The 71,697-nt window shown below is 49.0% G+C and overlaps 7 non-coding genes across 7 annotated transcripts; 4 read left to right on the top strand and 3 right to left on the bottom strand.

Moving 5' to 3' along the window:
- Window positions 1–20,959: 20,959 nt before the first annotated feature.
- On the bottom strand, window positions 20,960–21,041 carry TRNAS-AGA (transfer RNA serine (anticodon AGA)). Its single transcript has one exon. It is a non-coding gene; the product is annotated as a tRNA-Ser (tRNA).
- A 22,591-nt stretch (window positions 21,042–43,632) lies between these two features.
- TRNAN-GUU (transfer RNA asparagine (anticodon GUU)) lies at window positions 43,633–43,706 on the top strand. Its single transcript has one exon. It is a non-coding gene; the product is annotated as a tRNA-Asn (tRNA).
- Window positions 43,707–43,932: 226 nt separating this feature from the next.
- On the bottom strand, window positions 43,933–44,018 carry TRNAY-AUA (transfer RNA tyrosine (anticodon AUA)). Its single transcript is given in 2 exon segments — window positions 43,933–43,968; window positions 43,982–44,018. It is a non-coding gene; the product is annotated as a tRNA-Tyr (tRNA).
- A 915-nt stretch (window positions 44,019–44,933) lies between these two features.
- On the top strand, window positions 44,934–45,007 carry TRNAN-GUU (transfer RNA asparagine (anticodon GUU)). The gene has a single exon. It is a non-coding gene; the product is annotated as a tRNA-Asn (tRNA).
- Window positions 45,008–46,227: 1,220 nt separating this feature from the next.
- Window positions 46,228–46,312, top strand: TRNAY-GUA (transfer RNA tyrosine (anticodon GUA)). The gene is given in 2 exon segments: window positions 46,228–46,264; window positions 46,277–46,312. It is a non-coding gene; the product is annotated as a tRNA-Tyr (tRNA).
- Window positions 46,313–46,878: 566 nt separating this feature from the next.
- TRNAA-AGC (transfer RNA alanine (anticodon AGC)) lies at window positions 46,879–46,951 on the top strand. Its single transcript has one exon. It is a non-coding gene; the product is annotated as a tRNA-Ala (tRNA).
- A 15,861-nt stretch (window positions 46,952–62,812) lies between these two features.
- TRNAS-AGA (transfer RNA serine (anticodon AGA)) lies at window positions 62,813–62,894 on the bottom strand. Its single transcript has one exon. It is a non-coding gene; the product is annotated as a tRNA-Ser (tRNA).
- Window positions 62,895–71,697: the final 8,803 nt, after the last annotated feature.

Raw genomic sequence — 71,697 nt, 5'->3', positions numbered from 1 at the left:
TGCTGTAGCTTTTTCAGTTGAGGGAGGTGAGGGGGATTAGCGCAGGGCTTTGGAGGAGTTAGGGCTTAGGGTGGAGACCCAAACCATCTGAGATACCTTCTTGGGGTTATTCAGGATTCCCAGTCTAGGGACAGACAAGTTTTCCCTGCTCACCCTGCCCGTATCTGCCATTTCCTCACCAGCATTCCCACTACACCGTGACATATATAGAGCTGTCTTTCTGTTGCACTTTCCTCTGTTTTTTTAATGTATAGTTAATTGGACAGAGATAGGACATCTGCATCAGTTTCAATAATTTACGACGTTGTTATTTCCAATTAAAATACTTTCTGTATTAGGTAAGGCACGTAGCCATCCCCTTTCTTCTGGGGGGGTGTAAAAAAAATACTTATTGCTTGGGATCTGAGGGCAGACCAGAATTGTACACTGGCTGTGTGTTATTTTGTTTTTCTCTGATGCATCGTATCTATTTATTTTTATTTTATTTAATTTGAACCAAAAACGGCAGATTTGGAGATAATTTGTATCTCAATCCAAATTAGCTCTTCTTGTAAAGGGCTACAATGAGACAACCCACAGATAATTTTCAGGATAAAATACATTTTCATCTTCCTCATCAGTTTTCATAATTTTTCTCAGAAAAAAGTTGAATAAAATGTATAAATTATTCCAGTTTAATATATTGATAATTAATCAATAGTGCCCATCGGTGTGTAGCAACGCTGAATAAATATGCATAAGAGAACAAGAGTCAATAGTTACAAAGAGGCACCTAGTACTATATTTGCCTCCTTGTCTGTATGAGCACATTGCACTTTAATAACCCTCTCACATTATTCTTCTCTTAGTTTGTAAGACTTCTTAGTAATATATCTTACAGTGGTCACATGTGCCCGCCAATGTCTGGACTCTTTGCCGTGCACTCGCTCTTCTGTGTCCTCTGTGCTTGCATGGTGTGCATCCAGATACCGGTCGCCCCATGTGAGCGTAACGAGGACTGACAAGCAAGATGGTCGGCATTTGTACTCTCGGATTCTGGCCCGCATGAGCCAATTCAACCGCTGTGATTGGCTGTAATTCGGTCAGCTGACCAGAACAGCCAGATATAAAATTTAGATAAACTACACACTTAGCCATGCCCCCTGAGAAAGTAACAGATGCGAAACGCGCGTTGGGGATTCGAGTCGAGATGCCGCCAGGATCTAAGCAATGGGTACTAGCCTGTTATAATTTAAACATAGGAAATAGAGTGTCTTTCACATTTGACTTGTATGAGACATGTGTATATATCCAATTTTCTTTGTAATAGACAGTCAACTTCCAATGTCTGCTGGTGGTAATCTGTAGATGGCCTATTGCAAAAAAAGGCAGAAACATGCCCTCAACTTCTAATGTCTGCTGGCAACAGCCGACCAGTACATGGAGATGTTCTCCAACACATACTAGAAGATTAATTCATCGCACACTCATGGGATAATTTTGCAGTGGTATTTATTTAACAGGCATAAAAATACTATATCAAAGCATAGGTGTGCAAGAGACAATCTGTGAAGGCGTCAGTAGACGTTTCGGCCACAACTTAGGCCTTATTCATTGAGACGCTACTGGAAAGAGACAACAGTGTCAGAATACAACCATAAAACAGTAAAAATAAATGCATAGCTCCAGTGGGGGCAGCTAGTAAAACATAGATCGGACTAGGGAGGATGGGGGATGAGGGAAAAAGGTAGGGGGAAAGGAGGAGGGATGAGGGTGGGGGAAGGGAGGAAAGGAAGAGGGAGGCGGAAAGAGGGATCAGGTGGGGTGTATTTACATATACATAGTATAATTGGTATATAGGCAAGAGTATCATTGCAAGTACATTTCAATCTTACTTTTGATGCAGTGTGCATAGAAGCCAGATATCTTGAGTAGGAGCCACAGCGTGGCGGGAGGCAAGAGGAAGGGCTGTAATAATAGGAGGCATGTCAGAGTCACAGTCACAGGAGCATGTTGTGGGGTAGAAGGGAAGCAGACATAAAGGTACTTTCTCTATGGCTCCATGGGTTTTTAGCCTGTGGAAATCTAGAGTACATAGGACAGAGGTTAGAAGGGTGACAAAGGTATATAGTCCATAGTCAAACTCAAGTATAAGTTCAGCATGTATAGGGCTCAACCAAGTCAGGTACCTGCGTTCTGAGAGCGTTCTGGCGCTGGTGTGCTGGGGATGTAGACCGGCGGTCCCTGTGGGGATGTAGAGCGGCGGTCCCTGTGGGGATGTAGAGCGGCGGTCCCTGGGGGGATGTAGAGCGGCTGTTCCTGTGGGGATGTAGAACGGCTGTTCCTGTGGGGATGTAGAGCGGCTTTTCCTGTGGGGATGTAGAGCGGCTGTTCCTGTGGGGATTTAGAGCGGCGGTCCCTGTGGGGATTTAGAGCGGCGGTCCCTGTGGGGATGTAGAGCGGCGGTCCCTGTGGGGATGTAGAGCGGCGGTCCCTGTGGGGATGTAGAGCGGCTGTTCCTGTGGGGATGTAGAACGGCTGTTCCTGTGGGGATTTAGAGCGGCGGTCCCTGTGGGGATTTAGAGCGGCTGTTCCTGGGGGGATGTAGAGCGGCTGTCCCTGTGGGGATGTAGAGCGACGGTCCCACACCTTGCTGCTACCAAGTGGTGTGGCTGCATGCTACCTCAAGGGCTATTTGAGCGCAGGCGCCAGAGCGGAAGTGCGTCATCGGTGGGGGGGGGGCGTGTCCAAAGCTGTGACACGCCGAGGCCGGGGGAGCGGTCTGCTGTGGTCAGAGCAGCGTGCTGCGATCTGAAGCCGGAGCATGCGCAGAGGCGTGTGGTGTCTATGAGCGGTACGGTGGTGTCTATGAGCGGTGCGGTGGTTGCAGCGCTATTATAGTTAGGAGAGGCAAAAGCAGACTGGGGATGTGGGCAGAGTAGTACCCACGGATAGTAGGCTGTGCAGGGAAGTTATATAAGAAGTATGTAAATGGCAATCTGCATCTCAGGGGGACCCCCTTAAGGTAAATGTGAGGGGTAGCTAGAGGGGGGGGGTTAAAACTGGATTGTACTAGAGGTATAGTTAATTATGATTTATAAACTGGTGGGCAGGCCACAAATGGGACTAGTAAAGAGAGGTGATGAGGGGTACAACTTACCTAAGGGGCCAGTGGGATACAGTGGGTCTAAGTGGCCAATTAGATTCAATGGGTCTGTGGGGAGAAAAAAGGCATTAGTATATCCAGTCTATTTCTCTATTAAGTCCTTTAGGGGACAAGGTCTGAAGAGTGTATATCCAGTAAGATTCCCTTTGTTTGAGTAGTTTTATGTGGTTGCCTCCTCGTCTGGGTCTAGCTACGTGATCTATGACCTGGAATCGGAGTTGGGCCACAGTGTGTCTCGCCCTGGAGAAGTGATCGGGAAAAGGGAGCCAGTTTTTACCGCAACAAATGGTTGACTTGTGGCTGGCAATTCTGTCGCTAATGTGCTGTGTGGTTTCCCCGACATATAGGAGTCCACAGGGGCACTTGATCACATAGATCACGAAGTTGGATTCACAAGTATAGAATCCTCTGATGGGGAAACTTTTGCCTGTCCTAGGGTGGGTAAGGGTGTCAGATTTTATAATATTGGAACAGGCTGCGCAGCTCAGGCAAGGGAAGGTCCCGTGGCGACGGGTACGGAGTAGGCATTGAGCTGGGGTAGTGTGTGCGTTACCCAGGTCTGCTCTAACGATTCTATCTTTGATGTTGGGAGCCCTCCTAGTACACATCAGGGCAGGGGTTCTGAAGGCCGGGATCTCGGGGTATGCTTTAGCTAAGAGGGGCCAGTGTCTCCTAATGGTGGTGTGTATCTTGGGCATCAGAGGGTGGTGGGTGTGAACAAATGGTACACGTTCAGTCTTAGTGGTAGGGGGATCTGGTGGTTTGGGGTCAAGTGCTTTGGTTATTTCTTGGTCTAGCAAATGGGTGGGGTAGTGGCATTCTTGAAATTTTAGTGACATGTCCTGTAAGCTTTGGGGAAGGGTACCAGGATCTGAGACTATTCTGGTTACCCTATGGAACTGGGAACGGGGGAGACTATTTTTGGTGGCTTAAGTATGACAGCTAGAATAATGTAATCCGTGGGTTTGGTGAAAAGGTCTGTTGTGAAGCTCCCATTGTCATTATGAATCACTAATGTGTCTAGGAAGGCTATCTGTCTTTTATCATGATTAAGTGTGAATTGGAGGTCGGGCCTAATTGAGTTAAGATATGAGAAGAAGGTGGTTAGTGAGTCCAGTGGACCCGACCATATAAGGAAGATGTCATCGATATATCGATGGTAGGTGCTGCAATGTGCCTTCAAAAGGGTATTAGTATATACAAAGTCCTCTTTGAATTTATGCATATAGGCGTTCACATACGCCGAAGCTACCGGCAAGCCCATTGCTGTCCCACGTTCCTGTATATAAAATGTATATAAAAATCGTCCCTGAACAGAAAATAATTCTCATTGAGAACTAGAGAGAGTAGTGTCAAGCAGAATTGGACAGATGAAGGTGACAGGTTAGATTGTAGTAAGAGATGTGAGGTGGTCTCTAATCCTTTCTCGTGTGATATAGACGTGTAAGAGCTATTAACGTCCAGGGTCACTAGCCAGGTCTCTGTCGGAGTGGTCGGGAGGTTCTTGATAATATCAAGAAAGGCACTAGTGTCCAGCAGAAAGGCGCGTGTTTTTTTGACCAGTGGTGTTAATATCTTCTCAAGATAAATAGCCAGAGGAGAGAGGATCAAGTTGGAGGAGGCTACAATCGGTCGGCCCGGGGGGTTGATTACAGGTTTATGGATTTTGGGTAAGATGTAGAAGACTGGAGTTATGGGGTGGGGGTTAGTGATGTAGCTGTCTTGGAGTCGATGACCTTCAGGTCCAGATATGTAGAGAGAACGGATTGGATTTTAGAACGAATGTTGGAAGGGTCAGTATTCACACGTCTAAGTGTCAGAGTCCCGTAACTGACGTAAGATTTCGTTTGTGTAAGCTGTCTGGTCCATAATGACAGTGGCACCTCCTTTGTCAGCTGGTTTAATCACTGTGTTTGTTCTCCTGCAAAACTTCTGATAGCTCTTTTCTCATCTCTCCTCTGCGGTGGTCAGAGCAGCGTGCTGCGATCTGAAGCCGGAGCATGCGCAGAGGCCGGTGGTGTCTATGAGCGGTGCGGTGGTGTCTATGAGCGGTACGGTGGTGTCTATGAGCGGTGCGGTGGTTGCAGCGCTATTATAGTTGGGAGAGGCAAAAGGAGACTGGGGATGTGGGCAGAGTAGTACCCACGGATAGTAGGCTGTGAAGGGAAGTTATATAAGAAGTATGTAAATGGCAATCTGCATCTCAGGGGGACCCCCTTAAGGTAAATGTGAGGGGTAGCTGGGGGGGGTTAAAAACTGGATTGTACTAGAGGTATAGTTAATTATGATTTATAAACTGGTGGGCAGGCCACAAATGGGACTAGTAAGGAGAGGTGATGAGGGGTCCCCCTGAGATGCAGATTGCCATTTACATACTTCTTATATAACTTCCCTTCACAGCCTACTATCCGTGGGTACTACTCTGCTCACATCCCCAGTCTCCTTTTGCCTCTCCCAACTATAATAGCGCTGTTCCACTACTTGCTTAGGCCGTTTACTCTATTGCCTAGCAACCAGCGCACCGCTCATAGACACCAGCGCACCACTCATAGTCACCACCGCACCGCTCATAGACACCACTGCACCGCTCATAGACACCACACGCCTCTGCGCATGCTCCGGCTTCAGATCGCAGCACGCTGCTCTGACCACCGCAGACCGCTCCCCCGGCCTCGGCGTGTCACAGCTTTGGACACGCCCCCCACCGATGATGCACTTCCACTCTGGCGCTCAGCGCCTGCGCTCAAATAGCCCTTCAGGTAGCATGCAGCCACACCACCTGGTAGCAGCAAGGCGTGGGAGCGCCGCTCTACATCCCCACAGGGACCGCAGACCCCAGCACACCAGCGCCAGAACGCGCTCAGAACGCAGGTACCTGACTTGGTTGAGCCCTATACATGCTGAACTTATACTTGAGTTTGACTATGGACTATATACCTTTGTCACCCTTCTAACCTCTGTCCTCTAGATTTCCACAGGCTAAAAACCCATGGAGCCATAGAGAAGGTACCTTTATGTCTGCTTCCCTTCTACCCCACAACATACTCCTGTGACTGTGACTCTGACATGCCTCCTATTATTACAGCCCTTCCTCTTGCCTCCCGCCACGCTGTGGCTCCTACTCAAGATATCTGGCTTCTATGCACACTGCATCAAAAGTAAGATCGAAATGTACTTGCAATGATACTCTTGCCTATATACCAATTATACTATGTATATGTAAATACACCCCACCTGATCCCTCTTTCCGCCTCCCTCTTCCTTTCCTCCCTTCCCCCACCCTCATCCCTCCTCCTTTCCCCCTACCTTTTTCCCTCATCCCCCATCCTCCCTAGTCCGATCTATGTTTTACTAGCTGCCCCCACTGGAGCTATGCATTTATTTTTACTGTTTTATGGTTGTATTCTGACACTGTTGTCTCTTTCCAGTAGCGTCTCAATGAATAAGGCCTAAGTTGTGGCCGAAACGTCTACTGACGCCTTCACAGATTGTCTCTTGCACACCTATGCTTTGATATAGTATTTTTATGCCTGTTAAATAAATACCACTGCAAAATTATCCCATGAGTGTGCGATGAATTAATCTTCTACATGATCCAGGCATCACAGACCTGTTCCATCAGCAGCTCTCTACTATAACTGAGTGCACACTAATCATCTACGTACCTCCAACACAAACTGACATATAAATAGTACCTTGTGCCAATCGGTGGAACATTTGCTATCTCAGAATACCTCATCAATAATTGATTACCATTTTTTTCTAGCATTCACAATTGCTGCTTGACAGTACCATTAACCCCATTTTACGGGATCTTCTCACGGATACTGTTATTTGCCCTCTGAATCCAGTCATTGTGACTAATGTTTTCTTGTTTTTAATATGTACTAAATAACATATTTTATATTTTAATAGTGGCATTGACTCTTGTTCTCCTGTTATACAAAAGTAAAATAAAGAAGAAACTTTCCCTTGTTTCAGAAATAATCATTTTATTAATTCTCGTCCTGAATACTGCAACTCTCCACTCATCTGTCTCCCTCTTAATAAACTCTGCTCTCCAATCTACCCTGAATGCTACAGCCAGGAACATATTCCTCTACAACCACTACACTGATGCCTCCACCTTATGCCAGACATTGCACTGGTTACTCATGTGCTGCAGGATACAATTTAAACTTATCACTTTAACCCACAAAGCTCTCCACAGCACTGGACCCACAAACATCTCCTCTCTAATGATGAGTGAGTATGTTTTGTTAACCCTTTCGCCGAGTACGCTCGGGCCGAGCTCCGAGTATTTATAGCTGCTCGGTGATAAGGTTGAATTGCTCCCGTGTGCATGATTTGCGACTGTTTGACAACTTTAATACGTGTGAGGAATGTGTAAGAAATAGACATTCCTCACATGTATTAAAGCTGTCAAACAGTCGCAAATCATGCACACGGTAGTGATTCAAACATAACACCGAGCAGCTGTAACTACTCGGAGCTCGGCCCGAGCATACTCGGCGAAAGGGTTAACAAAACATACTCGCCCATCACTACGCCTCTCTCATTTCACTCAATCACCCTACCTGTCCTCTTATTTACTTTGAAGCATGGTGGCTCAGTGGTTGGCACTAAAGCCTTGCAACGCTGCTCTCTGGGGTTCAAATCCCACCAAGGACAATGTCTGCAAGGAGTTTGTATGTTCTCCCCATGTTTGTGTGGTTTTCCTCTGGGTACTGTGGTTTCCTCCCGCACTCCAAAGACGTACTGATTAGTAACAGTGAGCGCGCTTGCTTCTTCTCTGTACTCGCCGGAGCATCTCACTGCTCGAGTTGCTTGGTGAGAACTTCCGGGATACTCGGGCAGGAGCTCGAGTCCTTGCTCTGGATTTTTGGTGCTGTTTTAACAGTGAATAAACATGCCACTCACTGTAGTACAGCCTTTATCAGAGTCATCCTTTGAGAATGTATGACACTCTTCTCCCAACATCTGTTTTTCTACTGCTAGATCTTCAGCACACAAGTGTTCAAGGAGTACTGGGGGATTCCAGGACTCCGAGGTTGGTTGTGCGATTCTCTCCCCTGGACAACCCTTGTGCCTTGGTGGGGAGACCAAATTCACAGTAGAAACCTAGTCTAGTCTCACACTGGCTGGATACACAGTTTTAACGGTTTTGATGTGGCCTAACACTGTCTTTTAGCAAAGACTCCTCTGATGTTTTCTTCCCGGTTCCACCCGAACTCCACACCTCACTCCCACCATTCCATTTACAAGGATGATGGTTGGGTATAGGCCTGCCACTGTAACCCAGGATAGGTTCCTGTGCCACGTTCTGATCGCTGGTCACGAGAAAAGGTACCAATAACGCGATGGTGTTGCTGTTCTTCGTGGCACTTAGTTGAAAAGTCACTTCCATCCAGCCTATGAAATGGATTTCGGTCTGGTTGACGGCTTTGCCAGGGAGTTCCACTGGTCCTAAGAGTTCTTTTAGCGACCGAAGGCAGGTGTGTGCAGGTGACACCTTCTCCATCCCTCATTTAGGAGGCTCGCTTGGGCACTTGTGTCCCACAGTGCTTTCTCCAGGAGTCCATCTAACTTGCATTGTATAAAGCACCTTTCACTGACTAGACTGATGAGGCTATCCTTACTGCCTGAAGAATCCCCATGTTCCAAGGAGTGCATTGTCTGACTCCCACACTGGGCATTAAGTAGCTGATGCCCCTGTCTCTCTTACAGCTGTTGTAAACGGTAATACACTTGGGGATAGTACTGACACAGCCGTTTCACCTCATACTCCATTTTTTGGGTTTAAGGTGTTTGTTTTTGCTCCTGGGGCTTCATCTGTGTCGTGGTTACCAGCCGCCCCGCACTGGCAACCTCCTGTCTTTCAACCCAAAGGATTGTGCCCTTTGACATTCATTGGCATAATGTCCTTCCTCACCACAGCTTAATCAATGGACACATACATTACTCTGGTTTGATTAATGGCACACCTCACAAGCTGTGTATCTTCTATTTTGGAACCCGCTCCTGGGTCTGAGAGATATGGACTCTGGCCTGGAATTAATTAACTTCTTCATCTCTGTCAACTCAGCTCGCAGTTCCACTATTACTTCTTCCCAGTCAGCGCTGGATGTTTTCTCTTTTGTTGGCAATTTAAAGTTCACTCCCGGCAGTGGTGCTGGAGAATCTCCATGGTGATTTTCTGACTGACAGCTAGGGGTCTCCAACTTCAGCTGACTCATTTTGGTGGTTTTGGGAGCAGAACCGTTCTTTAACTTCTGTTCGCTCTCTGACTCCAAACTAACCTCCTCATTCATCTTTTCAATTAGGACTTCATCCAGAATGCAAGGATCTTCTAGGTACTGTTTCAACTGAAATTTGTTATCTTTGCTGATTAACCCCTTTCCTAAAGACCTCAAAAACGTCTTCTGCACCAACCCGGCATCAATCTTCTCCTCCGCCTCTACATCACGGGATGCAAACAGTCTATCCTTAAGTTCAGTCGGACTGAATCATTACTCTCTGTCCAATGCTTCTAGTAACAATTATGATAGTCTCTTCACAGATGCACAGTGTTTACATAGGATATCTCTGTACCTTTATCCTGCAGTGCGGTGGAGAGGGGTTGGTGAGGGGAATAACTCTCATGCAGTGATTCTCTAACTCTTATTTTAATGTATAGATTTGACTCCTGTCAGTACTGCGTCTCTGATTCCAGTCACAGCTTCTCTCAACAATCTTGTCTTCATAGTCTCACTTGCCTTAAGGCCCCGTCACACTTAGCGACGCTGCAACGATCCCGACAATGATACGACCTGTCAGGGATCGTTGCTGCGTCGCTATGTGGTCGCTGGTGAGCTGTCAAACAGGCAGGCTCACCAACGATCAGGGGAGCAGCGACATCGTGGAAAGAATCTTTCCACAATGTCCTGCTCCTGGTTACGAGCCTGCTGAAGCAGGAGCAGGCTGGTAACTATGGTAAACATCGGGTTACTAGGGGCACACGCGCTCCTAGTAACCCGTTGTTTATCATGGTTACCACTCTGCTACAGTGAGCGGGAGGTTACCGCTCACTTTAGCAGGCTCGTAACCATGATAAACAACGGGTTACTAGGTGCGCGTGTGCCCCTAGTAACCCGATGTTTACCATAGTTACCAGCCTGATTGCTGCTCCCGCTGGTCACACACAGCGATGTGTGCTGACCAGTGGGAGAGCAACGACCAAAAAAATGGTCCAGGACACTTTGCAGCGACCTCACAGCAGGGGCCTGATCGCTGAAAAGTGTCACACATAGCGACATCGCTGGTGAGGTCGCTGTTGCTTCACAAAAACCGTGACACATCAGCGATCTCGCTAGCGATCTCACTATGTGAGACAGGGGCTTTAGTTTATCCTGAGATCCTGCGAGCACACAGCTTCTTCCTGCAGCTTCCAGACATTAACAACTTCCCCAGAATCCCCTTCGAGCAGTGCTAACCACTGCCTGTCTCCTGTGCTGTGTTAACCCCTCTAGTTGCTGGATGCTTTTAAAAACACCAGCACAATTTCTGCCTGTCATATTTGCGATTCCCAATGTTTTGGGACATTCCTAAATATAAAAAATAAATAAAAACAAATAAAAAAAAATAAAAAATCAAATCCAAACACAGTATTGGATACCTCCTCCCCTGCCTCTTCCACCAACACTGCCACGTCCACCTCCTCCTCTACTTGAACCTCTGCCTTCTGGTTCAAGATTGCTGTTTTTTTTATTTTGTTTTATTCTATGTTATTTTAAGTAATTTTCCTATCCACATTTCTTTGTAGTGCAATTATCTTGCTCTTACCCCCATTTTGCTTCCATTTGCAGCCCCCTATACCTTACAATGACCATTTTACAGCCCTGAAGTTGGGGTCCCGATTACCTTCTACTGCGTTCAGGTTCGGGGTCAAGCTCTGATGCCCGAACTGAACTTTGGACGACAGTTTGTCTGAACTTGACGAACCCAAACATCCATGGGTCTGCTCATCTCTACCTATCACCTCATTAATCTAACTTGCCGGCTCTTCCTTCCTACAATTTCCTTACAATCTGGTCCATTTTCTCCTGTTTTCTTATCCTCCATTCACTTTGGAGCACTTTGTATGTTGTGGCAAGACGACTCCCTCGACTCTCCAGAGGCAGACACAGGACACACGGTTTGAGTAAGCTTCCTGCAGGTTTATGATGCTGCATAAACTCCCGCAGAGTCCCAATAAAATAAACAGTCCCTCTTGGGGTTAACGGGGAAACAAAAGATGAAAATATAACATAGTCCTCTTAGCCAGCAATGCCTTTGCCAGCTGAAGGTAATCCTGTGAAGTGTCCGCAACACCAGTCCTCCTGTGTTGCTCTCTGGTGTCAGCCACACACAGCCTGGAGACCTCAATCTCTAGACCACACACTCCACCCAGGAAACAAACTGACTGAACACTTATATCCTGTTCAGTCACACTCTGAGGGGAGGTATGGGGAATGACTTCCCTCCCATCTCTAGGTCATTCCCATAAAACCACACCCTTTTAAAGAGGTAATCCCCAGCATATAATATGCTGGCAGAAAATCTATTGGTTTCAATTCACACAGGTCAGCAACCTGCGTGACACATACCTCCCCTCACATATAATACCAGTGACTCTGTCACAATGTGCACGTATGCAGATTCTGGCTGGTGACCGGGTAATGCAGCTTTAAGTGAACGCTCCTATTTATTATACTAAGGGATGGACTGTATATGACAAGGACTTTTTACCTGTTGTGTCTATTCTACCACCGATGTACATAGGTGAGATTAGTCTAAAGGATGTGACCACAGATCTCCGTACAAGAAACAGTAGATCGGCTACTTAGCTATCCTCTCCTCTCTTGCCTTACAAGCTGCACATAGATAACGTGTTTCTCGTGGGTAAAAGCCCCTTCATCCGGGTACGTAGGATGGCGACAGAGGTCAGATTCAGTAGTTGGTGATTTCCTGTGAGATCTGCAGCCATAGAATTAGCTTAGATGACGTTTCATTACATGTTAAAGCAAAATGACATTTCTGAGAAAACAGAATGAAAACCCTACAAGACATCTAGACCTCAAAAGCAATTCATGTGTGAATGACGGCAGCTGGATAAGCAGCACAATGAGCTGGAGAGTGAAGGGAGCAGAGACAAAGCACAACGAGCTGGAGAGTGAAGGGAACAGAGACAAAGCACAATGAGCTGGAGAGTGAAGGGAGCAGAGACAAAGCACAATGAGCTGGAGAGTGAAGGGAGCAGAGACAAAGCACAATGAGCTGGAGAGTGAAGGGAGCAGAGACAAAGCACAATGAGCTGGAGAGTGAAGGGAGCAGAGACAAAGCACAATGAGCTGGAGAGTGAAGGGAGCAGAGACAAAGCACAATGAGCTGGAGAATGAAGGGAGCAGAGACTAAGCACAATGAGCTGGAGAGTGAAGGGAGCAGAGACAAAGCACAATGAGCTGGAGAGTGAAGGGAGCAGAGACAAAGCACAATGAGCTGGAGAGTGAAGGGAGCAGAGACAAAGCACAATGAGCTGGAGAGTGAAGGGAGCAGAGACAAAGCACAATGAGCTGGAGAGTGAAGGGAGCAGAGACAAAGCACAATGAACCTTCATCAAGATGGAAAGCAGAGAAACTCTGTTGTTGGATGTAAACGAGAATAGGGCAGAGATACGTTGTGCGCTTGTTCCACTTGTTTCTACTCATTAGTGTATATATAATGGCTGTTTCTGCTCCTCTCTCTCTGCCTTATTCTCATTTTAAAGGTATTGTGCTTCTTATTTGGTCGTCACTGTTCACACATTAAAAACGTCTCATAGAAAAAAGGAGAAAAAAATCCAAAAAACATCACACAAATAGAAACAACCTTACAACACAAGTCAGATTACAAAAGCACTTGCAGACCCCCATGATAAAGGCTGGGGGGGACAGCACTGTTACAAAGTCATAGAGGGGGCTGCCTAGTACTAAAATGCACTCAGATGAGGCTTGTATAGGACGCCAGTCACACAGATACAGTGGTGACCAAAAGTTTTGCATTTTTTTGCAAGTGTGATTCCTTCTGTCTGGTTGTTGCCATTTTCCTGGTGATTTTAGTAAACCAGAAGCAAATGGTTGTCAGCTATAAGGACGGAAATTGTGCTTGTTTTATCCCTTTATTTGATTGTTTTCAGCATTTGCTGGGCCAAATGTTTTGCATATTTTGTCATGGGTAGTCGAAAAGAAGCTTCTGGAACAGCTGACAAACCTAGAAGTGGACGACCACGGAAAACTTCCTCCAGAGCTGATCACATTATTAAGAAAAAGTCAGTATCTGATGTCCATAAAAGTGCTGTACAGGTTTCACATGAAATGAGGGAAGAATCTGGGGTCAAAGTGAGTCGCCAAACTGGTGCAACGGCTGAGAGCAGGAGGGCTGAGCGCACGAGGTCCAGTCAAGAGGCCTTTCATCTCTGCAAAGAACCAGAAGGTCCGACTAGAGTTTGCCAATGGAAAGAGACAGATTGCTCTAAGGTGTTGAGGTCGGATGAATCCAAGTTTAATTTGTTTGGTAGTGATGGCAGCACTATATATACCGCCCAATGTGGAAACGTAATGATGTAAGGAACCAAACACCTATAGTGAAGCATGGTGGAGGCAATGTCATGGTTTGGGGCTGCTTTTCTGCATCTGCCATTGGCCCTCTGCATAGAATTTATGGACATATGAATGCTACCATGGACAAGGATATATCGGAGAATGTAATGCTGCCCAAAGTAGGGAGGGGATGGAAATTCCAGCAAGACAATGATCCTAAGCCCACATCCAATCTAGTCACAAATTGTTTAGCAAAGAAAAATGTTCGCCTGTTGCAATGGCCGAGCCAATCACCCAATTTACACCCTATAGAGCACCTTTGGGATGAGTTAGGGCGATAAGTTGGGGCCTGGACCCAGAGCAATAAAGATGAATTATTTGCAGATTTGTAAATGGAGCAAGGTCTCTCAAGATGTCTTGAATACCCTGAGACTCCAATGCCCCACCGGTGCGGTGCAGGAATTACAGCAAAAGGTTCTGCTACAAAATACTAAGTGATGGCATTGTAAGCCATGGATTACTCTCTATGTTGTGATCAATAAACAGTAGATGCAAAACTTTGGGCCGTCAGTTTTCTGCAATTAAATGACCAGACCGATAGTCAGAAGCATTGTGGGTAACAATAAGGTCTTGTATGATGACAACTTCATGCACTTCATCACCAGGGAAATGGCGTCACAACAACCAGACAGAAGTCATCACACTTTTAAGAAAAATGCTAAACTTTTGGCCGCCACTGTATGTGTGATGCACGGTGTCCGGCTTACAGCCTATTGATGATGCCCATACTATTATATCCGGCGAGCTGCCCTGTACTATATAAGTACACCCCACAAGACAGACGCCCCAATTCACCCAACCAACACTAAAGAGCCTGACTGTATCCTGCAAAAAATGGAGTAATGTGCTGTAGACCTACCAAGATAAAGCCGGGCGCAGCACAGGTGCAAAATACTGAAGAAAATGGCCCCCACCTTCATCATGGGGGTCTCCTGCATTCTGCTAGTGCTTGTGTAATCTGACTTGGTGTTGGTAAGGCTGTTCTGTCCTTTCAAATGCAGTAAAATGGCTGCCGTTTACCTGATAAATAAAGGACCACCAAAGATTAAAAAATAAAAATCCCTTCCAATCATCTTGCCGCTCATCTTTCCGGCCCCTCCACTCCTCATTGTCACCTGTCCAGTCCTCTTTGTATCTTCAGATTGCTGCTGCGAGTGCTGAAGTCCCATCTCACGTCAGGTTACGGGCACGTCACTATGTCATGATGTCGTATATTGTTTTTTAAATTATTTTAAAGTGAAAAAAATCTGAAATTTGAAAATAAAAAAAATAAAATGTTTCTGTCCTCATTTTATAAGATTTGTAACTTTTTTATTCTGAAGTATTACAGCTCCATCTGCTCCTTATGGAGCGGGCTCAGCTCCTGATCCTGCTTCATACTCTCGCACCCCGACCGTGATGTAACAGCAGGAAAACAAAGGGGTTGAAGGGAAACGTCTATCCTGGTATATATATCCCCCATCCTGGTATATATGTCGTCTTATCCCGTCTGTCTGTCTGTCCTTCTGTCCAGGAAATCCCGCGTCGCTGATTGGTCCGGCCGCGGTCAATCAGCGACGCGGGATTTCAGAAAAAGATGGCGGCCGTTAGCGGCTCATCTGCCGCACGGAGGTCAGCGACGATGCAGCCGGGAGATGACCCGTGCTAGCCGGTCATCTCCTGGCTGCTCGCAGCAGAAGGACCCCGACCGGCGGCGCCACTGACCTCCATGCGGCTACCGTCGGCAGATCAGCGACCCGCTGATCTTCCGAAGGCAAGTGTGAAGGGAGGACCGGGGAGCGGCGCCGCCGCTCGGGATACTTCTGCTGCGAGCAGCCGGTCATCTCCCGGCTGCTCGCAGCGGAAGTACCCGCACAGGTAGCTCCGCTCCCCAGTCCTCACTAATACCATTCGCTGATTGGTCCCGGCCGCGACCAATCAGCGATTTTGGCGCCAAATTTAAACACCGCTCTGCTGATTGGTCCCGGTCGCGACCAATCAGCATTATTGGCGCCAAATTTAAACCCCGCTCTGCACAGAGGTCAGCGGCGGTCATCTCCCGGCTGCTCGCAGCAGAAGTACCCCGACCGGCGGCGCCACTGACCTCCATGCGCTATCGTCGGGAGATCAGCGGCTAGGGCCGCTGATCTCTCAACGGCAAGTCAGAAGGGAGGACCGGGGAGCGGCGCCGCCAGTCAGAATACTTCTGCTCTGAGCAGCAGGTTATCTCCCACAGCGCCGCTCCCCGGTCCTCAACAATATGATTCGCTCATTAGTCGAGGCCGCCGGCCATGACCAGTCAGCGATATTGTCGCCAATTTTAAACACTGCTTTGCTGATTGGTCGCGGTCGCCGGTGTATGCCCCCTGTTCTGCCGCTGTTCCATGATGCATAGAAAAAAATAAACCATTATATTCACCTTCCCTCTGCTCCCCCGCCACGAGGCGTCCTCTTTTAAAGCTGACTGCTGACTTCAATGTGCAAGTGACAGGAGCGTATGACGTCACTTCCAAGCGCCCCCAGTCATGTGCACACTGACATCAGCTGCTGGCCTCTGATTGGCTGGCAGCGTGTATTGCCACGCATGGACCCAACGGATCTCTACTCCGCAATGCACTTCACCTGAATGTGCATCCAGTTAAAGTTTACGCTGGCGTCGGCGGCCCCTCACCTGCACAGGCCCTGTCGCGGTCGCAACCTTTCAACTGTGGTCATTACATCCATAGACATTTTATCTTGTGACTGTCTGAAGACACGTTGTGCAGATTGGAGGAGCAGCAGCGGTCCGGGATGTACGTATGCAGCTGTTCTTCATCTGTGCCGCTGTCTGGAGCCTCTGATTGATATCGATGATATATTTTGTTCCATCCTAACACATTTCCATCATCTGTAAGATCAGATTGAGTGTAAGCTCTTCTTCAGGCCGTGTTCAGACAAGCGTCAGTCTCATCCAGAAATCTCAGACGACTCTCACCCGCAGTGCGATCTGATTCATACGTCTACATGCAATAATGTACATGATGGAATACAGTTTCCGGGGTTAATAATAGAAATGTAAAAATCAGACGTCACACGGATGTTCTCTGGGATGTGATTTTTTTTACTTCCCCATAGATTGGGTGAGTCTCATCCAAGACTCAGAAGTGAACACTGCACGCTGGAATTATTTTCCCATGGACGCTCACTCCTTATCAAAAACCTGTCATCTGAGTGTGACACCCCAGGGGTCTGGTTGCCACAGTGATAGAGATATTACGTCTGAGAGCAGGTGGGAGGTCTCTTGGTCAGGAATCCTATGCATGCCACACCTCCTGCCCAGTCCTGGGAGGGGAAGAACTTCCCCTGGATAAACCTGGGGCGGAGGCAGGGTTAGAGAGTTGAGAGGGAGAGTTCAGCCAGGAGGGCTGACAGGGAGCTGTGGCTCCGGCTGGGCCCAGCTCCTGGGCCATGCCAGAAGTAGAGAAGAGAAGCAGCATAGGAAGAAACAACAGGAGCTCTGTGGGAGCAGTGTTACAAAGAGTCAGGGGCTGGCAGCTGCAGAGCTCGCCCTGACTGAGAAGATTTCTTACCGGACCCGGAGTCCGAGGCTGTGGGGACTAACTCCTACCCAGCAGCAGAATCCGTCAGGCAGGGGATTTCAGGTCCTCTGGCCAAGAAACCCGAAGGCACGGTCACACGCATGGGACCAGCACCGCCGTCGTGGAGCGGAAGCTACTAGAAGGCCCCGAGTCACCGGCCATACGGGTGAGCACCACACGGTACACTCAGGGACGTGGGCTACTTATACTTGCTTCTAGCAAGGTAGCCAGAAGAGTATCGTTAGTTTGGGAGGCCTACAACTCCGCCTGGCCAGTGGAGATCCCATCTGCTCAAGGACTGACCAGGCCCCAACCGCTAGCCAGTACTCCGGGAGGGTCTATCTTTGTCACCAGTAAAGACCCTGAACTACACCGCATCGTCTCTGAGTGGTTCCTGCTACCCCCATCATCCACGTCGGCTGCCCTGAGGCCATACCCCTCCCGTTGGGGGTTATACTATCACGCTGCACAATCCTACCACCGGCCTCAGCGGTCTGCCCTGCAGCAGCAGCTCCTTAGCTGTACTCAACGGGTGGCGTAGTCGTCCAACATCTACCGCTAATACATCGCCGCTCAGTTTGACTCCCTGGGCACGGACCGGGTCACCGCCACGAGACTACAACCCTCAACAGATCCGGCTCCGGGTAAGCTCCCGTGCGCGCGATGCCGCGCGACGAAGGCCCAGGGGTGCGTCAACTTTTGGCGTAGCCGGCAGGATCTCGTGCCCGCAACCACCGGGTACTGCGTGCCTGAAAAAGACTGTTCAAACTTACCAGTGGTGAAGATTCCCGCCATCCGTGGAGGTTTCCCGCCATCCGGCGCCATCTTTTACCTTCTTCCCGCCATCCGCGAAGTTTTCCCGCCATCCGGCGCCATCTTCTGCCTTCTTCCCGCCATCCGTGGAGTTTTCCCGCCGTTGGACGCCATCTTGAAGACGCCGCGCGGGAAGAAGAGGGGCGTGGACTCCGAAAGCGCGCGAGAACTGAAGCCCCGCCTCACGTCCGGACGTTGCGTAAGGTCCTGGAAGGAGCCCAGCAGACGCCGACGTCACAGGAGCGCAACGGAAGGTCCTCAACCCTGACGATCCACTGCGGAGCCGCGGCCTACGGAAGAGGATCATCGCAAGGTCCACTAGGGGGGAGAAGGATGCCGGATACGGAGGAGAGCTTCACCGCTTCAACCCCTGCCAGCGCCACCGCTGTAGCGGTCATGCCTTTCACCATGCCCTATATCCCGGGGGCAGCCTGGCTACCCCAGTACTCAGGGGAGTCACATACCCTGCATGACTTTAGAGAAAAGCTGGATAGCCTCTTCCAGGTGTACCCCCTCACAGAGGAGCAAAAAGTGAGCATCCTGGTGGCCCAATTAACCGGGGCAGCCCAAAGGGAGGTAAAGTCCTGGCCACCTGGGAGGAGGACTGTCGCAGAGATACTAACCCAGCTAACCGAGGAGGAGCTGCAGTACTACCAATACAAGGAAAGCCAAGAGGACCCGGACGGGTCTGAGGACTACCCTCAGGAGGGAGCACAAAGAGGACATAGCTACTGAAGGGAAGTAGCGTGAATAAAGAGCTGTACATAGTTACCCGTTAGGGTACAAGGACTGCTGCTAATTAAAATATGGTCCCCGTTGGGATTAGTGAATTGTTCCCCGTGTGTCCCTATCCCTTACCAGGCTGAGGACTGTGAGCAGCCATCCCCTATCCCTTACCAGGCTGAGGACTGTGAGCAGCCAATCCTTATCCCCACTGGCCGAGGACTGAGAGCGGCCATATCCTGTAAATAATTAAGTGTTTCTAGTAATTTATGGGAGTCTTTGGTGGATTTACCGGGAATCCTTTGTACATGGTTGGAGCGTAACCCAGGAATGGACTAAAGACTGTTAAGGACTCGGGGAGGACAGACCCCTACCTGGTTACATCTCCCTGTTTTGGTGAAATGGACACCTTGCTTTTCTTCAAAGACTGCACCCGGTTGCGGATACGCCGTAACCATCTTTATGTGTTTTTCTTATTGTATTATTATTGTTTATACCTTGTTATGTTTTTCTAAAAATATGTTTAGTCCCGGAGTACTAAATTTCACTAGGGGGGAATGTGACACCCCAGGGGTCTGGTTGCCACAGTGATAGAGATATTACGTCTGAGAGCAGGTGGGAGGTCTCTTGGTCAGGAATCCTATGCATGCCACACCTCCTGCCCAGTCCTGGGAGGGGAAGAACTTCCCCTGGATAAACCTGGGGCTGAGGCAGGGTTAGAGAGTTGAGAGGGAGAGTTCAGCCAGGAGGGCTGACAGGGAGCTGTGGCTCCGGCTGGGCCCAGCTCCTGGGCCATGCCAGAAGTAGAGAAGAGAAGCAGCATAGGAAGAAACAACAGGAGCTCGGTGGGAGCAGTATTACAAAGAGTCAGGGGCTGGCAGCTGCAGAGCTCGCCCTGACTGAGAAGATTTCTTACCGGACCCGGAGTCCGAGGCTGTGGGGACTAACTCCTACCCAGCAGCAGAATCCGTCAGGCAGGGGATTTCAGGTCCTCTGGCCAAGAAACCCGAAGGCACGGTCACACGCATGGGACCAGCACCGCCGTCGTGGAGCGGAAGCTACTAGAAGGCCCCGAGTCACCGGCCATACGGGTGAGCACCACACGGTACACTCAGGGACGTGGGCTACTTATACTTGCTTCTAGCAAGGTAGCCAGAAGAGTATTGTTAGTTTGGGAGGCCTACAACTCCGCCTGGCCAGGGGAGATCCCATCTGCTCAAGGACTGACCAGGCCCCAACCGCTAGCCAGTACTACGGGAGGGTCTATCTTTGTCACCAGTAAAGACCCTGAACTACACCGCATCGTCTCTGAGTGGTTCCTGCTACCCCCATCATCCACGTCGGCTGCCCTGAGGCCATACCCCTCCCGTTGGGGGTTATACTATCACGCTGCACAATCCTACCATCGGCCTCAGCGGTCTGCCCTGCAGCAGCAGCTCCTTAGCTGTACTCAACGGGTGGCGTAGTCGTCCAACATCTACCGCTAATACATCGCCGCTCAGTTTGACTCCCTGGGCACGGACCGGGTCACCGCCGCGAGACTACAACCCTCAACAGATCCGGCTCCGGGTAAGCTCCCGTGCGCGCGATGCCGCGCGACGAAGGCCCAGGGGTGCGTCATGAGCAGCTCAACTGAGGAAGTCTCCAGACCCGTCTCCTGATGGCGGACGTAATATAAGAACCTTACAGTAATCACCGATGAGGGAGGTTTCTACAGTCAGAGCTCGTCCGGATCCTTGGAAGCTCTGGATTCTCCTTATGAAGATCCGGTGGGTCACCAGGCTTTATGTAATGTATTCAAGATAGATCCCTCCAGATGGAAGAAAACTATCCCGATAGTGGCCCAGGCCTTTAGATGATTTACAGGATATCCACCAATAGGTGGCACTAGAGAGGTGGATTACTTCTCTTATATTCACATAGAACATGATTTCTACAATTGATCCGTCAGTCATGTAAAAAGGACAGGAGTCGTCCGTCCATCTTCCATAGTCTCCTGTATACAATGGCCTCCTAGTTTTAGATTAAATTATTTTATTTTTTTCCCAAGAGAAAAAAAATTCCCTCGTAGTCGGCAGGATTTGAACCTGCGCGGGGAGACCCCAATGGATTTCTAGTCCATCGCCTTAACCACTCGGCCACGACTACAGATGCATACACCAGGTGTGGAGTCACCGACTCACTATCTACACACACAGCGTTCTCAATTCTGAGGAGAAGACATTAGTGTCACCACCCAACTCCACAATGTGCTCCGAGGAGGAGACATCGATCCTACACGTGAGGTCCTGCCGGCAGCCATGTGATACTTTCCTCTGGTGACATCTGGGACTAGTGTCCTCCTGGGGATTGGCCATTGTTTCTTTGTGTTTGTTGCTTTCTTTTGTGATATTATGGGTGTAATGGACGCACAATGTCGGAGCAGTCACCACTCGGGGCCGTTACTTGGCTGTTGTAGACCTCTGAACACTGAGGCCTTGTAGTTCTCCAGTGATAGTCGCTTCGTGCTGTAATCTCGTACTGGGTTAAACTACGTGATCAGGAGTAAAAATATAATAGTCTCACAATTTTATAAAAAACCACAGGAAATAAAATATTTGGAGGATGCGGGAATCGATCCCGCTCGCATGCTAAGCGAGCACTCTACCATTTGAGCTAATCCCCCTTCCCTGAAGTTTTCTTGGTTAAACAAAGAACCACAATTGATTAGAAAATAATTTCTTGGAGATCTGCTTGAAATTTCTGATTGGAATTTTCCTTTTTTTTAGCCATCTCTGCAGACCAAGGTGAGGCCCGATGTCCCCCTGCAGCCTGTAGACGGTGCTGTGCTGGCCAGTATTTGGTCAGTATTCGGTCAGTATTTATTGTCAGGAGTGGGTAATAAATCCAGAATTGGTGACTTGTTTCTATTATACCTTCTCTCTGATTGTTCCTCATCTGGTTTTGGTTCCCACTCCTGAGAAAAAATACTCGGCGAGCACCGGAGCGTGCTCGCCAAAGGGGTTAACAATTCATACTTGCTCAACACTACTCCTGAGTCTCTGCCATATTCACACACCCTGACCATAATGTACAGTGCTGCTTCCCATTATTGGCACCCCTTCATTCTTTTCATAGAATGTACAATATCTTCAGAAATAAATGGAAATGCACCAAAGTTATATCCTCAGGATTTTTTAATTAGTGATCCAACGTAATAGAACAATAAAACATTGCTTTTCAACTTCCATGTTGCAATTTCAAAGAAGAAGCAGAATAAACAGCACGTGCAGCAATAAAGGCACCCCTAATAAATACTTGGTTGCCCCCCTAATTAATACTTGGTTGCACACTCTTTGGCATTGCTGACTGTCTCCACACGTTTCTTGTAGCCATCTATAAGCGTCTTGCTTTTCTCAGCTGCAGTTTTCTCCCGATCTTCCTTTGCAGTTTGTTCAAGCTCTTGATTGTTTGCAGGGTTCTTTTTCCCAATGGCAGATTTCAGCTCACCCCAAAGATTTTCAGTGGGATTGAGGTCAGGACTCAATGCTGACCATTTTAAAACAGTCCATTTTTTCTTTATCAACCATTCCTGTGTACTTTTGGATGTGTGCTTTGGGTCATTGCCTTGCTGGAGGACCCATGATATTCGACTCAAACAAAGTTTTCTTACACTGGGTAGGACATTTGGCTCTAAAATCTCTTAAAAATTCTCTGATTTCATGATTCCTGTGATACGGTCAAGACCTCCAGTACCGGATGCAGCAAAGCAACCCCACAGCATTATGGATCCTCCACCATGCTTTACTGTTGGTAAGGTGTTCTTTTCCTCATAAGCTTCATTGACCCGTCTGTAAACAAAATGTTGCTTTGCATTGCAAAAAAACTCTACTTTTGTTTCATCTGTCCACAGAACATTTTCCCAAAAGGATTGTGGTTTGTCAAGGTATTCTTTGGCAAAGATCAGTTGTTCCTTTTTATGTCTTTTCTTCAGCAATGGTTTATTCCTTGGCCCATAAAGCTCTGCTTGGTTTAGTGTGCGGCGTAAGGTACTTGTTGAAACTATGATCCCAGACTGTTCCAGGTTGGTCTTCAGGTCTTTGGATGTTTGACGTGTTTTTTTCACCATTCTCTTGTCAATTTTCCTCTTTCCCCCACGTCCAGGGAGTTTCTTGACGGTTCCACACTTGGCAAACTTCTTAATAACATTGCACACTTTTGAAACTGGGCTACTAAGGTCTTTGGAGATGGACTTATACCCTTTGGAAGTCTTGTGTTTTCTAATAATAGCAGTTCTGTTGTCCTCAGACAGCTCATTTGTCTTCACCATTGTGACATAGGAACAAGGCCTATCATGTGGCTTTTTAAAACACTGAAGTCATCATTCATTAATCACAGTTGAATCACTTTTATGATTTACCACAGGTGAGTCAAAATGTGTTTCCATACTAAATTAATGTAAAGGGTGCCAATACCAGTGTCACAGCACGCTTTAGGTTTTTCTATTTTCCCCTCCCATTGACATGCGCAGTACATGTACTGCGCATGTTGTGTCCTCTCCTTTGGGCGGGCTCCGGCCCTGAGCCCGCATTTTTCCGGGCACATGACAGCTGATTTTACTCATGCTTTCAGAAAGCGCGTCTTTGGTTCCGCCCATCGTTGACCCCGTCACATGATTGCGGGTCACCGATGGGTTGGCCTGACAACCCGAGGTCTGGATGAGACCCCTGTGGTTGTCATAGCCAATCTGCTATGAGCGCCACCCAGTGGTCTGCGTTCATAGCAGATGAGCACGTTTGTTACACATAGCAGGGCTTCAGCCCTGCTATGTGTAACACACGCGATCAGGCAATCGCAGCTTCAAGTCTCCTAAGGAGACTATTGAAGCAAGTAAAGAGAAGAAAAAAATGTTTTTAAAAATATTAAAAAAAATTTAAAAAATATAAAAGTTTAAATCACCCCCCTTTCTCCCCATTCAAAATAAAACAATAAAAAAAAATCAAATATACACATATTTGGTATCGCCGCATGCAGAATTGCCCGATCTATCAATATAAAAAAAGAATCAATCAGATCGGTAAATGGCGCAATGATTAAAAAAAATCTAAACTCCAGAATTGCGTTTTCTTGATCGCCGCAATATTGCAATAAAATGCAATAACCGGAGATCAAAATATGGTATCAATAAAAATGGCAGCTCAGCGTTCAAAAGAAAAGCTCTCATCTGGCCCCAGATCCAGAAAAATGGAGATGCTACTGTGGCACCCCAGGAGTCCGGTTGCCACAGTGGCATTGCCTCCTTCACAGGGGGTGATGCCATGCCTGGAAGCAAGGGGTCGTCCCCTAATCAGGTTTACCAGCATACAACACTTTCCTGGCTCCAGACCAGGAGGGGAGCTTCTCCCCTTGACAACTGGACCAAAGAGATTAGCGCAGAGGGAAGGCCTACAACTTCACCTGGCGAGGTGGATCCCCAACTTGCTCTCAGGCCGCCCGGACCTCTACTACCAGCTAGTACCCGTGCCCCGGTCTGCTTAACAACCGCAAGTAAAGATAAGAGGAAACAGCCATTAAACTGTGGACTGGTCATTATCTGCGCCATCACCTGCACTACATCACACCAACAACATCCACCTCATAGCATCACTATATCCTGCCCTGGAGCTTCGCTCTGCCTGTGGAGAGCTGAACCAACTCTGCTGCGCCACCATCAGCTAAAGAGGATCTGCACCGCAGCGGCGGCGCCATATAGCCGCATACCACAGGTGGCGTCACGAACATTATATCTAAAAACTTTATTCCCCTTTTACTTTCCCTTTAATTGACCGCCCTGGGTCACGGACCGGGTCACTGCCACCGTGACATCCCCAGCACCAACTGGCCCGGCTACCGAGTACCCCACGGCCAGGGGGCTCGTCAAACTTGGCACCACAAACAGGATTCGAACAGCGGTACAACTGGGTATTGTGTGCCATAGATTTTGCTGAATTGTCATTTGCCGTCAGCGGAGGGGAAGCAGGAGGCCCCGATCCGGAACCGCCGGGTAAGCGATCCCTCTCGCCTGCAGAGCAGGATACTGGTACGTCAGCAGAAACCCAGGCCCTGGCTGAGGTTCACTAGGGGGAAGGAAGATGCCAAATCTGGGAGAGGATTCAGCCGGGGGCGTGGCCGCCGCCACTGTAATGCCGTTATCAATGCGGTATATATACCAGGGGCGGCGTGGTTGCCCGAGTACTCAGGGGAGTCGCACACCCTGACCGACTTTGAGGAGAGACTGCGCAGTTTGTTCCGAGTGTACCCCCTGTCTGAGGAGCAAAAAGTCAGCATCCTTATAGGACAGCTAATCGGTGCAGCCTAGAGGGAGGTGAAGTCCTGGCCGGGCAGAGACAAAGGCACTGTTAAGGAAATACTGGCCCGGTTGAAGGATAACTTTGACACCCGCACCGCAGCAGAAATTAAGATGAAGTTCTACGGGTGCAAACAAAGGGTGCAGGACAGTGTACGGGACTATGCTCTAAACCTGCAGGAGGTGCTGCGGGCCATTAAACAGGTAGACCCCGACAGTGTGCGAGATGAGGACAGATTGCTAACCGAACAGTTGATTGAGGGGCTCCTGTCTAACGCTCACCGGACACAGCTGCGCATTATGGCTCTGCAAAACCCTGATCTAGACTTTGCGCAATTTAAAGACCGGGCCATCCGGGTGCTGCGAAAATCAACCCCAAGTAGCACTGCACCCTTCCGGCACCCAGCTATCACATACCACCAGGAGGTGGCGTCCTTTCCCCCACCACCTGTGGAGGCTGACACGCAGACCCTAGATAATGACCCGTCTGCAGACCTACGCCTTCAGGTCCAGGAGCTGACCAAAAGTGTGACTACATTAACCAAAACCATTCAGGCCATGCAAGTGTCTCCAAAGGAAAGGATCCAGCTGGCTTCCAGTCCAGATGACGTCCCGTGGCGACGGCAGAGGATTCCACCGACCAGAGGGAGAAACAACCATCGCTACGACCAGAACGGACAACCCATCTGTCGCCGCTGTGAAAAGACGGGGCACCTCTCAAGATTCTGCAATTTAAACGGGCAAGCCCTGGGGCAGAGGGCCAACCCCCAGGAGTAAGATGACCAGGCCCACAAAGCTGGCGAGATAAGTACGTGGGAGGACGACCGGTCCTACCTGTCGTGCTTGATGGCATCCCGATGAACGCACTGCTGGACACTGGTACCGTATATCCTTTATAAACAATACTGGACTGACTCAGACATTACCCGCAGTCCAGATGAACATATTAACATATTTGCCAGCAATGGTCAGCCCTTGCCTCAGGTGGGGTATAAAGAGGTGACCATAAAGGTTGGCCGAGTAGAATTGATATCACAAGGGTTGATTATTGTTGATATTGATCGCCGAGAAAGCCATCCTATGATAACCTTAGGCACCAATGTGATAGAGAATTGTCTTGGGGAAATTATTGTTTTGTTGCAGCAGGTCGCAGAGACTGCTAGTTCCAATCAGCAGCGAGTTCTGCAGAAGGAGATCAGAGCCCTGATGAAAAGACAACAGGTAGAGCTGTCTGGAGGAGAAGTCGGCAGTGTCAGGATGATTGACCCATTCCCCATTACAATGCCCCCTAGGAGTGAAATGTTAATATGGTGTCGAGCAGCAATCGGTCTCAGGGGTCAAGATTATCAGGCCCTGGTACAACCCGTGTATTCTGATAGTAGGCCCACCATTTTGACAGCCAGGGGGGTGATAGATGCCTGCAAGGGGAGAGTACTGATATGCATCCTGAATTGTGGGGAGAAAGAGGTCCATTTACCCCGGTATGCTACCCTTGCTAAGCGGTTCACTGTCTGTAACAACGCAATAAAGGCAGTGGAACCCTTGCCTCCGTCCGAACAGGCTGAAGACAATGGCTCCAAGGGGCAGATGGAGGACTGTTGTCAGAAGCTAAAAGTAGGCACTGACTCTGACTCGCCCCCTGGGCCATGGGGCACTCAGATCCGGGCAATAGGGGAACGATGGGAGTAGTAGTGGCAACCCGGTTCCGTGGCTCAGGGTGGTCAGGCCAGTGGTAGTCCGTTATGTGCTGTTGATTATGTCCGACTACGCCACCCGTGGATTTGCGGTCATTAGGAACCGCCGCTGCAAGGCAGACCGCTGGGGCTGATGATGTATGCAGCTGGGATGGTGTGACTCCCCACGGGAAGAGTGCGGCCCCAGGGCAGTATAATGGATGGTGGGAGTGATGGTGGTGAGAGTCCCAGTACCGGTAGTGCTGGAGGCGTGAAGGAGCACACAGACAATAGGTTGCAGTCCAGGGTCTTTACTGAAACAGGTAAACTGACCCATAAACAGTCCCGGCTAGGAGGCGACCTGGATGTCTGAGAGCAATGGGGAAATTGGCCCTGGTCAGGGTGAGGGTGTAGGCCTACCGTGCTTTCTGCGCTCCTTCTGGCTATCTCCTCGTTATAGGGTAACAGCCCACGTTTCCGAGCTTTCCGTGTATTCTCGCCTGTATGGCCTGCGACGTGGGTTCCTTTCTGCTCCCAGCCTTGTACGGCTTTACTGGTCCCTTCGGTTGTGGCAGGGCCTCCAGGCTTCTTAGGCCAAGGAATATACAGTCCCTTGCGGACTGGTTCTCTGCTGGAGGATGTAGAATCCTCCCAGCCTCAGACACCAAAATCTGGTAAAGTAAGTCTTTTATCTGCCAAGACAGGCTCACTTCGCCTCTTGTCTCTGGCTTGTGGCTCTCCTCCTGCCACGCTTCCTCTTAGGTGCAATACAAAACTGTCTGTCCCTGCTCTGCTCTGGGACAAGTCTCAGTCCTGAGACAGGCCTTCAAGTTCTCTCTAACCCTGCCCCCAGCACCAGTTTTTATAGGGGCAGCCTGCTCCCCCTACTGGCCTGAGACAGGAGGCATTACATGCTAATGTTCCCCTGAGTAGAGAACCTCCCCCTTGCTCTCAGACACAGCTTTAATTACACTTGTGGCATCCAGGCCAGGGTGACACATTCCCCCCTAGTGAAATTTAGTACTCTGGGACTAAACAGCAAACAAAGACAATATGCATAACCATAAAACAATAACAGACAGACGACGCACAGCTTGAGTCCATATCACCAGAACAATGGGAGCCTTAACCAGGTGGGGGTCTGTCCTACCCCAAGTCCTTCACAGTCTTAGTTCATTCCTTGGTTAGGCTCCAACGCAGTCCATACAAGGTCCTGGTTATAAAAAGTCCATAACCTGTGAGTCCTTACGGTTGCTGCAAGAAACTGAAACACAGAATTACCAAACATGCATGTAACTTTGCAAACATTTCAACATTTGGCAACAGGGTTATTTACAATCTTAGCGCGCTCTATATTCTCCAGCGAGCAGGTATCAGCCCCTTTGTGCTCCTGGTTGACCTACGTAGCCCACTGTCTGGTGGTGGACCAACCTGGCTTTCCCCACTAGCGTTAGGGGTACAGCTACCAGCTGGGTGTACAGGTAGGGCAGGCAGCTGTCTGCGGGTTCTTTGGCTTACCGCAGGCATGGCAGGCTCACTGTCAGCAGAGGGTTGACACTCCTGGGCTGCTGGTACAGGCTCTTCTGCCTCTGGAACCGCTTGCTCCTCTTCACCTTCCGGCTCTGGTGTTGGTTGTTGCTGTGCCGGTTGCAGGAAATGCAGGACGGGTACCACTATGGCATCATTTATGCGAGTACAGGACTGAGGGAACTCTCCGAGAACGGTGCTGATCATTTCTTCCTTGTCCTCTGCGGGTTCAAGGTCACTCTGATCCTCTTCTGCACTACGGAGTTGCTCGGGGCACCTTTTGAGGTGGTCTCTGGAGACGACACTAGTGGTTTCTCCTCCGTCCTTGGTGATTACGCACACCTTTGGGTTGTCGTGGTCAGACTGCAGTACGGTGTAGGGTTCCCTTTCCCACTGGTCGTCCAACTTATGTAGCCTTCTTTTTCGCTTTAGGACTTGCTCACCAGGTTCTAGGGGACCAGTAGGGGCGTGTTGATTGAAGAGTTTTTCTTGCCTCTCTCTCACCTGGGCCAGGCTCTTCTCCACACTCTCCTGTACCTTCTTGTACTGCAGTTGCCTTTCCGTATCCCAGTCCGCATCCGGGGAGGTGTCCTCAGGTATTAGGACTCCCATCTCCAGGTCTACGGGCAGCTTACCTGGTCTAGCTCGCATCAGGTAAGCCGGGTGCAGTTTGTAGCATTCACCGGGATATTGTTGTATAGGTCTATCAGGTCCGGCAGTTTTTCTGGCCACAGGCTGCATTCCTCCAGGGCAACGTCTTCAGGAGATCAATGACTATATTGTTCATCTTCTCACACATCCCGTTGGTTTGGGGGTGGTAAGGCGTTGTACGAATCTTCTTACAGCCATAGAGGTTGCAGAACTCCTGGAAGATTTCAGCCTCGAACGCTGGACCCTGGTCTGTCAGGACCTGTTCCGGATACCCGTGTGGACGGCAGAAATATTGCTGGAAGGCTCTGGCCGCTGTTTGGGCTGTCAAGTCATTTACCGGGACCACCACTAGAAAACGGGAATAGTGGTCCACGATTGTCAGGGCATAGATGTATCCAGACCGGCTTGGAGCCAATTTGACATGGTCCAGAGCTACCAGCTCAAGAGGCTGCGTGGTGACGATGGGCCTCAAGGGTGTCTTCAGGCTGGTGCGGTCCTTCCTCCTCAGGTGACAAGGGCCACAGTCTCTGCACCACTTTTCTACAGCTCCTCTCATGCCGACCCAAAAGAACCTTCCTCTTAGCAGGAACTCCAGTTTCTTCCAACCGAAGTGTCCCGCTCTGTCATGGTAAGCCCCCAGGACCATAGCTGCATCCCGCCTTGGGACCACGACTTGCCAGGTCAGCTCGTGCGTCCGGTGGTTGACAATCCTTCTGCACAACTTGCCTTCGTAGAGGAACAGCTTGCTCTTCTCCTTCCATAGCTGTCTAGCTTCCTCTGGAGCATCCGGATTCATGCGGGCGTCTACCTGGGTCAGCAGGTCTTTCACCAGGCGGATGGCCGGGTCACTATCTTGGGTCTCGGCCCAGCTGTGGTGAGGTAGGGGATTGATCATCACGGTTGTTAGATCCTCCTCCTTCACGCGGTGGGAGTATTGAGCGGCTCCATACCGGTGAAACGTGGGTAGTTCTACCTCCTCCTGCTCTTCTGGGTCTTCGTCACCTTCAGGTAAGTGAGGCATCCTCGATAGGGCGTCAGCGTTGGCATTGGTTTTGCCGGCCCGGTACTTGATCACGAAGTCATAGTTGGAGAGACGGGCCATCCACCGCTGTTCTAGGGCACCCAGTCTTGCATTGTCTAGGTGTGTTAACGGGTTGTTGTCCGTGTACACCGTGAACTTTGCGGAGGCCAGGTAATGCTTGAAGCGTTCCGTCACGGCCCACACCACAGCCAAGAATTCTAGCTTGAAGGAGCTGTAATTCTCCGGGTTCCTCTCGGTGGGCCTCAGCTTCCGACTGGCGTACGCGATCACCCGTTCTCTGCCCTGTTGGTTTTGGGACAGTACGGCTCCCAGTCCCATATTACTGGCGTCTGTGTGGAGAATGAAAGGCTGGCCATAATCAGGGTAGGCCAGGATCTCATCCCCCGTGAGGGCCATCTTTAGCTGGCGGAAGGACTCCTCTTCCGGTTTATCCCACTTGAAGGGTGGCTTTTGACTTCTGGACTTAGACTGTCCGATCAGGAGGTCCTGCATAGGAGCTGCCATCTTAGTGAACCCGGGGATGAACCTTCGGTAGTAGCCTACCAACCCGAGAAACTGTCTCACCTCTTTGATGTTCGAGGGGCTTGGCCAGCTTTTGATTGCCGTGACCTTGTCAGGGTCGGGGGCTACTCCTTCCGCGCTTACCACGTGCCCTAGGTACTGGACCTTTGGTTTCAGCAGGTGACACTTCGATGGTTTCACCTTCAGGCCATAGCCTGCCAGGGCTTCGAACACCTCAGCCAGGTGATTGAGATGGTCCTCGTAGGTCTTCGAATAGACGATCACGTCATCCAGGTAAAGGAGGACCGTCTCGAAGTTTCGGTGCCCTAGACAGCATTCCATCAGCCGCTGGAAGGTCCCTGGTGCGTTGCAGAGCCCGAAGGGCATACAGTTGAATTCGCTCAGTCCCATCGGGGTGGTGAAGGCGGTCTTCTCCTTTTCAGCCTCTGCCACAGGAACCTGCCAGTACCCGCTAGTAAGGTCCAAAGTAGAAAAGAAGTTAGCTGATTTTAGTGTGGCTAAAGACTCCTCTATTCTAGGCAGCGGATATGCGTCTTTGTGGGTGATACGGTTGATTTGTCTATAGTCCACGCACATTCTCATGGTGCCGTCTTTCTTTTTCACCAGAACTAAGGGGGCTGCCCAGGGGCTACAGCTATCTCTAATGACCCCAGCTTCCTTCATCTCTCTTAGCATGCCCTTTGCGTTCTGATAATGTGCAGGGGGTACAGGTCGGTGTCTTTCTTTTATCGGTGGGTGGCTCCCTGTGGGGATGTGGTGTTCTATCCCTTTTACTCTGCCCAAGTCCAGCGGGTGCTTACTAAAGACTCTCTCGTACTCCTGTACCACCCGGTAGACTCCTTGTTTTTTGGTGCATGGGAGTGGAGTCAACACCCACGTGGAGTTTCTGGCACCAGTCCTCCTTTTGTTTCTGGGAGCCATTACCCTCCGCCTGTGGAGATGGAGGCAAGGGTTCCACGGCCCTGATAGTTTTGTGTTCGACAACAAACAGTTTGGCGAGTGTAGCGTACCTGGGTAAGTGTACCTCCCTCTCCCCAATGTTGAGGATGCGGACGGGCACCCTCCCATGACGGACATCAACCACCCCCCGGGCTGTCAAAATGGTGGGCCTGCTGTCTGAGTACACGGGTTCTACCATGGCTTGGTAGTCTCTACCTCTCAACCCGATTGCAGTCCGACACCAGATCATCATTTCACTTTTGGGAGGCATGGAAAAGGGGAATGGGTCACTCAGTCTTACGCTACCGATCTCACCACGAGACAATTCTACCTGCTGCCGTCTCATCAGGGCTTTTATCTCCTTGTTGAGGACTCTCTGTTGGCTGGAACTAGCATTCACCGCCACCTGTTGTAGAATTACAATTACCTCTGAAAGACAATTTTCAGTTACGTTAGTACCCACAGTTATTTTAGAAGACTTTCACGACGGTCAATGTCCACAATAATTACTCCCTGTGCCGGTAGTTCAGCTTTACCAATTTTAATGGTCATCTCCTTGAACCCCATCTGCGGCACGGGTAAGCCATTACTGGCGATGATGCTCAAGTTACTGTCTGGATACCGTGTGATATCAGCATCAGTCCAATACTGCTTAAAAAGTACATAAGGGATAGTGGTTACTTGCGACCCAGTATCCAGCAAGGCACTCATGGGGATACCGCCCAACACCACGGGTAAAACCGGGCGCCCCCCAACGTACTTATTACGCCAATTGTAAGGGCCTGGTGATCTTATGCCTGGGGGTTGGCCCTCTGCCCCAGGTTGGACCCGTTTAAATTACAGTACCTGGAAATGTGTCCGGGCTGGTTGCATCGACGGCAAATGGGCTGTCCATCCTCTGCGTAGCGGTCTGTGGGCCTCCCTCGGAACGATGGGATCCTCCTCTGTCGACGACACGGGACTTCCTCCGGACTTGAAGCCAGCTCGATGGGTCTTGACGGGTCCACTTGCAACGCCTGGACGGTCCTGGTCAACGCCGCGACGCTCCTGGTCAGCTCCTGGACTTGGTGGTGCAGGTCTTTCGACGGGGCTTGGTTCAGGGCCTGTGCATCAGCCCCCACGGGGTCCATAGAGGAGGGCGCCGCCTCCTGGTGGTAGGTGAGAGCAGGGCGCCGGGGGTTTATAGCGCCACTGGTTGCAGGTTCACGGAGCACCCTTATGGCCCTGTCCTTAAATTGGGCAAAGGTCAGATCAGGGTTCTGAAAGAACATGAGGCGCAGTTGGGCCCTGTAGGCGCTAGACAGCAGACCTTCTATGAATTGTTCTGTTAGTAACTTATCCGTTTCCTGCACGCTGCCAGGGTCAGTTTGTTGGATGGCCCTTAGGGCTTCCTGCAAATTTAGGGCATAGTCTCTGATGCTGTCCTGTGCCCGCTGCTTACATCCATAGAACCTCATTTTAATCTCAGCGGAGGTACGTGTGTCAAAGGTACCCCGCAGCCGGGCCAGAATACCCTTCACAGTCCTTTTCTCCTCAGTGGGCCATGATTTTACCTCCCTTTGGGCTGCGCCAGTTAACTGCCCTATTAATATGCTGACCTTCTGTTCCTCTGTCATGGGGTAAACCTGGAACAAACTGTACAGCCTTTCCTTAAAGTCAGTTAGGGCATGGGGCTCCCCTGAGTACTTGGGCAGCCAGGCCGCTCCAGGGATATAGGGCAGGGAAAAGGGCATCACCGCTGCTGCAGCTGCGTTGGTGGTAGTGGGCGCCTCTGTATCCGACATCTTCCTCCCCCCTAGTTAAGCGTGGCCTACCTTCCGACGATCCTCTTCTGTAGGCCACGGCTCCGCAGCTGCTGCTATGGATGAGGACCTGGCGTCGCGTCCTGATGACGTCAGCATCGCTCTCTCTCCCTTCCAGGACCTTGCACAGCGTCGGTTCGTGGGGCGGAGCTTCGGATCTCGCGCGGTTTTGACGTCCACGCCCCTCTTCTTCCCGCGCGGCGTCCTGAAGATGGCGTCCGACGGCGGGAAAACGACTTCGGATGGCGGGAAAATAGCTGAAGATGGCGGGAACCGACTGAAGATGGCGGGAAACGGCTCCGGATGGCGAGAACCTTCACCACGGCAGGTATGACAGTCTTTTGAAGGCACGCAGTACCCGGTGGTTGCGAGCACGAAATCCGGCCGACTACGCCAAAGCTGACTTGCCCCCTGGGCCGTGGGGCACTCGGATCCGGGCAATAGGGGAACGATGGGAGTAGTAGTGGCAACCCGGTTCCGTGGCTCAGGGTGGTCAGGCCAGTGGTAGTCCGTTATGTGCTGTTGATTATGTCCGACTACGCCACCCGTGGATTTGCGGTCATTAGGAACCGCCGCTGCAAGGCAGACCGCTGGGGCTGATGATGTATGCAGCTGGGATAGTGTGACTCCCCACGGGAAGAGTGCGGCCCCAGGGCAGTATAATGGATGGTGGGAGTGATGGTGGTGAGAGTCCCAGTACCGGTAGTGCTGGAGGCACGAAGGAGCACACAGACAATAGGCTGCAGTCCAGGGTCTTTACTGAAACAGGTAAACTGACCCATAAACAGTCCCGGCTAGGAGGCGACCTGGATGTCTGAGAGCAATGGGGAAATTGGCCCTGGTCAGGGTGAGGGTGTAGGCCTACCTTGCTTTCTGTGCTCCTTCTGGCTATCTCCTCGTTATAGGATAACAGCCCACGTTTCCGAGCTTTCCGTGTATTCTCGCCTGTATGGCCTGCGTCGTGGGTTCCTTTCTGCTCCCAGCCTTGTATGGCTTTACTGGTCCCTTCGGTTGTGGCAGGGCCTCCAGGCTTCTTAGGCCAAGGAATATACAGTCCCTTGCGGACTGGTTCTCTGCTGGAGGATGTAGAATCCTCCCAGCCTCAGACACCAAAGTCTGGTAAAGTAAGTCTTTTATCTGCCAAGACAGGCTCACTTCGCCTCTTGTCTCTGGCTTGTGGCTCTCCTCCTGCCACACTTCCTCTTAGGTGCAATACAAAACTGTCTGTCCCTGCTCTGCTCTGGGACAAGTCTCAGTCCTGAGACAGGCTGTAACGGGTCTGGGAGGCGGAACCTCTGGGCTACTATACAAGGGAGCGGTCCTTGTAAGGGAGCGGCTGGCGACCAGGCAGGCAGTCACAGCAGGTGACCGGGACAGTCTCTGGGTGTACGGGCAGGAGGTCACGGCAAGTGATCAGGGCAGTCTCTGGAAGAACGGGCTGGAGGTCACGGCAAGTGACCGGGGCAGTCTCTGGAAGAACGGGCTGGAGGTCACGGCAAGTGACCGGGGCAGTCTCTAGGTAAAGGGTAGGTACGACCTGTGATGGCTGAACCTCCAGGTAGGCTAGCAAGGCAGATGGAGGATGTGTGCTCCCAGGTGAGCAAGCGAGAGTCTCTGGAATAGCAGGTGGTCACAGCACGTGACGGCGGAGCCTCCAGGTAGGCAAGCAGGCAGGTAGCGGAGAAGCGCTCCCAGGTGAGCGGGCAAGAGTCTGGAATAGCTGGTGGTCACAGCACGTGACAGCGGAGCCTCCGGGCAGGCAAGCAGGCAGGTAGCGGAGAAGCGCTCCCAGGTGAGCGGGCAAGAGTCTGGAATAGCTGGTGGTCACAGCACGTGACAGCGGAGCCTCCGGGCAGGCAAGCAGGCAGGTAGCGGAGAAGCGCTCCCAGGTGAGCGGGCAAGCTGGTCCATAGACAGACTGACCGGAGTTGTAAGGCAGACCGTCGGACCTCAGGCAAGCAGGCAGGTAGCTGATGTGCGCTCCCAGGTGAGCGGGCAAGTTGGTCCTTAGACAGACTGACCGGAGTTGTAAGGCAGACCGTCGGACCTCAGGCAGGCAGGCAGGTAACAGGAAATCAGGCAGGATTAGGACAGCAAGCTGGCAGGAATCTGGCAGGTAACTGGCGGGACCTGAGGGCTGAAGCAGAGTAGAACGGTGCAACAACATTGCTCGGGCACCTCCATTTTGGAGGAGGTGCCTTATATATGGTAAAGTCCTCCGGCCATTGGCCGGGGACTCCTTAGGACGGCGCGCGCGGCCCCTTTAAGAGGGAGGGAGGGCGCGCGCGCCCTAAGCACAGTGGCCGGGAAGGAGCGCGCGCTGCCAGCAGAGCGGGAGAGGGACGCCGGGCACGGAGCAGAGCGGTGAGGGGAACAGCGTCCCTGCCTAGCAGAGGGCAGGGACGCCGGCACTGCAGTACCCCCCCCTTTAGGCCCCCCCTTTTTTAGGCCAGATAGAAATTTAGCTAGGATGAGAGGGGCATGGATGTTCTCCCGGGGCTCCCACGTTCTCTCCTCAGGACCAAACCCCTTCCAATCTACCAGAAAAAAGGTCTTTCCTCTTACCCTTTTGGTGGCAAGAATGTTCTCTACCTCAAACTCGTCCTCAGCAGAAACCGGAGCAGGAGGCGTACCTGTAGACTTGGAAAAAGAGTTAAGCACCACGGGTTTGAGGAGAGATACATGGAAGGAGTTAGGGATCCGTAAGTTGGCCGGGAGTTTCAATTTATAGGCCACCGGGTTGATCTGACTGATGACCTCCAGAGGACCGATGAACCGAGGCCCTAACTTGTAAGAAGGTATCTTGAGTCGAACATATTTAGATGAGAGCCAGACTTTATCTCCTGGACGAAATTGTGGAGGATCCAGGCGTTTTTTGTCAGCGTGTCTTTTCATACGCTCGGATGACAGAAGGAGTGCGGACCGGGTACTCTCCCATATGGAGGAAAATTTGCTAACGAGAGATTCCGCAGCCGGGTTGTCCACAGAGGTGGAGACAGGAAAAGGAATCCGAGGATGCTGACCAAAGACTACAAAAAACGGGGATTTGGAGGAGGATTCGCTCTCGTGATTATTATAAGAGAACTCGGCCCATGGTAGGAGATCCACCCAGTCAGAATGGTGGGCATTAACGAAGTGCCGGAGGTAACTGGTCAGGTTCTGATTGATCCGCTCCACTTGACCATTGGACTGTGGGTGGTAAGCGGAAGAGAAGTCCAGGGTGACGTCTAGTAGTTTACAAGTGGCTCTCCAGAAACGTGAGGTGAACTGTACCCCACGATCCGACACGATGTGGAGGGGCAGGCCATGAAGACGGAAGATGTGGCGGATAAAGTCTTTAGCCAGCTCGGGTGCAGACGGAAGGCCTGGCAGGGGAATAAAGTGAGCCATCTTGGAAAAGCGGTCAGCGACCACCCAAATGACCGTACAACCGGCAGAGACGGGGAGATCAGTTATAAAGTCCATTGCTATATGCTGCCAGGGGGCAGCAGGTACAGGAAGCAGAAGGAGGCGTCCGGCTGGCAGATGTCTCGGGACTTTGTTGCGGGCGCAGGACACACAGGCAGAAACAAAGTCTATTATGTCCTTGTGCAGGGTAGGCCACCAATAGTGCCGGGCAATAAGCTGGAGGGTCTTTTTCTGACCGGCGTGGCCAGCTAGTTTAGACGAATGGCCCCAGTGTAGGATCTTCTCCCGATCAGGTACTGAAACAAACGTCTTACCGGGAGGGAGACGATTTAGACTCACGGGAGCCACCTGCATTACTCTGGCGGGATCGATGATATGTTTAGGTTCTTCCTCGAGATCGGACACCAGAAAGGATCGGGACAAGGCGTCTGCTTTGACGTTTTTGTCAGCCGGGCGAAAATGAAGAACAAAATCAAAGCGAGCAAAAAACAAGGACCACCGGGCTTGACGCGGGTTAAGTCTCTGGGCATGCTGGAGGTAAGCCAAGTTCTTGTGGTCAGTGTAAATTATTACCGGATGAAGAGCCCCCTCGAGTAGGTAACGCCACTCCTCCAACGCCAGCTTGATGGCCAATAACTCTCGGTCTCCTATGGAATAGTTGCGCTCAGAAGAGGAGAAGAGTTTGGAGAAGAAGCCACAAGTTACCATTCTCCCGGAAGATGATTTTTGAGTAAGTACCGCTCTGGCTCCAGAGGAGGAGGCGTCAACTTCCAGGAAGAACTGCTTGTTGCCGTCCGGGCGATGCAGCAACGGGGCGGAAGAGAAGGCCTGTTTTAGGGAAAGAAAGGCCTCCTCTGCTTCGGGTGGCCACTCTTTGGGATTAGTACCCTTACGGGTGAGCGCGGAAATTGGGGCAGTCCGGGAAGAGAAGTGCGGGATGAAGAGGCGGTAATAGTTGGCGAAGCCCAGGAACCGTTGAATAGCCTTCAACCCCTCTGGTCGGGGCCATTTCTCGATGGCAGACAGTTTCTCAGGATCCATTTGTAGGCCGGTCTGAGAGATAATGTAGCCCAGAAACGGAAGCGAGGTCTGCTCAAAGAGGCACTTCTCATATTTAGCGTAGAGATGGTTCTGCCTGAGCCTGAGCAGGACCTGACAAACATCCCTCCGGTGAGTCTGTAGATCCGGAGAGAAGACCAAGATGTCGTCCAGGTACACCACTACGCAGGAGTAGAGAAGGTCCCGGAAGATGTCATTGACCAACTCTTGAAAGACGGCAGGAGCGTTACAGAGGCCAAAGGGCATTACCAGATATTCATAGTGGCCGTCCCGGGTGTTGAATGCCGTCTTCCATTCATCCCCCTGACGGATACGAACCAGGTTGTATGCCCCACGGAGGTCCAGTTTGGTGAAGATTCTAGCCCCCCTCAGACGATCAAATAACTCCGGAATGAGCGGAAGGGGGTACTTATTCTTCACCGTGATCTGGTTAAGGCCTCTATAGTCTATACAGGGACGGAGAGAGCCGTCCTTCTTTTTGACGAAAAAGAAGCCTGCTCCCGCCGGGGAGGTAGATTTCCGGATGAATCCCCTGGCCAGATTCTCCTCAATATATTCGGACATCGACCGGGTCTCAGCAGCGGATAATGGATAAATACGCCCACGGGGAGGAGAAGTACCAGGTAACAGGTCGATAGGGCAGTCGTATGGTCTATGAGGGGGTAGTGTCTCTGCCTCCTTTTTATTAAAGACATCAGCATAAGACCAATAAGGAATCGGAAGTCCAGGTAGATTAGCTGGGGTAGGAGAAGGACGGACGGGATGAACGGGAACCAGACAGGTCTTATGGCAGCCCTGTCCCCAGCGAAGGACTTCTCCGGTCTGCCAGTCAAGAACGGGTGCATGTTTCTGGAGCCAAGGTAGGCCTAGCAAGAGGGCGTGAGAGAGTCCAGGCAGAACATGGAAGGAGATACTTTCAGAATGCAGCATTCCCACCTGCAGAGTAATGGATTCGGTGATGAGTTGGATGGGGCGTGGTAAGAGCCCCCCATCCACGGCAGCAACAGACAAGGGTACAGCCAGAGGTTTGGTGGGGATGCGGTATTTCTCTACCAGGGACTGTGAAATAAGATTCCCGGCTGCTCCAGAGTCCAGTTGGGCTAGTTCGAAATAACGGTTCTCCCCGTAGACGATTGAAACTGACAACAGCAGGGATGGAGAGGATTTATTCTTGTCTAGGTGGACCTCTCTGAGCGAACCTAGACACAGGCGTTTCCCGACCTCTCCGGGCAGGCACGGATCCGGTGCTCCTTACTGCCACAGTAGAAGCAGGTCCCCTCGGCACGGCGTAAGTCCTGACGGGTCTTGACCATCTTGGTCTGGTCGACCTGCATAGGCTCAGGAGGGTGTACCTGGTTAGAGACAGAAGGAGTGACGGGTTTCTGAAAAGTAGGAGCTAGACGTGGTAACCTCCTCTCACGGGTGACCTCTCTGGCACGCTCCTGGAACCGTAGGTCAATCCGGGTGGCAAGAGTTATTAAGTCATCGAGAGTGGTAGGAATGTCCCGACCGGCAAGTTCATCTTTAATACGGCCGGACAGACCCTCCCAGAAGACGGAAACCAGAGCGTCGTTATCCCAGGCCAGCTCCGAGGCAAGGGTACGGAACCGTATGGCATATTGGCCCACGGTGAGACTTTCCTGACGGAGGCGTAGCAACGATGATGCGGATAAGGTCTTCCGTCCGGGTTCGTCGAAGACTTTCCGGAAAGCCGTGAGAAAAGCAGGCAAGTTGGACACCAGGGGGTCTCCTCTCTCCCATAGAGGATTTAGCCAGGCCAGGGCCTCCCCGGTGAGATGGGACATGATGAATGCAATTTTGGCTCGGTCGGAGTTAAACTGGTGGGACAATAGTTCAAAGTGCAGGGTGCACTGATTTATGAAGCCCCGAGCCTGGGCTGAGTCGCCTCCGAAGCGAGGAGGTGCAGAAAGCCGAGGTCCGGGGTAGGATATCATGGTGTTAGTGGACAGCGGAGCTGCCGGATTGCGAGACATGGCACTGGCGGAGGTTGTTGGTGGAACAGTCAGAGTGTCCAGGCTAGTATTGACATTCCGCAGGTGACCCAGGATGGACTCCTGTTGGGACCTTTGACGGGACAGTTCATGACACAGGTCCGAGAGCGAGGGAGCTTGGGTGCCACCGGGTTCCATGGCCCGAGCAAACTGTAACGGGTCTGGGAGGCGGAACCTCTGGGCTACTATACAAGGGAGCGGTCCTTGTAAGGGAGCGGGTGGCGACCAGGCAGGCAGTCACAGCAGGTGACCGGGACAGTCTCTGGGTGTACGGGCAGGAGGTTACGGCAAGTGATCAGGGCAGTCTCTGGAAGAACGGGCTGGAGGTCACGGCAAGTGACCGGGGCAGTCTCTGGAAGAACGGGCTGGAGGTCACGGCAAGTGACCGGGGCAGTCTCTAGGTAAAGGGTAGGTACGACCTGTGATGGCTGAACCTCCAGGTAGGCTAGCAAGGCAGATGGAGGATGTGTGCTCCCAGGTGAGCAAGCGAGAGTCTCTGGAATAGCAGGTGGTCACAGCACGTGACGGCGGAGCCTCCAGGTAGGCAAGCAGGCAGGTAGCGGAGAAGCGCTCCCAGGTGAGCGGGCAAGAGTCTGGAATAGCTGGTGGTCACAGCACGTGACGGCGGAGCCTCCGGGCAGGCAAGCAGGCAGGTAGTGGAGAAGCGCTCCCAGGTGAGCGGGCAAGAGTCTGGAATAGCTGGTGGTCACAGCACGTGACAGCGGAGCCTCCAGGCAGGCAAGCAGGCAGGTAGCGGAGAAGCGCTCCCAGGTGAGCGGGCAAGCTGGTCCATAGACAGACTGACCGGAGTTGTAAGGCAGACCGTCGGACCTCAGGCAAGCAGGCAGGTAGCTGATGTGCGCTCCCAGGTGAGCGGGCAAGTTGGTCCTTAGACAGACTGACCGGAGTTGTAAGGCAGACCGTCGGACCTCAGGCAGGCAGGCAGGTAACAGGAAATCAGGCAGGATTAGGACAGCAAGCTGGCAGGAATCTGGCAGGTAACTGGCAGGTAACTGGCAACGGGACCTGAGGGCTGAAGCAGAGTAGAACGGTGCAACAACAATGCTCGGGCACCTCCATTTTGGAGGAGGTGCCTTATATATGGTAAAGTCCTCCGGCCATTGGCCGGGGACTCCTTAGGACGGCGCGCACAGCCCCTTTAAGAGGGAGGGCGCGCGCGCCCTAAGCACAGTGGCCGGGAAGGAGCGCGCGCTGCCAGCAGAGCGGGAGAGGGACGCCGGGCACGGAGCAGAGCGGTGAGGGGAACAGCGTCCCTGCCTAGCAGAGGGCAGGGACGCCGGCACTACACAGGCCTTCAAGTTCTCTCTAACCCTACCCCCAGCACCAGTTTTTATAGGGGCAGCCTGCTCCCCCTACTGGCCTGAGACAGGAGGCATTGCATGCTAATGTTCCCCTGACTAGAGAACCTCCCCCTTGCTCTCAGACACAGCTTTAATTACACTTGTGGCATCCAGGCCAGGGTGATACAACTCCACCCCTTTGCACCAAAAGCATGGGGTGTACCCGGTGGTCCAAGAATATGAGTGAGTCTTTAGCAAACACCCACTAGACTTTGGGCTGGTAAAAGAGAGGTACCGGCCTGTACCATCATTAAAGAGAGGTACCGGCCTGTACCCCCAGCTCACTAACAATGTGCTAAAGGAATGTTATGGGAGATGAAGGAGGCTGGGGTGATCAGAGATAGTTGTAGCCCCTGGGCAGCTCCATTAGATCTCGTTAGAAAGAAGGATGGTACAATGAGGATGTGTGTTGATTATAGGCAGATTAACCGCATTACACATAAGGACGCCTACCCATTACTCAGAATTGAGGAATCATTAGCTGCACTGAGATCCATTAACTATTTCTACACTTTAGATCTTATCAGTGGGTATTGGCAGGTTCCCATGGCAGAGGCGGACAGAGAGAAGACCGCGTTTACGACACCAATTGGCCTCTGTGAGTTCAACCGCATGCTATTTGGGCTCTGCAATGCCCCAGGAACTTTCCATCTGTTAATGGAGTGTTGACTAGGACACACAAACTTTGAAACTGTTCTGCTGTACCTAGATGACGTAATCGTCTACTCAAAGACATAAGAAGACCACCTGGAGCACCTGGACGAGGTGTTCGAAGCCCTATCTGGTTATGGCCTGAAAGTAAAGCCGTCCAAGTGTCACCTGTTGAAGCCCAAGGTGCAGTACCTAGGTCATGTGGTAAATGCCGAAGGTGTAGGATCAGACCCTGAAAAAGTCACTATGATCAAGGACTGGCCAAGACCCTCCACTATCAAAGACGTGCGGCAGTTCCTAGGGCTGGGAGGCTACTGCAGGAGATTCATCAAGAGTTTCACCAAGATAGTGGCACCCATGCAGGACCTCTTAGTGGGCCAGTCCAAGAAGGCCAAGACCCCAAATCCTCCGTTCAAGTGGAGTAAAACAGAAGAAGAATCCTTCACTCGACTGAAAGTGGCTCTTATGGTAGACGAAGTCCTGGCCTACCCCGACTATGACCAACCCTTTATACTCCATATGGATGCCAGCAACGTGGGATTGGGAGCGGTGCTGTTTCAGGTACAGCAAGGCAGAGAGAGAGTGATTGCCTACACCAGCAGGAAGCTCTGGCCCATGGAAACGAATCCCACCAACTATAGTTCCTTTAAGTTGGAGTTTTTAGCCATAGTCTGGGCTGTAACAGAGCGCTTCAAACACTACCTCGCCTCCTCCAGATTTACAGTCTTCACGGATAACAACCCGCTGATGCATCTGGAAACTGCGAAGCTTGGTGCCCTAGAACAGCGATGGATGGCTTGACTGTCCAACTACAAGTTTACCATCAAGTATCGGGCGGGGCATAAAAACGCTAATGCTGATGCGCTGTCCAGGATGCCCAACTTGCCAGATGGGGGAGAAGACCCGGAAGAGCTGGAAGAGATAGAGCTACCAGCTTTCCATCATCACGGGGTGACCCAGTGCTCCCACTGTGTGAGAAACAAGCGCTCTGCCAGCAGAGAGGCCACGTTTAACCCATTGCCCCACCATGGATGGGCAGAAACGCAGAATAGCGACCCAGCTGTCCACCTAGTAAAGGAGTTGCTGACACAAGCTGACTCGCACCTTGGTCCAGATGCTCCACAGGAGACCCAACAGTTGTGGAAAGAAAAGGGCAAGCTGTTCATCTACGAGGGAAAGCTGTGTCAGAGAAGCATTAACTCCCAGACACACAAACTGGTCTGGCAGGTGGTAGTCCTGTGACATCCCCAGCACCAACCGGCCCGGCTACCGAGTACCCCACGGCCCAGGAGGCATGTCACTACGGTTCTTGGAAAATGGTGCTGTTATTTAACAAATTTTTGATTTTTTTTCACCACTCAAATAAAAAATAACCTATACTTGTTTAATATGTATAAACTCGTAATGACCTGGAGAATCATAATGGCAGGTCAGTTTTAGCATTTAGTAAAAAAAAAACATGGTATAAAAAAACAAAAAACAATTGTGGAATTGTAATTTTCTTGCAATTTCACCGCACTTGGAATTTTTTTCCTGTTTTTCAGTACACTATATGGTAAAACCAATGGTGGTTTTCAAAAGTACAACTCTTCCCACAAAAAACAAGCCCTCACATGGTCATATTGACAGAAAAATAAAAAAGTTATGGCTCTGGGGAGAAGGGAAGCAAAAAACGAAAGCACAAAAGAGGAAAAGGGCTGCGACGTGAAGGGGTTAAATTATTGATTACCATTTACTCTTTTGTATTTATCACCAGTCTCTATACATGTCTCTGTGGTGCAATTGGTTAGCGTGTTCGGCTGTTAACCGAAAGGTTGGTGGTTCAAGCCCACCCAGGGACGTTGGTGTCTTTTGCTTGGGTATCATGCTACGGTTGAAGAACGTTCCTCTTTGGCCCACAGCAGGTCCCGCAAGTAAAGGCTATGTTGCTGCCACCTACGTTTTGAATTCCCAAGACGCACCGGAGGAAAGTTTCCTGGACTAGATTTTTTTATAGTCGTACAGAAGGAGCATAGCAGTGGTGTGTTTGCCAGTAGGTACAAAACATAAGATAGGACGAAGAAAATGTCCTTCGAGCCGGAATTGAACCAGCGACCTAAGGATTGCTAATTTACAACTATAGTCCTCCGCTCTACCAGCTGAGCTATCGAAGGCTTGTTTTGCCTATGGAGGAAAGCCTCCTAGGTCTAGCTGTGGGAGCCATGAGCAGTTTGCAAAAGAATCATCGCTCTACCAAGTGAAAAAAACAATAAATGATAATTTTGGAGAATGCAGGCATCGATCCCGCTACCTCTCGCATGCTAAGCGAGCGCTCTACCACTTGAGCTAATCCCCCATGCCTGATGAGCTCATTTTTAGTTTCTTGCCACAACACATAACAATTTTCATATACTGTGACACGTGCCATTGCATCCTCTTTTTTTTTTTTTTAAGTGCGGATTACTTTTTGCCAAAGTTGAAGACCATCGGTGGAATTCATAAGGTGAATGTTGGCTTACAAATATGGGCAACCAACTTTCTAGCAAACCTTTTCTACGTATATGGAAAACCAAATTGAGGGGAGTGAAATAAACCTAAATAGTTTGTAGAAGGAAGTTGTAATGTAGCACAATCCCATGCAGAAGCTTTAGACTTTTTTAGTTTGGTTTAATTTTTGAGCTCATTTTTATTTTTTGAGCTCATTTTTATTCTTTTAGCCGAAACGCGCTTGCTTTGACTGAAGCATTTTGGCAAAATGTAAAGGTGAATTCTATAAAAAAAAGCAATAACTTAGCAGAGGATGGTTTCGATCCATCGACCTCTGGGTTATGGGCCCAGCACGCTTCCGCTGCGCCACTCTGCTGCTGGTTACAGGTGATAAGAGGAGAACCTAATTACTGTCTGACTTCAGGTCCATGCGATGGAATTCATCAGTAAGAGCTTATTTGTGGGCTATTAGAGTATTCCTAGGGTTCTGCAATTGTTTCTTTGTTTCTATAGCTTTCTTTTATCATGTTATTCTTGCAAATCATCTGCGTAAATTGTGTTTGACCTGGCTGAGGCTGCCAGAAAATTGAGCAGAGGCTTGTGTCTCTGTGGCGCAATCGGTTAGTGTGTTCGGCTGTTAACCGAAAGGTTGGTGGTTCAAGCCCACCCAGGGACGTTGGTGTCTTTTGCTTGGGTATCATGCTACGGTTGAAGAACGTTCCTCTTTGGCCCACAGCAGGTCCCGCAAGTAAAGGCTATGTTGCTGCCACCTACATTTTGAATTCCCAAGACGCACTGGAGGAAAGTTTCCTGGACTAGATTTTTTTTATAGTCGTACAGAAGGAGCATAGCAGTGGTGTGTTTGCCAGTAGGTACAAAACATAAGATAGGACGAAGAAAATGTCCTTCGAGCCAGAATTGAACCAGCGACCTAAGGATTGCTAATTTACAACTACAGTCCAGTTATGCTGGTGGGTGTAGTTGCTTTTAAAACACTATTTCTGGTTGTGATATAAGTACAATTTTATCTAATCTATGTGAGTGATAAAATCCTCAGAATACAATCCTGTTGGCCTGAGATGTTTGTGGAGCTCTGATCGCTTATTGTTGGTATTTCCAGAAGGAGACGTCTCCACTTTCCACACTCGGTGGAACCTGTAATATTATATTTCTTACTGTTGTAAATGAATTGACATTCTTTTACTGTTGCTGTCGGACCCGTTATGTCGTCCACATCGGATGAATGATCATATTGTGATTCAATATCCAGAGAAGAAACAGCGAAACATATTTCTTTCTGTGCCGATAGTAGAGTTCTGAGCAACAAGTCCGCGGAGATCCCCAGTGATCGTTCACCTCCTACTTGGTGAGGACTTAAAAGATAAAGAAGCAAGAAGATAATCATCTCTCCTATGATAAAATCAAAAACTGACTTAGTTCCAGAAGGTCAGATTGATAATAGTGATGGGAGGGGGATACATGAAGTGACGGCGGGCGGCACAAGCCTGTGATGTGGGGCTCCAGCAGCCGCCATCACTTCTACCTGATACATAAATGGAGGAGTCCGAAGAAGAAAGTACAATGACTTCTGCATCATCTCCACAGGTCAGGTCCTGGGTCGGATCTGAGACTTGGTTCTTTGCTGGTGCTGCACATTCGCAGCTTCTCCCATATGTTATTCCAGGTTTTCACCTCGGTGACCTGGATTCAACTCCCAGTATGGGAAAATGGTTTATTTTTTTTTGGCTGTTACCATGGTTTTTTTAATAGTCACAATCTTATTGACCAGTAATTAATGTACATGTATAATATATTATAGAAATGTCCAGTATTATGTGAGCCATACACCTGGAGACGCAGTGAGGTGATGACGGCAGGAGAGCTGCAGTACACAAGCCTTCGATAGCTCAGCTGGTAGAGCGGAGGACTGTAGCGGGGCACAGACATCCTTAGGTCACCGGTTCGATTCCGGTTCAAAGGACATTTTATTACTTATTGTTAGTAGGGTATAATTATCTCCAGAATTAAGCAGCCACATTACTGATGGGGTCACATTAGCCAAAATATTAATTTTCCTTAACAATACCCCTTCCCCGCTCGCTCTCCTTATATGGGGCTTCTATTAGGGTAATTACGGTTCATCAGTTAATACAGCGCGGATCATCCAGACAGAAGTCGCCTTCTCTGATCACTTTCCTCTAGAATTGATCGCGGGTACAGGAAATGTTCTAAAATAAGATATATAAACTCTACAGCCGAACGCTGTTGTTTGAGAGATCAGAAACACCAAGCGAGACGTCCTGTCCTGTGAAACAGCAAAATGTTTGTGATTTACAACAACAGCAGCAGGAGGAGCAGCAGAGACCTCCGATCTACCAGCAGAGATCTCTGATCTACCAGCAGACGGGTCCTTGTTCTCGGCCTTCTCTGTGCGGTGAGAACGTCCCTCCTGTCTCTGGGAATCATTGTTACGGCAGAGGAAGAAAACATCACAGTAGAAAGTGTATTGACCGGTCACCTGGTGTCGAGAGAGGCAGAAGACAGCAAGGGGGATTAGCTCAAATGGTAGAGCGCTCGCTTAGCATGCGAGAGGTAGCGGGATCAATGCCCGCATCCTCCACCATTTTTTTTCATGAAATGGAGGGAGAATTTTATTTCTTTTTTTGTTTTTCTTTTAGTCCTGATCAACCCACGTCGTCTATGACACATTACATGGCGACTGTGACTGGAGAACTACGAGGTCTTACTGTGCAGGAACGTACAACAGTCGAGTAACAGCCCGATGTGTTGACTTATTCTTGTCTCATTTTTATCACCTTTTTCACCAACTTTTTTTGCTGCTGTTATTACGGTAGAATGAAAGACAAGAGAAAAATTGCCGATTTCTTGGCTTTTATTCTGCACTTGTGAGTTTTATATAACAAAAAAGTAAAATAAAACGTATAAATTAGTCCAGTTTAACATAATAATAATAATATTTTTTATTTTTATAGCGCCAAAATATTCCACAGCACTTTACTATTTTAGAGGGGACTTTTACAGACAATACAGAATAAGCATAACTTATATCAAAAGGAGTGAGGGTCCTGCTCGCAAGCTTACAGTCTATAAGGAAATAGGGGGAATATATTGATAATTAATTAATAATTCCCATCGATGAGTAGCAACGTTGAATTACTATATATGAGAGGAGAACAAGAGTCAATAGTTACAAAGAGGCACCTAGTACTATATTTGCCTCCTTGTCTGTATGAGCACATTGCACTTTAATAACCCTCTCACATTATTCTTCTCTTAGTTTGTAAGACTTCTTAGTAATATATCTTACAGTGGTCACATGTGCCCGCCAATGTCTGGACTCTTTGCCGTGCACTCGCTCTTCTGTGTCCTCTGTGCTTGCATGGTGTGCATCCAGATACCGGCCGCCCCACGTGAGCGTAATGAGGACTGACGTGCAAGTAGGCGGCGTTTGGACTCTCGGACACTGGCACGCTTGTGCCAATTCAACCTCTATGATTGGCTGTAATTCGGTCAGCTGATCAGAACAGCAGAATATACAATTTAGAGAAATGACACACTTAGCCACGCCCAATGAGGAACGCGCGTTGGGGATTCGGGTAGAGGTGCCACCAGGATCTAACCAAAGGGTTATAATTTATGCATGGAAAATAGAGTGTCTTTGACATTTGACTTGCATGAGACATGTGTATACCTTATTTTGTTTGTAATAGACATTCATTTACCAATGTCTGCTGGTGCTAACCTGTAGATAGCATGTTTATGCCTTTTTGCAGATAGGCACTCAACCTCTAATGTCTGCTGACTTCAGCCGTACAGTACATGGAGATGTTCTCCAACACATACTGACATATACATATAAATAGTACCTTGTGCCAATCGGTGGAACATTTGCTATCTCAGAATACCTCACACTGAATTGATTACCATTTTTTCTAGCATTCACAATTGCAGCTTGGCAGTACAATTGACCCCATTTTCTGGGATCTTCTCACTGATACTGTTATTTGCCCTCTGAATCCAGTCATTGTGACTAATGTTCTCTTGTTTTCGTGTTTTTAATATGTATTAAATAAAATTTGATATTTTAATAGTGGCATTGACTCTTGTTCTCCTCTTATACAAAAGTAAAATAAAGAAGAAACATTCCCTTGTTTCAGAAATAATCATTCTATTCATTCTCACCCTGAATACTGCAGCTCTCCACTCATCTGTCTCCCTCTTAATAAACTCGGCCCTCTAATCTACAATGCATTCAGCAGCCAGGATCATATTCCTGTTCAACAATTACACTGATGCCTCTATGCTGTGCCAGCTATTGCACTGGTTGCCCATTTGCTGCAGGATACAATATAACCTTATCACTTTGATCCACAAAGCTCCCCACAATGCTGGACAACATACATCTCCTTTCTTCACTTCTACCACACTACCTGTCCTCTTCATTCCATTAAAGCTCCAAGACTGACATTTTTTAAAATCCGAACCTCCCATGTACTGGAGACACTGACACACGCAGACACATTCAAATCTATGGGTCTGCGCACATGTCAGTGTGTTTCCACGGACCGCGTGTCTGTGTGCTCCATACGCTGACATGTCCGTTTTTTTCCGGATGCAAAATGTCTCACATTGAACACACACAGATGATATCCATGTGTCATCAGTGTGACACGTATCGGCGCCTGGGAATCAGTGTACAGCTCTCGCTGTTCCCAATCGCTGGGTGCTGAACGCTGCCCTCATCATTGTTCCTGGCTTGCGCTGTGATCAGCACGAGCAACAGACAATGTTGGGGTAATAGTCTCCTCCTGCTGTGTCCCTAAGAATAAAGTAATACAATCCTTATACTCACCTGTCCTAAGTGTCCCCCGCTGTAATACTCTGATCGCTGACGCTGAGGAGCCGGGGAGAATGAGCCACTCCAGCGAGCGGGGCCCTGCACTGAATGGAGCTCACTGTGTTACAGAATACCGCTCCTGAGCTCAGCGCAGCTCCGGGGCCCGCTCGCTGGAGCGGCTCATTCTACTCGGCTCCTCTCCGGACAGATGAGTATAAGGATTTTATAATTTTATTCTTATTTTTAGACAGAGACACAGCGGGAGCAAACTATTACTCCCAACATTGTCTCTTGCTCTTGCTGATCAAAGCACGAGAAAGGGACAATGATGAGGGCAGTGTTCAGCACCCGGCACTAGGGAACATCGCTAACTGTACGCTGATTCCCAGGCGTCGGTACGTGTGATCCTGATGCGGCACACAGTTGCCACACGTGTGTCACACAAGGACACACGGATATCTACGGGTTTTTTCGTACTGGAAATATACGGACTTGTGAATCCGCCCTTAAGTATAACTTTGCTGAAAGGCTGCAGTGCAGACAATCAACAAGATTTTAGGCTCTAGGCACTTCTGGAGCCAAGTATTAGCATAGCTGTGATTGGCCGTGCTCCACGTGATCCAGCCTGTACAAGTGCAGGATCACGGGGGTCCTCGTCATTAGCGTAGGGACAGGATGCCGCTTGAGTGAGGGATAATGTTGTACTCAGCACATGTCTCTGTGGGAGTAGTGTGCCAAAAAACGTCTTGGTATGTTTTCTGCTCCCGTTTCTGTGCGAGTACTGTGCCAAAAACTTTGTGTGTGTACTCTGCACCCATCTGTGTGGGAGTACTCTGCCAAAAAGCCTGTGTGTGTACTATGCACTCGTTTCTGTGGGAGTACTGTGCCAAAAAGCCACTGTGTGTGTACTCTGTACCCATCTCTTTGGGAGTACTGTGCCAAAAGGCCTCTGTGTGTACTCTGCCAAAAAGCCTCTGTGTGTGTACTCTGCCAAAAAGCCTCTTTTTCTTCTCTTCTACGCACTTTTTTGTTGTGGAAAAAAGAGGAGAGCATCAAATAGCGGACGTGGACCTGGCCATGGTACTAGTGTAGCTGCTGCAGGGAGAGAACGTGGTTGTGCTGTACTTGTTAGGTGTCCTAATATAACACCTTCCTGTGGTGCATGTAGGTGACAGGACACTGCATCATTTTGTAGGGCCAAGTAACGCTGCACGAATGGTGAAGCCAGAACATGTTGAGGCGGTTGTAGATTAGATGGCTGAGAGTGCCTCCAGTTCTTTGCATTATCTTCCACTCAGTCCCCTACTGAAAGTGCAGAGTTGGCAACTATGGACCATGGTAATCTGGCTTCCACCGTCCCCCTTTGCAAATCAGCCATGCAGTCTGAGCGCCAAGTCATGCAGCAGTCACTTTTGCTTTTTGATGACTCCGCTGACTGGGGTTCCGTGGCCCATCCAAAGAGATTGAGTGCACTGATGACCAACCACTTGTTCATTTGCAGGATGAGTATGTGGGATAGTAAGTGCACACGGTCAGCGGACCACCACAGTACATTTCTGATAATGACGAAACACAGGTGCCAAGTGCTTTGGCTTCCTGCAGTTAGTTTGCAGATCAGTAAGTAGGGCAGGGGTGAGGACTAGGTGGAAGATGATGCAGGGGGATGATGAGGTCTTATATCCCTCATGTAGTGAAGACATTCCATGTGACGTGCACAGTTCAGAGGAAGAGGAAGTGGCCATGGTGCCCCAACTACATAGCAAATCCCAGAGGCAGGCCCCTAGACAGTATGTCGGCTGCTATTGCCCACCCTACTGATTAACTGAGCACAAAAAAGTGAGCTCAAAGGAAATCACTAGCGTGACATTTCTTTAGGCAATGTGCTGACGACAGGAGATACGCGGTTTGCACGCTGTGCCATCAGAGCCTGAAGCGAGGCATAAATGTTCTGAACCTGAGCACCACCTGCATGACGAGGCATCTGAATTCAAAGCACGAGTTGCAGTGGAGTTCACACTGGAAAAAGCAGGAAAGATCTGAGGCTCCTCCTGCTTCCTCTTCTGCTTCATTCTCCGCCTCTTCCTCCTGCTCCCAGTCAAAAGGACCACCTGACTCATTGCAAAGAGTGGATGTGACAGCACCACCACCACCAGCAATGTCACCGAGCATCTCCACATAGTCCCATGGAAGCGTTCAGCTGTCCATCCCCCAAACAATGGAGAGAAAGAGAAAGTACCTCCTTAGCCATCCATGAGCCCTAGTCCTGAATGACAGCATTTCAAAATTCATGGCTGTCACACAGTATGTGGTTCCCAGCAGTCACGACTTTTCCGGGCATGCCATCCCTGCAATGCACACACATGTTGCGGACAAAATCAGGTTTACTCTGCGTAACTCCATCAGTGGCAAGGTCCACATAACCACCGATACGTGGACCAGTAAGCACGGGCAGAGATGTTACATCTCCCTAACTGCCCATTGGGTAAATGTAGTGGCGAAAGGGCCTGAGGCAGAAGGCGTTCTGCTGCATGTCCTACCACCACCAAGGATTGCTGGATAATTCTCTGTCCATTTAGCCTTCTCCTCCTACTCTGCTTCCTCCACCACCTCCTCATCCAGAAAGGAGAAAACCTGCACTACCAACTTCAGCACAGCCATGGTGAAATGACAGCAGGCTGGTCAGAAACTCATCTGTTTGGGGGAAAGATCCTCCACTGCGCAGGAGCTGTGGACAAGGATCAAACAACAGACCAATAAGTGGTTGGTGCCGCTAAACCTCAAGCCCGGCCTGGTGGTGTGCGAAAACGGGTAAAATTATCCCAATATGTCAGAGCTGCTGCTGAAAGTGTGGGCAGTCTGTGCGTGCTTTCAGTGTTCTCACTTTGCTGCTGTTCGCCTAGTCTGTGCTGCAACGTCACTTTTGCTTTCCTGCTCCCCGCTCACTTTCGATGTACCCAGAAGATGGAACTCCACCTTGCATATGACTCGCCCCCTGGGCCGTGGGGCACTCGGAACCGGGCAATAGGGAGACGATAGGGGTAGTAGTGGCGACCCGGTCCCGTGGCTCAGGGTGGTCAGACCAGTGGCAGTCTTTTAGATGTTTTAAGAGATGTCCGACTACGCCACCCGTGGATTGCGGTTAATAGGAACCGCCGCTGCAGGGCAGACCGCTGGGGCCGATGATGTATGCAGCTGGGATGGTGTGACTGCCCACGGGAAGAGTGCGGCCCCAGGGCAGTGTAGTGGATGGTGGGGGTGATGGTGGTGAGAGTCCCAGTACCGGTAGTGCCGGAGGAGCGAAAAAGCACAAAGACAACGTACTGCAGTCCAGGGTCTTTACTCACGGTTAATATCCAAGTCATTTCTGCAGAGAATGACTGCCCGAGCCGTGCGGCGTCCACCAGGTGAGGGGCTCGGTCAACTCCCAGACAGCTCAGGAGTATGGCTCAGGACCCCCTTTAATCCTTCCTCTGGCCTGCCTCGCCAGTGACCCACTTTTGTCCAGCTACCATGGACTTGTGCGGTTAAACGTGGGCCCCGTCCTCCGCTGTCCTATATGGTGCCTTCCTAGCAGGTTTGATGAGGTGTCGCTCCAATAGATGATCACGACGACCGGTCTTTGGCTGAGGGTCGTTTCTCCTCCACCAACTTGGGATCCGGCACCCTTAATCTGCCTGACCCTGCACCCTGGATTCTCGTGGGTTCTTAGGGTCCCTTCCACCTTCTTGTTCCTGAGCCCTTCTGTTTCTCTGTCTCTTCTTCTCCTTCTCTGTTCCTTTCCATTCCTGTCTGTTCCTTCCTCGTGGAGCTGGGATAAGACTTAATCACAGCCCCCCTTCACCTCCTCCTCGGCCTCTCACTAGGCCCTCCTGGAGCAGAGCTCCTACAGAGCCTCTACTCCCTGTCTACTCCTCTCTGGACAGGACTTCTCTTCTCTTAGAGCTAAGATGGTGCCCACCTTTTATACCTCCCTCTAGCCATGAGCCCAGGTGACCAGCAACCAATGGGCCCTAGCTACACTCAGGAACCAACCCCTATCTGCCCCTACAGCACTGGGTGTTCCACCCCCCTCCCCACTCCAGACAGGGACAAAGTCGGTCGTGCCTGCACTTCTGTCTAGTGGGAGCACCGTTGAGCTGTCCCTCGGAAATGGGGTGTGTGTGCTGTATGCAGCTAACTGAGCCCTGGTCCATACTCCATCCTTACCCGGGAGTGGAATACCACACCTCTGGCAGAGGTGCAATACCCCTGTAGCGGCCGAACCCTCGGGGCGCTACACTTATACTGGAGAGACTGTGCAAGCAGCTGCAGGCAATAGGGGAGTTCCAGCTGCAGGACCCATGGGTGAGTCGCTCTGAGGAACAACACTACTTCACAACCAATGAGTAGGCCTCCATGAGGGATCATGTGTGCCGTGTTGCGCTGTTTTGAGTACTCAACCAACATGGCTAGAGCTGATGACACCGTTATCAGCGTTATTATCCCACTTCTATGCCTGCTTGAAAAAATGCTTCAGGTGATGATGGATGAGGTGGTGGCACAGGAGGAAGAGGAGGAGGAACAAAGACCATTCACACCATTATCAGTCCAGTTGTCCACACATGGCTTGGAGGGTGGGTTCATGTACTAACATCTGCCAGGTACACAACTTTCCAAACAGGGCACAGTTTTGTAGGATGAGGAGGAGGAACCATATTCACAGCAGGTAGTCTCTCAAAGCAGCTCTGGGGCATCACTGGAGCATGGCTGCGGGGATACATAGGACCCAGACAATATACCTCCCACTGAGGACAGCTTGTCGTTGCCTCTGGGCAGCCTGGCACACATGAGCAAATACATGCTGCTGAGAATGCGCAATGATCGCTGAGCTGCCCGGATTGTTAACTGTGCTGATTACTGGGTGGCCATCCTGCTGGATTCACGCTACAAGGAGAACGTACCATCCTTATTTCCGTCACTGGAGTGGGATTGAAAAATGTGTGAATACATGTGCACACTAGTAGGTGCACTACTGACGGTGTTCCCACCTGACAAAGGGGGCTCAGTGTAAGAACAAAGCAGAGGTGGAAGAGGAAGTTACGAATACAGCTGGGGCACCTGTACCACCTCGGAAGGCAAGGTTAGCATGGCCGAAATGTGGAAAACTTTACTCAGCACACCACATGTGGCACCACCATCTGATACGGTCCATGTTAGCAGAAGGCAGCTTTACAACAAAATGGTGGAACAGTATGTGTCCACACTTCTCCACGTACTGAGTGATGGGTCTGCCTCATTTAACTTCTGGGTCTCCAAACTGGACACACGGCCTGAGTTTGCCGTTTACCATGGAGGTGCTGCCCTGCCCTGCAGCAAGTGTATTGTCGAAAACAGTGTTTAGCACGGCAGGAGACATCCGTCTGTCAGCAGCCAACGTGGGCAAGCTCACATTCATTATAGTGAACCAGGCGCGGATCCCACAGGACTTGCCCGTACCTTTGGCTGACTAAAGAAATATACCAGCCGCACCCAGCCATTTTTATACTCGACCGCAGATTGTTAGTTCTATTTGCCATTCCCAAAATTTGGAACCTCACTAAATCTAAAAAAAAAACAAAATAAAAACCAGAAGCAGTTTTGGCTACCTCCTCCTCCGCCTCTTCAACCAACACCACCACGTCCTCCTCCGCTTGAACATCTGACTTCTGGTTCAAGGTTGCTGTTTTTATTTTTTTTTATTCTGTTATTTTAAGTAATTTCCCTATCCACGTTTGTTTTGCAGGGCAATTGTCCTGCTTTTACCCTTTTCTTCTTTTTGCAGCCCCCTAGCCCTTACAACGACCATTTTACAGCACTGAAGTTTGGGTCCCCATTGACTTCTATTGGGTTCAAGTTTAGGGTGAAGCTCTGATGCCCGAACCGAACTTTGGATGACAGTTTGTCTGAACTTAACGAACTTGAACATCCATGGGTCTGCTCATCCCTATTACCTCATTAATCAGACCATAGACCATGTGCTGCAACTTCTCTCAGGCACAGGAGTATTGACCCTCAGGCACAGACACATAGGCTGTTTCACTTGTTGACCAGACACACTTGACAAGAGTCCTCATAAATGGTAGAACAGTAGCATTTAATAAGAAGCTGCACAGCCAGTGCAAGTTAAGTCTTATGAGCAACAGGCTCAAGTGACAAACAGTACAGTTTCCTTAGCAGCACAGCAGTTCACAGTCTTCCCAGTAGTACAGGACAGCACAGCTATAATGCAAAGGCACATTAATGAGCACAGCATTCTTTACATCACAGTGAGATGGAGAGGGGTAGGGTTTGCTGAGGGAGATGATCCCTGTGACACAATTTCTTCCAGTCCTTATCTTTATGCCTGAACATACTCTGCACTGCTAGTTCAGGAACTCTACCTGACCTGTGCTTAGCTTCACTCCTGACTTGAATCCTTTTCACTTGTATGGGGTGCTTCTGTGAGATACGGAACACACACACACCTCCTTTCTCTTCGGCTCTAGCCAGACAGTAAACAACTTCCCCACAATCCCCCTGGGGCTCTGCTAAAACATTCCCCTTCTCCTGTGACTGTGTTAACCCCTCTAGTTGCTGGATGCTTCTGGAGTATAACACTTCCTGTTTCCTGTGCTTGTGTTACTTTTAATAGTTGCTGAATGCTTTTAAGGCAACAGCATTACTTCTGCATGTCACACTCTTCCCTTCTTTTTGAATGTCGACCTTAACATTCGTCTTAATTGGTCAATCTGACCAATTCTGAAACAGTGGTGAAAGTTGGATAACTTTATATACAAATTGACATTGTGAAATTGGTATAATGTATATAGTGGGAATGGAGCAGAGAAAAAGCACAATGAATCTTCATCAAGATGGAAAGCAGAGAAACTCTGTTGCTGAATGTAAATGAGAATAGGGCAGAGATATGCTGTGCGCTTGTTCCACCAGCCTTTCTATCCATTAGTGTATATATAATGGCTGTTTCTGCTCATCTCTCTCTGCCCTATTCTCATTTAAATGTATTGTGCTTCTTATTTGGTCGTCACTAGTGATGAGCGAGCATACTCGCAAGTACCCGTTACTCGCCCGAGCATCTCAGTACTCTAGATGTACTTGTGAGATGCTCGGGCGGATGCTCCGGTCCCCTCCCTGCATGTTTGGCGCTCACTGCGCTCACTGTAATGCCGTAGCCATGTTGGTTGTGGCATTACAGTGATTGGCTGGCCGCACAGCGTCATCAGGTCTATATCAGACCTGGCGCCGCCATGTTTGTCACAGTCACTCCGGAATCAGACAGTGTAGGGAGAGCTGCTGCTGCGTCAGGGAGAGATTTGGTTGTGTATCAGGGGCCAGGAATAATTTTTTTTGGATCTTAATCCTCATTATTTACTTAAAAAGCAATCCAGAGAACACTGTTTTTCTATGGCATTGTTGGCACTGCAGAATACAACCAGGTCCTTTCCATATTACAGCGCTAAAAATCCAGCTATTCAAAACTGTGGTTTGTCCGTCACATGGAATCACATATAATTGCACTGAAAATACTGCCATTTTTGGCCTCCATTCAAATTTTTTTCAGTGTGTCAGCAAAGTTTTGGCACCGGTTTGCTGTTCATAATAGTTACCTACAGGCCGGGTATTCAAAACTGTGGTTTATCCATCACACGGATTACATATAACTTCGCTCCAAATTCAGCCATTTGTAGTGAGCGTGGAAGATATTGTCCTCCATTTAAAATGGGCAAGGCACGTGGCAAGGGATGGGGAACTGGACGTAATGGTGATGGAGATGGTTCATGCAGAGCTCGAGGCCGAGGCCGTGGGCAAGCTGAAATTTTGCCACAACAAACACCCACATCTTCTCGCCCAACCTTCCTGTCCCAATTCCTAGGGGACCGCAGCACACCACTATTGAACCCAGAGCAGTGTCAAAAGGTTGTTGGTTGGATAGCGGATAATGCTTCCAGTCACTAAGCCACCACCACCCTGTCTTCCACTCGGTCAAGTCTCAGTAGCCGTGAGTCTGAACCGCATATTCCTCACCCTGATCCTCCTTCCTCCCACCATTCCGAGTGCCCGGAGACAACTGATCCCACACTTGGACACTCTGAAGAGCTGTTCAATTTTTCCATTTATAGATTCAGGCCTCTCGCCCGGTCCTCTTGAAGCGGGGCAAGAGGAGATGGCATGTAGCGATGCCCAAATATTTGAGCAGCCACGGTCACACGAAGGCGACGGTGGGAAAGTGTCACAAGAGGAGGACGATGATGAGACACAATTACTAGAAAGTCAGGAGGAGGACCAGGGTGCGGAAGTGGAAGAAGAGGTGGTGAATGATATAGTAACTAACCCAACCTGGCAGGAGGACATGCAGAGCGAGGACAGCAGCACACAGGGGGAGGGAGGCAGAGCACCCCAACAGGCAGGAAGAAGCAGTGTGGTGGCCACAGACAGAAGGTAGGCAACTGTTCCCCGTAACACCAACATGAAGGAAGTTGCCAGTACAACTGTTAGGTCTTCCCAAATCTGGTTGTTTTTTAAAGACTCTGCCGATAACCCCAAAAAGGCCATTTGCACCACCTGCCAGGCCAGAATCAGCAGGGGTGGTAAAACGACCAGCCTGACCACCACCAGCATGATCAGGCACATGGCAGCAAAGAACCCGACTTTGTGGGCCGAACCCCAGGGTCCAGGAACAGTGTCTGCGGGTGGCACCATTGCTTCTTTCTCTGTTGTGCATGCAAGCCAATCCCCTGTCCATGGTGAATGTGAAGATGTCTCCTGCCCTGCACCTGTTGTTGCACACTCTCAAGTAGCAGCATCAGGTAGCACGTTCACGTCCTTGTCCCAGCGCAGTGTTCAGTTGTCCATACCCCAGTCCTTGGAACGCAAGCACAAATACGCAGCCAACGCCCCACAGGCCACACTACTAAATTCCCACATTTCACGACGGCTTGCGCTCGAAATGATGCCTTTTAGGCTCGTGCAGACGGAAGCCATCTGCAACCTGATGGCGGCGGCCATCCCTCGGTACTCGGTCCCCAGCCGCCACTATTGTTCACGGTGTGCCGTCCCCGCATTACACAAGCATGTGTCCCAAAACATTAGCCGTGCCCTCAACAACGCAGTTACTGGGAAAGTCCACCTAACCACGGACACGTGGACAAGTGCTTGTGGGCAGGGACGGTACATCTCACTGACGGCACACAGGGTTAACATAGTGGAAGCCGGGACCCAGTCGGACCTTGGGACGGAACACGTTCTCCCAACGCCAAGGATTGTGGGCCCTAGGTCAATCAGGGTTGCCCCCACAGTCAATAGCTCCTGCACCTCATCCTCCTCAGCCTCCTCTTCCTCTTCAGCCACCATCTCCGAAATGACCACATCAGTCACAAGCTGGAAGAACTGCAGCACTGCCTCGGCCAAGTGGCAACAGACTGTTCTATAGCTGATATGTTTAGGTGACAAACCGTACAATGCTGAAGAGTTGTGGACAGCTCTGAAAGAGCAGGCAGATCTGTGGCTCACACCGCTGAACCTGCAGCCAGGCATGGTCGTGTGTGACAATGGCCGGAACCTGGTGGTGGCTCTGAGGCGAGGCGAGCTCGCACACGTACCATGCCTGGCCCATATGTTTAACCTCGTGGTTCAGCGCTTTTTCAGATCCTACCGGAGCTGCCAGATCTGCTTGTTAAAGTACGCCACCTGTGTGCCCATTTTAGAAAGTCACCCACAGCTTCCGCCGCCCTTACTGTGTCTCAGCAGCGTTTGCAGCTTCCGTCTCACAGACTGGTGTGTGATGTCCCCACGCTTTGGAACTCTACACTGCAGATGTTGGGATGGATTTGTGAGCAGAAGAGGGCAGTTGTTGAGTACCAGCATCAACAAGGCCATCAGTTCAGACTCCACACATGAGACCTCAGGAGTGGACATGGATGTCAGGCATATGTACCATCCTCCAAACTTTGAGGACTCCACTAAGATGGTGAGGTGCGATGACGCCATAATTAGAGTCACCAACCCCCTTCTCTGTCTTCTGAAATGCTCTCTGCTCACAATCAAAGGGGATGCATTGCAGGCGGAGCACGATGAGATGGAGCAAGGAACCATACAGGGTGATTACACACAGCCCAACCTCATCTCATCCCAACGTGGATTGGATGACAATGAGGAAGAGGAGGAGGAAGAACAGGAGCTAGTTTCATGCGCTATAGATGGTACTACCTGCACAGCTGTCATACCGTCTGTTCAGCGTGGATGGCCAGAGAACAGAGAGGAGGAGGAGGAGAGCATGATCAGTCATCCTCTTGGTGAGGACACGGAAGTCTTTCCTGTTAGCAGTCTGGCAGGCATGGCTGAGTTTATGTTGTGCTGCCTTTACCATGACCCTCGCATTCTCAAAATTTTGTGTGACAGTCATTACTGGTTGGTGACACTTTTAGACCCACGCTACAAGGAGAACTTATCTCTTATTCCTGAGGCGGACAGGTATACAAAAATGGGGCTGTACCAGAAGGCCCTTGTTGCGAAACTATTAAAAAAATTCCCATCTGAAAACGCTGGCGGCAGAGGTCATAGTTCATTGGACAACCAAGGAGTACAGGCGAGAGAGACACAGCTTCAATCCAGCAGAGGCAGGGGAACACTGACAAAGTTCTGGGAGAATTTTCTCAATCCGTCCCATCGCACAAGCACTGAGGCGCGGGGTACTCTCACAAGGAGTGGAAAGTTTGGAAAGATGCTGAGGGAGTACCTTGCCAACATCCTCCGTGAATCCTCTGTGTCTTATAATTATTGGGTATCCAAGTTGGATACGTGGAATGAACTTGCTCTCTATGCCTTGGAGGTCCTGGCCTGCCCTGCCGCCAGCGTTTTATCAGAGCGGGTTTTTAGTGCCGCTGGTGGATTTATAACTGATAAGAGCATCCGCCTGTCAACTGAAAATGCTGACAGGCTGACTCTTATAAAAATTAACAAGGGCTGGATTGGGCCAGACTTCTCAACACCACTGAATGATAGCAGCGTAACATAAACTCAAATCCAGTGTCTTTTTTTGGGAGGTGTATTCCCATGCACCTCTTCACACCCACACATGGGTATACGCTTCCGATTTTGGCTATTTGCTGTTGTCCTCCTCCTTCTCCTCATCCTCATCCTCCACCATCATATCACCAGGGTGACCGTGTGACACCCACATCATTTTTTTAAACGGTGTTTATGATGCCCTTTAAAAAAAAAATTGTATACAGTATGTTCATGTATACCCCCCAGGGGTAAATGTTTATCAGCCTATACACTTAGTGCATGGGCATTACAAGTATAGGAGGCCCGCTCCTTTCTAATGGGAACATTTTTTTATGAGTCCCTCCTCCACGTCTCTTCCAAGGGGCATTAGAGTGCCTCCCATTTTTTGCAGCCCTTGCATTTACTGCATAGGCAAACACAATGGGAGACCCACTTCCTAATAATGGGAACATTGTTTTCAGGAGGCCCTCTGATCTCCACGTCTCTTCCAAGGGGCATTGGAGTGCCTCCAAATTTTTGGCAACCCTTGCATTCACTGCATAGGCAAACACAATGGGAGATCCACTTCCTAATAATGGGAACATTTAGAGGAGGGCCTCCTGAAAACAGTCTCTTCAAAGGGGTATTGGGGTGCATCCAAATTTTCAAAGTGGTATTAGGGTGCGTCCAAATTTTGGGCACTGCATACGCAATAATAGTATTGGAGACCCACTCTTTAGCAATGGAAACAATAAAACATAGCCGGCTGATGGCTCTCTAAGAATAGCGAGGGCCAGCTGCTGGCCCTTTAAGAATAATAAAGGCCGCCTGATGGCCCTATAAAAATAGGCTTTGTGACTTTGAGAGTCCCTCCTTCATAAATGAAACAGGATGTGTCTGATGATATCTCACACACCACATGGCCAGATAAGGTTGTAAATTGTTATAATGACATTTCCCGGTGAATGCATTTGTCTTGGTTGAAAGCAAATCAAAAGTGCAAAAACGCACCAAAAACGCTACGTATGAACATAGCCCAAGGTGTGGAGGAGCATTTTTGTTTTTGGTTATTTATCTTGCTTCATATACAAGTCATTACCCTGGAAAGGATGTTCCTTAACATTTTTCCCAGGAAAATCCACTTTGGTTTCGTTTTAGTATGTTTTATTGTGAGTCCGTAAAAGTGGCGTAATACCTCTGACAACGTTGTTAACAGCAGTGACCTGGGAGTCAGAAATGCTTCCAGGGGTCTTCCCCATGCTGTTCCCATGTCATTTGAGCACTGTTCCTATCGATTTGGGCAATTTTTAGGCCCTCTGCAGACCGCAGGGGGGGAGCTGCCAGAAAAATGCTAAGGTTTCCCATAGACTAACATTGGGCTCGTTGCTCGCGTCGAGCACCCGAGTATTCCAATGTGCTCGACCCGAGCAACGAGCACCCAAGCATTTTAGTGCTTGCCCATCACTAGTCGTCACTGTTCACACATTTAAAACAGCTCACAGAACAAGGACAAAAAATTCAAAAAACATCACAGAAAAAGAAACAATCTTACCAACACCAAGGTAGATTACAAATACACATTCAGGTGAAGTTTGTGCTGGCGTCTGCGGGACCCCTCATCCGCATGGTTCTTGTCACAGCCAAAATCTCTGCGACCACCGTCATTACGCCCATGGACATAACGTCTTGTGACTGGAGACACAGTGTGCAGAATGGAGGAGCAGCAGCGGTCCGGGATGTACCTATGCAGCTATTCTTCATCTGTGCAGCCTCTGACTGATATCGATGATATAATTTGTTCTATTATTGATTATTATTTTTCTATCCTAACACATTTCCATCATCTGTAAGATCAGATTGACCGGACAGAATTCTGTGAGTGTAAGCTCTTCTTCAGGCCGAGTTCAGACAAGCGTCAGTCTCATCCAGAAATCTCAGACAAGTCTCACCCATGGAGCGATCTGCTTTTATACATCTACATACAATAATGTACATGATGAAATACAGTTTCCGGGGTTAATTATAGAAATGTAAAAATCAGATGTCACATGGATGTTCTCTGTGGGATCTGATTTTTCTACGCCCCCATAGACGTGATTGGGTGGGTCTCAATTATTTTCCCATGGACGCTCACTCCGTGTCAAAAACCTGTCATCTGAGCAGCTCAACCGAGGAAGTCTCCAGACCCGTCTCCTGATGGCGGACGTCATATCAGAACATTACAGTAGTCACCGAAGAGGGAGGTTTCTACAGTCAGAGATCGTCCGGATCCATGGAAGCTCCGGATTCTCCTTATGAAGATCCGGTGGGTCACCAGGCTTTATGTAAAGTATCCAAGATAGATCCCTCCAGATGGAAGAAAACTATCCTGTTAAGGGCTCTAAAGGTCCGTGCCTTGTAAATTACTGTCCAACCCTTTAGTTGATTTTCAGGATATCCACCTATAGGTGGCACTAGCGAGGTGGATTACGTCTCATATTCTCACAGAAAATGATTTCTGCAACAGATCAAACAGTCATGTAGGAAGCACAGGGGTAATCAACCTATTACAGCCTCCTGTATACAATGGCCTCCAAATTTTAGATTAAATTATTTTAGTTTTTTCCCAAAAAAAAAGGTTAACGTAGTCGGCAGGATTTGAACCTGCGTGGGGAGACCCCAATGGATTTCTAGTCCATCGCCTTAACCACTCGGCCACGACTACAGATGAACACACCAGATGTGGAGTCACCGGCTCACTATCTACACACACAGCGTTCTCTATTCTGAGGAGAAGACATTAGTGTCACCACCCAACTCCACAATGTGCTCCGAGGAGGAGACATCTATCCTACACGTGAGGTCCTGCCGGCAGCCATGTGATACTTTCCTCCGGTGACATCTGGGACTGGTGTCCTCCTGGGGATCGGCCATTGTTTCTTTATGCTTGTTGCTTTCTTTTGTGATATTATGGGTGTAATAGACGCACAATGTTGGAGCAGTCACCACTCGGGGCCGTTAGTCTTACTGTGCAGAGGTCTACAACAGTTGAGTATGTGATCAGGAGTAAAAAGTTAATACTCCATTGATTTTATGAAAAAAAAATAAAAAATCAAGAAAGAAATTACTTGGAGAATGCGGGCATCGATCCAGCTACCTCTCACATGCTAAGCGAGCGCTCTACCATTTGAGCTAATCCCCCATCTCTGCAGTGCTTGTAGTCCTACAATGAACCACTATTGATCAGAAAGGAATTTCTTGGAGATCTGTTTGAAACTTCTGAAAGGAATTTGCCTTTTTTTTTTCATCTATTTCTGTTGACCAAGGTGGAGCTCGATGTCTTCCTGCAGCCTGCAGATAACGTCCTACTGGCCGGTGACTAAGGGTCGTCATTAAAGCTCCAGCAGAATTTTATCCCCTTGAGGTTGAACCTTCTTGACGCTTTCCCTGATTTCTTTCTTTCTGATTTTGTGTCTCATCATCACATTTCACACTGTCTAGGTCTGGACGAAGATTCCTCTTAAAGCAGAATCTCAGGGTTTGTGCCTTATCCATCCTAAGTTGTTTGGGGTTTTGTCAATCTTAACCCTTTAATGACTTGCCAATATGCCTTATTATGAGACTGATGAAGAAGAAGAGTATTGGCGCCCTTCGTGGATGCCAGCAGTATACTTAATCCTTCCATTGGTGGAAAAACCATCTGAATCTCTGAATCTTTCTCACTATGTGGATGGGATGATTAGGATACGTTGTGTACCATAGAACATGTGATAAATACAGAGAAAAAGTTATTTACAAGTATCAAGAATATGGTCCATATATGCAAGGAAGGACAGATGGTAATACCGAACTATGATGTAGAATACAATCCACCTTTCTTGCGAATTCTGTAAAATGGCTGCCGCTGGATGTCGTTTATTTGTTAAATGAAGGACCACCAAAGTTTAAAAAATCCCAAATGCTCACCTCTCTCCTCATCTTTCCGGCCCCTCCACTCCTCATTGTCACCCGTCCAGTCTTGTTAGTATCTTCAGATTGCCGCTGCGAGTGCTGAAATCCCACATGCTGTCAGGTCACGGTGCACTTCACGACGCCATGATGCCGTGAACTTTTGGGTGATTGTACGAAACCATGAAGGGTCTTTTATCAGTGCCGGAAATCACTACCTAGAGGGAGCGGTCTTGGCAATTCTGCACTTGCAGTGGCGATCAGAAAATGCTGTAAGGACAAGACAAATGATGGACCAGAGCGGAGGGGCCGCAGAGATGAGCAGTGAAGTATCAGGATGGTTTATTTTTTACATTTACGCTTTTTAAGCTCTGGGATCTGGAGAGATAACATAGCAGAATAAGGGGACATTAAATCATGGGGGAATAACGTCACCGTTATGTTGTTTACTAGTTAATAACATTAGTATTTATTCAAAAAAATTCAGACAATTATGTTTTTTTAGGAAACAACTAAAAGACAAAAGCTCAACTTCCCTTTCCCATGTTATTGGCTAGAGATCCAGCAAGACTGGCACCAAACCAGCAAAGGCGCAGCCACAGACACATTTGCCACAAACTGCCCAGAGAGACGAGACCTTGAGGGTCAGGTGTAGAGGGGAGCACCCAAGGCCGTTACTATTGCGCTGTGTGCTGAAACTCTATACTCTTCGCACAATGTCCCCTCTACTATTAAGGACTGAAACAGGAGTGTGTGTTGCAGCGGAGGATTTTCTGTACTCACTGTTACACTGTCCATGGGACCGGAACTGACTTCAAACAAGACAGAAGATCGTAGATCAGGGTTATCAGACTCACATTTACTGTGCAATTCTTCCATACACGGCTACAGTATACAGATCAAGACAAGTTCTTTAGTTAGTGAAGTACCCTTAGTTATGTGCCTTTCCAATGTTAGTTCTCGTCCTATCCTGAGACCCAGCATCATCCACTTCTTCTGCGACTCAGCTAAGAATCTCCCTCTAGGGATATGAAGGCCTTGCCTTAAGCACCTCTAACAGGCTTTGAGCCTAGGACTGTGCTGGCGTCCAGATTCAGTATCAAACGTGCCCTCATTCTGTTCTGACAACAACTTGCACCATTAAAACACTTCTTCACTGCTGTAACTGCTAATGGAGTCTGTTCTCTCTCTCTGGTAAGGAACAGAACCTACACCGGTCCTGTGCATTCGGGTCGTCAACCTAGAACTGGGGTGGCCTGCCACAGACCTCCCCTAATGGCAGTCACTCTCTGACAGCTGCTCCACACTACTGTCTGCAACTTGGAATCGATTTTCTAGAAAACTGTTTTAAATTCCTCCCAGTTGACTTAACTATCTAGTGTCTAAGCAGTGTAGTGTAGCTGAATCCCTACCTATTGTATAGTTCCCCCTCTGGGCAGACCTTCCACATGCCAGGGACGGCCTTAGGCAGAGCCTATAGGCGAACCGGCATACAATAATTGGCCATAGGGATATCACAAAGCAAACACTTTTATCAAAACAAATAACATTATATGAATACATAACAATTACCAGATAACTAAACAACCCCTTCTTGCCTCAGCGTGTTCTTCACCCGCCAACCCACTACATGGGAATACTCTTCACCAACCTCCCAGTATATGGAATGGGGACTTTGGCAGAGCCCTTCTTAGGCCACTGTCGCCTAGTCAAGAAACAGGTGAGTTCCTCTGCAAGAACCCCAGTAAGTGAAACCAGAAGAGAAAATGAGAAAACCCCTGAAAAGATAGCAACACACTGCTGGAACCACTCACCACCATAGCCACATAGGAACTGAAATAAACATCAAAGACCTGAGCTGGGAACAGGGTTAAATAGCCCACCTAATGATGAAGTGTTGAATACCTCTCAATTATCCCCACACAACCACTCCCTGCTAGTTTGCACAGCAGAATGGACACAATCCCACCACTGCCTAGTGCCAGACACAGCAGCGTCCTGCATTGCCTGGCAATCGGGGAACACAGTGTCCCATGTTCCCTGTGAAGAAATCAGTGAGCAACATGGCGTCCAGCATCCTCACACATCCGACAATACCAGAACTCAATGCTCCATAAGATTGGGACGGTTTCCCTGCATGCATAGTAGATCCGCCTCCAGGGTCAGGACAATGGCAGCACCTGCGACCGGAGAAGACAAGGACAAGACAAGATCCATTCCCAGGTGGGAGCACAGAACCACACTTCCTAACATCCCGGAGTCAGACCCAAGATCACATGATGAAAACCCAACATCATCCAATGTTGTAAATCACACCGGATCAAACACGAAGCAATAAATGTAGAAACCTCACAGGACATCGTTTGAGTGATCATAATTCACTGGAATAAGAATCATTCTCAGAAAATCTGAATGTAGAGGAAATTCACAATATTCCGTAGTGTCGTCCTTCAAACCAGAAGCTCAATAGTCACAATCAGCCGCTAATGATTTAGGTGCAAAAATGACCTGGAAACCTTATTCTTAGGGTCATTACAATTATTGTAATGCCAAACCTGAACAAAATATATTTTAAAGTGAAAAAAGACTTGTTTGTGTCACCATTTTCTGAGGTGCAACTTTTTTATTATGATGTATTACAGCTGCCATCTGCCCTGTATGTAGCGGGCACAGCTCCTGAGTCTCTGCCATACTCACAACCTCTGATCGTAACGTAACGGCAGGGGAACAAAGGGGTTCAAGGAAAACATTTTGTGAGTTCTTGTCCACCCAGGTACGGTGCTGGAGTTTCAAAAACAAATGGAAAGTAAAAAAACAGCTACATTGGTGGCATAATGGTGAGTAGAGATGAGTGAACATGTTCGAAAAATGTTCATTTTTTTCAAATTCAGCACGAACATTGCACATTCGGATTTATGATCGGACCCCCAAGCGTTTTTACTGAAAATCGACCCAAGTTCGGTAAATGATTGCATTTCCACTACTGTACTTTTTATGACTTTGGCTCGGATAGTGGTGCTGTATGATGAGCGGAAGGGACTTGTTTGATCAGGGGAAGGGGTGGGGAGAGGTCAGAGGAGCGGTATGCTTGTAATCTTATTTTTTTTTCTTAACTTAATGTGTACAAGCCAATCAGGGCACAGGAACCATCCACAACATCCAGACACAAGGGCTTGTGCCATTAGCTGCTGAAGTCACATGTCCGTCTCTATATAAAAAGCAGACTTGTTGTTTTAGCACCATTTTGTTAGTGTATCAGCGCACAGAAGCTGCTCCTGACGCTGGTCCTTGTTACTGAGAGATTTGAGATAGTTAGCTAGGCGGTTGCTTCTAAATCAGATAGTTTAGATAGATAGGATCTTGTGTGGCTGTGAAATCGACCTTCCAGCAGATCAATCATTTTTGCTAGTAGTGTGGTCCAGACAGAGACAACAGGGCACATTTCAGCATAGAACTCTGTTGTGCTGATATTGTGCTTCTTGCAGGAGTACACCTTTAAAACTCTAACTTTTTTATGTTCCTACCGTGCTACATAAAGCAGCCAACATCTCAGCTTGTAAATTTTTTGCGGTGAGATTCAGCCATATCCAGAGCTCGTCCACAGTAAAAAAAAAATCGAATTTCTTTTGTTACTACCGTGATACATACAGCAGGCCACATCTGAGCTTGTAATCTTTTTGCGGTGAAATTCAGCCATATCCAGAGCTCGTCCACAGTAAAAAAAATCTAATTTCTTCTATTACTACCATGACACGTACCGCAGGCCACATCACAGTTTGTAATTTTTTTTGCGCTGAGATTCAACTGTATACAGGGCTCGTCCACAGTAAAAAAAATCAAATTTCTTCTGTTACTACCGTGATACATACAGCATGTCACATCTCAGACTGTAATTATTTTGCACTGAGATTCAGCTGTATCCAGGCCTCGTCCACAGTAAAAAAAAATCTAATTTTTTTCTGTTACTACTGTGTTACATAAAGCACGCCACATCTCAGCTTTTAATTCTTTGGTACTGATATTCTTCTCCATACAGGGGTTCACATGAAAAAAATCTAAATTTGTTGTATTAATTCTGTGCTACATAAAGCAGGCCACATTTTAGCTTTTAATTCTTTGGTGCTGATATTGTTCTCCATATAGGGGTTCACATAAAAAAATCTAAATTTGTTGTCTTATGATTGTGCTGCATAAACCATGCCATATTTCAGCGGTTAACTCTTTGGTGCTGATATTGTTCTCCACACAGGGATTCACATGAAAAAATCTAAATTTGTTGTCTTACTACTGTGCTACATAAAGCAGGCCAAATTTTAGCTTTAAAATCTTTGCTACTGATATTTTTTTCCATACAGGGGTTCACATGAAAAAAAATTTGTTGTGTCACTAGTATGCTTCAGAAACCATGTCACATTTGATCTTTTAATTTTTTGGTGCTGATATTCAGCTCCATACAGGAGTTCGCATTATAAAATCGAAATTTCTTCTGTTACTACTATGATACATACAACTACTGTGCTACATAAAGCTTGCCACATCTCAGCTTTTTATTCTTAGGTGCTGATATTCTTCTCCATACAGCGGTTCACATGAAAAAAATCTAAATTTGTTGTCTTACTACTGTGTTACATAAAGGAGGCCACATTTCAGCGTTTAAGTCAAAACATTTCCAATAATTATGGGCAGATACCACTAAATTGGCATCAATTTCTATTTATTTTACTCAATTATATAGTGCAAATAATTCCACAGCACTTTACAGACATTAATAATTTCCCCATAGTAGAAATAGTATAATGGGACTCTGACACCTCTTCCACTACAGGCAACCACCAGATGAAGACCCAACTTGGATTCTCCACATTTCCAAAAAATTTTCGCAACAGTACAGGCACAAAAGCCAGGCACAAAAGCCACGACAAAGATGTCACAGACTGCAATAACGCAAGATCAATGCAGCACACTGAAAACTAAACCATCGCCTAGTCTAGACTGGGGTGCAAAAGTAATTGAAGATCCATGACTTGTTCATCTTGATATAAATTAAATGGTGTACATTTTCAGGGGAAAGCCAGATGCACTTATCCAATGAAGACACCAGCAGCGCTGAAGACACTTTCTGAGAGAACACTGGCTACCTCCCATGACAAAACTTCTAAGGAGTGACAGGTGAGCTCAGGACACTCTTCAATTTTTTAGGCTAAAATTCCAAAGGATCCAAACCCTCCCATATAGCATTGATATCAAGCTCGAGATACTCTTGCACCATTTTCTCCACTCATTCATTACGTGTCAGACTTGTACTCTGTTCTGCAGGTGCAGAGTCTGGTCTTAAAAAGGAGTGAAACGACTCTCAGAATTTCTTTTTTTTTACATTTATTTTACTCATATATAGTGTTGAGCATTCCGATACTGAAATATCGGGTATCGGCCGATATTCGCGGTATCGGAATTCCGATACTTAATTCCGATACTTTTGCAATATCGTATACCGGAATCAGAAGTTCCCATAATGCAATGAGCCATTTTCATTTTATTCAGCCAATGAGGATCCTAAGAAGTGTGGGCACATCCTGTTAGGCATGTAGGCATCTTAACTAATGGCATGGCTGTGATTGGCTGCTGAAATGATGTCATGATGAACTATAAAAGCCGCCGCCGCCATTTTGAGCTCACTCTGCTGTGAATTCAGTTAGGGATAGGACGCTGTTGTTCTGGGGGACAGTTTTAGCTACCTATTTGGTCTATTCTGCTTTACCCAAGCTACTTTATAAATCGCTGTGCCTTGCAGTGCTAGTGCACAGTTCTCCACACAGGGATTCACATGAAAAAAAAAAGGTCTCTGTGTGTGAGTGCAGCTCACCCTGTAGTGTGTGCTTCAGCCACGTCTGGTTGTAGTGCACTCAGTGTGTGTCACTGCCTCATACATTGCCCTTTTTTGCCAATTCATAATTTTTCCTGATTTCTCCTGTGTGGTGGTTCCATCCGTATTCAGCTAAATTGGTTCCAAACACACTATATAGGAGTAGTTAGAGGAGCCTTTCTGCAGCATTGGGCCCTGCAGCCCCAGCCAGATTAGTATTAGCCTATTTTTTGCAGCCTCATCTATTGCATTGTAGGTTACCTTCCTACATTGTAATAGCTACAAAAAGTTTGTGATACTATCGTTATTACATCTTTAGGCACATCCAGTGTCTTTTTGTGACAAAAAAAAACTAAATAAAGTTCACCAAACACTCCACTTTACAGTTGTGTAGGCCACATTAGCTCATATTAAAGTCTAGTCCACACTTTATAAAATTAGTGTTTCTTATACCAGTAAGCAGCTGTTCAGGAATAAGCACACTAAGCCCTTAGTACTTTTCTGCCTATTTTTATCAGTCTACCAAGATGAAGAAGGCAGGGAATAAGGCATGTGGGCGTGGGCGTGGGCGGGGAGTTTCTGCAGGGAGAGGACGTGAGGATTCTGTGCCTGCAGGGAGAGGACGTGGGGATTCTGTGCCTGCTGCGGGCACCAGTGACTCAGCATCCCCCAGTTTTACCAGGGAACAGTCCTTTATGCGCAGCTTTGTAGGAGCTAGCCGTACCCCACTGCTGCGGGAGGACCAAATTGAAGCCGTTGTCGGATGGATGGCAGCTAACGCATCGACTTCAATTAGTTCCAGATCCTCTCAGGTCCTGAGCACTGAAGAGCACCCATCTGTCTCTTCACCACCTGCCAAATTGCCCAGGCAGTCAGAGAGCCCTGGACAGGAGCCATCTCTGCTTCTGTTCTCTGAATCTCTTGGCTTGGAAAGAGGGGGCCAGCCAAGCAGAATTCGAGAATTTGAAGAAGAGGTAGTATGCAGTGATGCGCAACCGTTTTGTCTCTCTGAATCTGAAGAGGTGGGTGGGCCAGTGCCTATGGTCAGCAGCACACCTCAGTATGCATCTCATGATGATGAGACTCAGGTGCCACTTTCTGGTGCGTACTGTGCTGTCGAGACTACCCAGAAGAAGCAGTTGTTTGAAGAGGGTGGTGTAGATGATGAGGTCCTTGACCCATCATGGCGTGAGGGACAGGAAGGTAGTGGGAGCAGCTCTGAGGAAGAGATTCCCCGAACAGCCCAAAAAAGAAGGAGAGGGAGGGGGCAGACTTGGTTGCCTGTAGCCTCCACTTCGGCACCCATTAGGAGCATGGCTCTTCCAAATTCCAAAGCGGGCGCTCCCAAGACTTGCAGTGCCTGGTCCTTTTTTGACACAGTTGCAGATGGCATTTGCTTTGTCAAATGCAAGCTGTGTAATCAGAAGGTGAAAAGAGGGAAAAGTGTCAGCAACCTCAATACCACAAATATGTGGAAACATGTGCGGACCAAGCACGTGGTGGAGTTACAAAAACACACTGAAGACCAAGGCCAACCTACAGCGCCACCTACCACCTCTTCAGCTCGTGTTGTAGCCTCTTCCTCCAGCTCACACACAGCTGGTTCGGCTTCCTCACAGGATCGCCATGGAAGAATCTCTGGCACTGTTGTACAGAGACACAGTGTAATTCCACCCACAGCACCACTTTCCCAGTCATCCTCACACTCCCAGGCCAG

This window comes from Phyllobates terribilis, unplaced genomic scaffold, assembly GCF_046119375.1.
Source record: "Phyllobates terribilis strain yellow unplaced genomic scaffold, ASM4611937v1 Scaffold_3__8_contigs__length_932513732, whole genome shotgun sequence".
Classification (NCBI taxonomy): domain Eukaryota; kingdom Metazoa; phylum Chordata; class Amphibia; order Anura; family Dendrobatidae; genus Phyllobates; species Phyllobates terribilis.
The sequence above is the reverse complement of the archived record's forward strand: the minus strand, read 5'-3'. Positions and strand labels throughout refer to the sequence as shown.